General features: G+C 41.1%; 2 protein-coding genes and 1 pseudogene across 4 annotated transcripts; all 3 read right to left on the bottom strand.

The window, feature by feature from the left end:
- Positions 1-30,106: 30,106 nt before the first annotated feature.
- Positions 30,107-41,377, bottom strand: OSTC (oligosaccharyltransferase complex non-catalytic subunit). The gene is made up of 4 exons (XM_045880613.3): positions 41,170-41,377; positions 37,132-37,225; positions 34,839-35,036; positions 30,107-30,687 (listed from the first exon to the last, which is right to left on the bottom strand). Exons 1-4 carry the CDS (start codon positions 41,306-41,308, stop codon positions 30,669-30,671), a joined length of 450 nt encoding a protein of 149 aa, XP_045736569.1. The 5' UTR covers positions 41,309-41,377; the 3' UTR covers positions 30,107-30,668.
- A 1,952-nt stretch (positions 41,378-43,329) lies between these two features.
- On the bottom strand, positions 43,330-43,407 carry LOC123849013 (small nucleolar RNA U3; annotated as a pseudogene).
- Positions 43,408-64,930: 21,523 nt separating this feature from the next.
- RPL34 (ribosomal protein L34) lies at positions 64,931-69,272 on the bottom strand. 3 transcript variants are annotated; one of them, XM_045880614.3, is made up of 5 exons: positions 68,899-69,268; positions 68,060-68,133; positions 67,879-67,978; positions 67,476-67,579; positions 64,931-65,067 (listed from the first exon to the last, which is right to left on the bottom strand). In XM_045880614.3, the coding sequence occupies exons 1-5, from the start codon at positions 68,950-68,952 to the stop codon at positions 64,983-64,985; spliced, it is 417 nt and encodes a 138-aa protein (XP_045736570.2). In that variant the 5' UTR covers positions 68,953-69,268; the 3' UTR covers positions 64,931-64,982. The 3 variants fall into 3 exon arrangements, with proteins under 3 accessions (XP_045736570.2, XP_064441016.1, XP_064441017.1); XM_064584946.1 differs by lacking the exon at positions 64,931-65,067 and adding an exon at positions 65,105-66,690 and having other exon boundaries at positions 68,899-69,272; XM_064584947.1 differs by lacking the exon at positions 64,931-65,067 and adding an exon at positions 66,992-67,058.
- Between the last annotated feature and the right edge of the window lie 2,817 nt (positions 69,273-72,089).

The following is a 72,089-nucleotide window of genomic DNA, read 5'->3' as shown; positions in this document are numbered from 1 at the left end:
GTTTCTTAAGCATTGATTTTTTAAAATTCAAGGTTAATTATAATATAGTAAATATAATTTATACACAGTAAAATTGACCCATTTTATTTATATCGATTAACAGTACACTTCACATTTGACAAACATACATGAAGAGTATAGAAGTGGCCCAAACCCCTTCCTTCTGGTCTGTGGTCAATGTGTGTTTGATTCCAGGAGCCATGGTTGTCAGGATAACTATATGTTTTATAAAAAGTCTCAAAGAGAGAGGTAAGAATATTTGAGTTCTCTACATGTCTAAGTGGTACTTCTGGAGTTTATATTCACTATTATTCAGCTCAGGCTGCCCCACAACAAAATACCATAGACTAGATGGCTTAAACAACAAAAATTTATTTTCTCACAGTTTTGGAAGCTGGAATTCCAAGATCAGGGTAGAAGCATGATTGGTTTCTAGTGAGACCCTCTTCCTGTCTTACAGATAGCTGCTTTTTCACTGTGTCTTCACATGATAGGGAGAGAGAGACAGCAAGCTCTCTGGTATCACTTCTTACAAGGGCACTAATCCCATCAGGAAGGCCCCACTGTGATGACCTCCTCTAAACTTAATTCTCCCTAAGACCCCATCTCCAAATACCATTACGCTGGGGGTTAGGACTTTCACATAGGAATTTGTTGGGGGTGGGGAGAGTTCAGTTCGGTCTATGGCATACCCATGGAGTGTATTTCTGGCTCAAATCTTCAGACCTAGACTGGGTTTGGGAGAGGAAGGGTAAAGAACCTCCTACTTCTACAGAAGCGCTCAGAGACACTCTTTGCCCATGATCAAGTCTTAATGGGGAAATGTGAGGATCAACTCTCTCTGTGGGCAACACAAGAGCTGCGTGTTTTCTGACCCCTTTCCAGGTCAAAGCGTGTCAGGTTGAGACTTCACATAAGTCCTCAGTGTCATCACTTGAGTCAAGAGTCAAAGTTCTGTCCTTCAGAAAGTCAGGCTCTTCACTGCCCTTGGAGTCCACAGTCAGATGCACAACAACCTGAGGTTAATTTTAGCATCTTTATTATAACCACTGAGGTCTTGATGCATCTGCTTTAAAAGGAACAGTGTGATGAATTTTTTCTGATATCAAAAGTTATAAAAATAAATCTCAAGAAAGTCAAGATGCCTCTGATGTATTAGAATAAAGAATAAAGCCTCTATAGCTGGTACTTTACAGGTAGTTGGCCTTTCCATGAAAATGTGAAAAGTTGTCACTGTTACCAAGAACTGCTTTGGGTTCCTCAAACAAAATTATCAATTTACATATTCAATAGGAAACATCTCCAGTGAATCAGACAAAATTCCAACTGAACCGTTGAACTGAGTCACTTTATCTCTACCTAATAATAATAATAATAATAATAATAATAAATTATTGAGTAAGAAATCTGTAGCTCTGAAAAGAAAACCTACGAGTTTCTCTAAACGCTTCTAATGTGATGGGATCCAAATATAATGATAATTTGAATAAATAAGCTTTGCTCCAAAAATGCATGAAATCCTTTCATTGTGATTATTTCCATGTGTCTTTCTGAAAGCTTCACAGGTCAAGTCCAAGAATGATAGAAAACAGTCTTTTTTTTTTCTTTTAATGGCATGTTTGCATTAGATAGTCCTACATTAGTTTTATATCTGATCTGGCTTGATTCTGGGGATTATAACTTGGGAGTGCGGACTGACAGGGCCCCTAGAGGGGGAATTGCTGCCAGTCAGGGGGAAGAGAAGCAGAGCATTGTCTAACTTACCAGATGCTTAGGATAGGCAGTGAAACCTCAAAATGAAAGAGCAACATTTTCTTATCTCCATCCCGTAATTAAGTCATAAAAGTCTTGACTTTCCCTAATGGGTAGCCATGTGCTTTTAAACAGTGACTTAGTTTGCGTTTTCCTAAAAAGCGGACCCTGAGACAAGGACCTGGGGATGGAGAGTTTGCTTTGGAGATAATCCCAGGAAGCCGAAGTGGGGAAATGGGGAATATGAACCTGGGAAGTGAGAAAAAACAATAATGAAGGGATCACCACCCTCATGTGGGGTTTTGTTCTGTTTTTTTCAAAGTACTTTCAAATCATTAGCTAAAGGCCAAATATTAACTCTAACAAACGTCCCATGATTTGTAATTTTTGTCTATCTTTTCTTCTAAAAATAGTTCCATGCTGGGCCCGCTGTCCCTGTATTTGTGTCCACATGTATGATGGTTGCGTTCCAACTACGAGCATCCATGGGTCTGATCTCCCACCCCAGCCTCTCCTGGAGCATTTTCTCTGGCTTGAAAGCCTGTGACTGAGATGTAGGTCTGTTTGGTAAATGCCAGCCCCGAGGAACCATTTTAAAGTCCATCTGCAGTGTGCTAGAGGGGGAACGGAGAGGCGGCCTGGCTCCCCGGAGACCAGGCTGGGGTGATGCAGGCATGAGCACTGACATCTTTGGCAAATGTTTCTGGGATTCTTCCCGGGCTCCTGCTTGGGCTCAGTCCCTGCCAGGAGACGGAAACAGCACAGGGACAACACAAGCCACCGTGTGCTACGTACCAGCAAGATGCACAGAGAGTGTGCCCGGCTCCCTCAAAAGGGAGCAGTCGACTCTGTCCAGGGCAGTCCAGGAGTCTGCCTAGGCCAAGAGATGTGCAAAGGGCAGAGGAGGGTAGACATCCCCTTCCAGACGGCGAGACAGCACGTGCAAAAGCCCCGGGGTCTAGAGTGAGAACCAATGAAAGAGCAAGGGAAGAAGGAAGACCAGAGGACAAAGAGAAGGGTTGTTGTGGAAGGTGAGGAAGGAATTGTAAAGGAATTTGGACATTATCTCCTAAACCGTAAGGGGCCTTTGAAGAGCTGTAAGCAAACAGATGTGCATTCTACAAAGATCTCTGAGGCAGCCTCAGGGTAGAGAGCAAAGAGTTGAGTCTGGAAATAGGGAAGGGAGGCTGGATGGTTCATTTCCTTTGCTGCTATAACGAACTACCACAAACATAGTGGCTTAAAACACACTTAAAACCCTTAGGGTTCTGGAGGTCAGAAGCCCACAGTGAATCCTACGGGATTAAAAAGCGAGATATTGGCAGGAGTGGTTGCTTCCGCAGGCTCTGGGGAAGAAACTGTTTCCTTGCCTTTCCTTGTCTCCTCCGGCCCTTAGAGACCACCTGCATTGCCTGGCTCCTGGTCCACTTCCTCCACCTTCGAAGTGCATCACCCCAACTTCCAGATCTCCTCCTGTCTCCTCCTCCTCTGACCTGCCGGCTGTCGTCATCTGAGGACCTTGTGATTACATCAGATTCACTGGATAATCTAGGATAATTTCCCCCATCTCAAAATCCCTAACTTAGTCACATCTGCACAGTCCCTTTGGATCTAAGGTAATATTCACAGTTTCAGGCATTGGGACAGGACGTCCCTGGGGGACCATTACTCAGTCTGCCACCATGATAGTTTCCAAATGACAGACAAGTCCAATGAACCTGTAAGATACATGGGAATATCTTAAAGTAAGGCGACTCTAGGGAGGAAGAATATCATGTTTTATCTTCTTTTTACCGATGCAGAATGTGTGTGTGTGTGTGTGTGTTCATTATGTAAAGTGCTGTGATTCCGGGGTGGCAGTGCCTACGAATCATGCAAAATATAACAGTGCTCTCTCTCATGAGGCTTTGATAACAGCATTCAAGTTCGGTCACGTGAGGGAAGCACAGTGATGTGTCGGTACTCGGGGAACGTATCTTGTCTCCACTACTTCCCTTTGAGGTCCTTGAGAGCACTAGTCGCTCTGATACACATTTTTTATCTCCCACAGAGTGGAGCGCACATTCTACACTGGATATTTGTTGTCTGCTGACCCAGCGTGCCTTCCTCCTCCCTTCATTTTAACAACGCTTGATTTTCACGTGGATATCTAACACCCACGCACGCACGCACACACATACACGCATGCACACGCGTTGGTGTAGTCAATCAGTTTTCTGTTCCTTGGCCCACGGTCCGCAGACCATTGGCCTAAGCTGTTCCCAGTAGCGTGCGTGCTGGGACAGAAGAGCTCTCGTGGTATAAAGATATGAATCTGGAACTTCTGTAGACACTTAACCAGCAAGAGGATAAAAGTAATATCTCTATGGAGAGAAGCACATTGCCGAACTACTGAAAAAAAGCAACCCTAAAACCTGCTCTTCCTCTGGATATTCCAGTTAAATGAGCCAATAAATCCTTTTTGTCGTTCAGCTAGTTTGAATTGGGTTTTCTACTTTGCACGCTAACATTACTTAATAGGTACATATGTATTCCTTGCTGAATGAATGTGAATGTATAAATGAATAGCAAGAAAAACCACCTCATTACAACATTCTCTTTAATACTACTCAGAACATTTTTAGTGTTGATATCATAAAAATATCTGTTTTTTTTTCTGGGCTTGCACTAACTAGGAAAATATGGTTACATAATTTTAGAATCATATGTATCGAATAGAGATGTATAGGCATGGTTTTCTAGATGGGGGCTTTGAGGGGCAGCAATCCCAATTAGATTGCTGAGAATTCAGGTCCTGATCTTGGAGGGGCTTTTGCAAGGTAAGCACCTTGTTGTCCCTTAGCTTAACCGAGTTTAGAGCTTGGCTTTGGGGGGCTGGTGGAGATGATGAGGGTGTCAAGGCCACTCCTTGATGCCTTTACAGCTCAAGATTGCTCCTCACTCCTTTCCAAACATCATCTAGTGTAATGTACTATTAAATAAGGAAATAGTAAAATTAGTTGTGGAACTGAAAAGGAATCCCATCCCTTGGTTACTTATAATTATGTTGAAAAGGCAGCTAAGGGGAAATACCTGAATGAAGGGAGAATAAACAGGGTAGAGTTCCACCCTCTCACCCCAAGTCCTTCTCCCATCACCAAATCAACGTAATTCCCTCCATTTCTATGAACATCCCTATGGGGCAGAGAACTGAGCATTTTTGATTCCTCTAAAATAACAGAATTGGCCTAAGCCACCTACATGGTGACCTGAGAAAGCCCTCTAACATTTAAACTGTTTCTCTAAACTCTTATCTGTCCCTCTCTTCTGCCTGATTTGTCAGTTTGTCTCACTCTACTGACTCTCAGAAGAAAGTGCAAAACATAGCCCACCCCAGCCTGGGCTGATCTTTGGCTCTTTGTCTTTCTGTATACATTGTAAGATCAGCCCGTCCATGTAATTGCCAGAATTTTTATTGGGATTGCTGAATCTATACACCACTTCGGGGAGAATTGACATACATATAGTATGCTTCCATTTATACAAAGTTGAAAACTAAGAAAAACTAATCTGTAGTGTTTAGATACTGATAAATTTAAAATATAGCAAGGAATTGATTACCACAAAAGTCAGTGGAGTGGTTATCTCTAAGAGGGAAATAAGGAGGGATGATTTCAAAGGGATACATAAGGAGCCTTTGTTTTGTTTCTTGACCTGACTGTAGTTATGTGGGTCTCTGCCTAATTTTTGTATGTGGATTTCACAATAAAATATTTTAACAGTTCTAATTCTGCCTCTTGTTAGTTGTTGCATTAGTCTTGGTTACATTAGTCTCTTTCTCTCTCTCTCTCTCTCCCTCCCCACCCTGGCCCGTTTTTCCCATTTGTAAAATAGAGTTCATACCTGCATCACAGATTTGTCTCTTCTTACATCATAGCAAACAGTACACAGTACAGTGCTTACTTAGCACATGCTAGAGAATAAAAGATGCTGATTTCCTTCCCCCTCCGCAGCAAGCTCAAATAGAATCAGCCAGAGACGAGAGGACAACCTCTATGAGGGTTACGTACTCAGGAGTCCCCGGCAGGCAGCCTTGGACTTAGACGCTGTCCCGTACTGGACAGTGACGTTATCTCCTGCTCTTTCTGGAAATCATGACATCTGACAGTTTCATCACCCTAGGTGAAGGGCAAAGTGAAACTCGTTCAATAATGCTTATCTCTAAACTAGATCTCTGCCAGAGTCACGCACTGGCAATGCGCTTTCTCCCCACCCCTTTCACTCTGTTCTCTGTCACTCTGTCCTTGGCTCTAGAGAAAGTGGACCTGTAGCCTTTGACCACTCCCCCCCCCCGTAAGCATTGCCAAATTGTATCAAATCATTCTGAACTGATACCACTTTAAAATAATGCCATTGAGCACACTTCACAACTTCTAGGAATTAGGCACCAAAGTTAGTCCCTTAATAATAAAAATTAAAACAATAATATCTAAGATATTTGGAGTGATTGCTATATATGCCAAACCTTTTGCTCAGCACTTCAGGCGTATTATTTTATTTACCCCTCACAAGATAGTATTATCTTTATCCCCCATTTCATAGATCGGTAAACCAGATCTTAGAGAAGTGATGAATTACCCAATGTCTCATAACTAGTAAATTGTGGAGATCTTTACTGTATATCTAAATTTGTGTATGGACAAGTTTCGGACAGAAATAGTGGAGATACACACACGCTCATGCATACAAACTGGCTCATGTCGTATCTTCTATTTCCACAATGAATGACGGTCACAATAGTGGTATGTTCTCCAGCCTGTGTAATTTTTATGACTAATGACCACTAACCCTGCTCAGCCTGGCTCAATGACTATTAATTTCTCCTGGTAAAAATGGGATGAAAGAAGAAGAGCACACATCTTACAACCTTAGTTATCACAAGTGCATTTTATAACCAAATTGTTCCACAACTGAAGGAAATGAAATCACCAACGGCGCACAAAAGTAGTTGCTGGTTGAGAGTTAGAGAAAGTAATTGTCTGTGGTCACAATAAATACCTGCCCGGAAACCAGTCATCCTCTGCTGCAAAATTTGGAATTGGAACAGAGTTGAGCCTCCTGTTTAGCCACGAGTGTTTTTTAAAGATTTCATTTATTTATTTGAGAGAGAAAGAGAGAGCGCACGCGAGAGAGTGTGAGCATGAGTGGGGTAGGGCAGAGGGAGAGGGACAGAGAATCCCAAGCTGACTCTGCAGAGCCCCCTACTGGGGGCTTGATCTCCCGACCCTGAGATCCTAATCCGAGCCAAAATCAAGAGTTGGGTGCTTAACTGATTGAGCCACCCAGGTGGCTCCTGTTTGGCCAGAAATTTAACACATAAACTCAGGAGCTGTGAGGGAGCAATGTGCCCTGTGCCTAGTAGAGCACCTGCTCACCAAGGAAAGAGCAGTGAAACAGTGGTGCAAAGAGAAGTAGACAAACGAGGTTAAGGGGCGGTTGAGCGTCGGACTCCTGATTTCAGCTCAGGCCATGATCTTAGGGTCAGGAGATTGAGTTTCCTGTGGGGCTCCAACCTCAAGGTGGAGTCTGCTTGGGATTCTCTCTCCCTGTCCCTCTGCTCCTGTCTGCCCCCACCACCGCTGCACGCTCGCTAGAGCATGCTCTCTGTCTCAAAAAAACAAAAACAAAAACAGAAAAACGAGGTTAAGAGAAAGAGCTCTGAGGGCTTGGTAGCGCCTCATAGTTCCTGGAACTCGCCGCACACCTGTTCTGGGTTCCTCAAATATCCCATTATCCTTTTCATTCATATCCATAGTTGTTGGTTGGTTGGCTTTTGTCTCAAAGTAGTTTAAGTGCGGAAGAGGGGTTTAAGAGGAAAAGTCCCCCCTTTTCCTACAGTAAAGCTTAGAGAATTTTCATTTGTCAATCCTCTGTCAGCAGAGCTTCCCTCAGCGTCTGTCCCTGTTATGGGTCCTTGAGCTCTGCTCATAGCTTCCCTTTCTAGCTCCACCTGGGATCTTCAAAGGTTGCTCATAACATTTCTCACCAGCGCTGTCCTGTGACCCTAATCCCAGATTTACCATATGGTTCCCATTTTATCCCTCGCAATAACAGGATAGGCCCCAGAACCTGCCCCTTAAAAACAACCAAAAAGTGCATTCCTCTAGATCACTACAAGGGGCATGACAGAGCCATGGGCTGTTTTCTCAAAAAGAACTTGAGGGCTCGAGTGTATCATTAGACACGGACGAAGGGAACGGGACAGAATGAGGGAAATGTAGACCAGATGCACACTGGAATCACTTGGGGAATTTTCAAAGTCATGATGCGTGGTCCCACCCCCAGGGACTTGGATGGAATTGGTAGGGGGCCCTGACATCAGGATTTTAAAAATTGCCTGGCCTCCCACGTGATTCTAATGAGCAGCCCAGGCTGAGAACCACTGATGTACAGGAGAAGCATTGGTTTTAGGAAAGGTAAAGGTGATGAGAATCATGCTGACTAAATTTTTTTATCCTCCAGAGCAACAACTACTAAGCACCTGCTGTGGGCCAGAAACGGTGCTTTGCCTTTATTATCTCCCTCCCTCACAGTGACCCTGGAGTTTCTCTAACTGAGAAAGCTAAAATTCAGGAGCTGACATCATTCCACTAAGGACAGAGACTGCTGGGTCACAGAATTTCTCTTTTCCCTGATACACCATCGAAGTCACCAGGGGCATTCGCTAACAATGCATTCCTGGCCTTCTCCAACAGGGATTAAATTCAACAGGATTGGACTGGTTCAAGTCTTTCCCCAAAAGCACTCCAGCTTAGTCTGATGCACGCGGTTCACAGACAGCTTTTGAAAAGTTTCCCAACTATACTGTTTCCTCAAGCATGGGCCCTCACTACTGGGCTTCCCAATATAGTAGATGCTCAAGAAAAAATTATAAGATGGGGTGCCTGGGTGGCTCAGATGGTTAAGCATCTGCCTTCGGCTCAGGTCATGATCCCAGGGTCCTGGGATCGAGCCCCGCGTCGGGCTCCCTGCTCAGCGGGAAGCCTGCTTCTCCCTCTCCCACTCCCCCTGCTTGTGTTCCCTCTCTCGCTCTCTCTCTCTGTCAAATAAATAAATAAAATCTTAAAAAAAAAAAAAGAAAAGAAAAAAAAGAAAAAATTACCAGAGGGAGATGAGAGAGAAAGAGGAAGGAAGGATAAATTTGGGACTATAGTAATATAGTAGTATATAGTATAGGATATACTAATACAGTTAATATAGTTGAGTAATCATTATTGAGTGAGTACTAACTGAGGTGACTGTGACAAAATAGTTAAAAATGTTAAGGGAGGGACGCCTGGGTGGCTCAGTCGTTAAGCGTCTGCCTTCGGCTCAGGTCATAATCCCAGGGTCCTGGGATCGAACCCCGCATCGGGCTCCCTGCTCTGCGGGAAGCCTGCTTCTCCCTCTCCCACTCCCCCTGCTTGTGTTCCCTCTCTCGCTGTGTCTCTCCCTGTCAAATAAATAAATAAATAAATAAAATCTTAAAAAAAAATGTTAAGAGATACTTCATGTATCTGTGGGGCTTGTTTGTCAGCTTTCTTCCTTGTTGATGTCAAAGAGCTAAAATGAGAAACCCTGAAGGTTGGGGGGATAGCGGCAGAGAGGGGGCAGGGCCAGCGTGGGAAGCAGGCAGCGGGGGGGGGGGGGGAGGGGGGGAGATACGTTCTCCTGCAGAACCACCAGCGTGGCCCTGACAGCCACAGCAGAGGCACCCAGGCCCAGAGACAGTGCTCTTGAGCACAGAGGCACTTTCTTGTCCACACACCTACTCTATTGAACTTGAGTTTGACACCTGTGAGTAAAAACATCCATGAACACACACAAACTTGCAGAGGGTCAAGCCTACCATTTCAGCTGGAATTTCAGCTCTGCTTAATAAATAGTACCGTCCAACAAGAAGGATTCCATCCTTAAACCAAAGGTCGTAGGCAAAGTGCAAGAACAAATTAGATTGGGAGACTGCATGACCCTTCCTGCACAAGAATGACTGCGTTCCATACCACTGCCCCCAAAATCTCTGTAGTGAAAAAGCAATAATTACTGAGCCCTAGAAGCACATGATATTTTATGCAACCACATTTGTGGCCAGTAAAGGAATCTGTACAGCCCCTTGGAGTCTGTTCACCGCCAAGGGCAGGACTCTATTGTAATATTGACAAAGGGCCAAGCCCCATGCTTCCTGCTCCTCCCTTCTCTGCAGTCCTGCACCTCACCAGAAATTGCCTGTCAAACCCAATGACCACAGCCGAACAGGGACCCAGAGAAAAAACTTCAGTGAACATTTGCTCTTTCACCCGAATGTATCTGGACACCACTGGCCTTGGATGGACTTGCAACATGTGTTTGTTGAATCAATGAACAGGTGAAAGGATTCATTAACCTAAAGACAGCTTAGGAATCGATGTAAACAATGTGACATAATGGGAAAAAGACAAATGCTTGGTATTGACTCAGAAATTCTATAGTAGTTGCTCAATAAATGAGTGTGAAATCACCGTGGAAAAAAAGTACGCTTTGAGACACCGACCAGGTGAAGGGTATTTATTCAAAACCCCAGGGCCGTGTTTCAAAAATGTGCCTAACACTAAGAAACGTCTGGTGTTTTTATTAAAAATACAAATTCCCCAAGCTCCTGCCATGTAGGTTTTAGTTCTGCAGATCTACTGCAAGGTCTGGAAATCTCTATTTGTAAAATTCCTAAATACCCTAGGGCCACACTGTTAAGCTAGCTTGCTATTTCTCTTCCATTTAGTAGAGTTTGACTTTCTCATTCACTCAGCAAACATTTATTGAGTTTCTACTGTATACCAGGCAGAGAGTTAGGTGCTGGGCGTATGCAGCATGACCAACAAAGACAAGATGCCCATCCTCACGGGGCTTACCCTAAGTGGGATTTGAAACACTTTGGATGAAACAAGATAACAACTCAAGAACATCCGAGACCAGGGCGCCTGGGTGGCTCAGTTGGTTAAGCGACTGCCTTCGGCTCAGGTCATGATCCTGGAGTCCCTGGATTGAGTCCCGCATCGGGCTCCCTGCTCGGCAGGGAGTCTGCTTCTCCCTCTGACCCTCCTCCCTCTCATGCTCTCTCTCTCTCTCTCATCTCTCTCTCAAATAAATAAATAAATAAATCTTTAAAAAAAAAAAAAAAACCTCTCTAAAAAGGATTGAAATTCAAAGTTTAGGAAGATGCTGGGATTGGTGCCAATGCGCCGTCCCAGCACCCGGGGTGGTGAGGCTGAGAAGAGCAGCATTCCCGTGGTTTGCTCAGGGTCACTTCAGTGACGAGAAGTAACAATGTGGCCAGGGCTAACACTCTTGTCTGACATCCAGAACAGGAATGTGTCTTTCCCTGGGCCCTGTGGGATTTGACTTAGAAGAGCTTTCCGAAAATAAATGTTGTAATTACTGCACCAGATGAGTGAAGCTTTCGTTGCTTTCTGAAGAGCATTTGCTGCGAAGGTCTCCTCAGGGAGCCTGTGGAGAGCCTGGGGCCATGCGTGTCTCCATCTGCTCACCGGTAGAGAGTACATGGGTTACAGGGCTGAAGGACCAAGAAGCACCTGTTTTGGAGTTAGGGAGAATGAACTGGAACTCTGGCTTCTCCACATATTTATTGTGTTAGTCAAGGTCCCTACTAGCCTGTTGTCTTGTCCCTCAGGATCCTTGTGCACATTATATCACAAAATACATAAGAAATGATTAGCTGAATTACTGGGCCATTGCTCTTATTATTCTCATAGATGTGCAAAAAGGATAGCAAAGACCTACATCTTTATGGATATCAGTGTTTGTGGCTTTTATCTTGACAAGTTCTCTACCTATGGAAGCTGGGAGTTTCCACACTTGCCTTCCAGATTTTCTACATAGAAGAGACTTGTTAAAGCTGTCCTCATTCAGGGGTTCTGAGCATGACGACCTAGGGGCTTCCACACCATCAAAGGAGGATCCCCAGGAAAGACCTAGCTGAAGACATATTTCTAGGGACTCCACTTTTGCCTCTTATCCCTGCCAAGTGAGAATCGTTTCCAGTGGGCACATTTTGACTGCAGGTGTTAAGGATTCAAGTATTAACAGTATTGATTTTTAGCTAAGGTAAGAATAGAAAGAGGGTTGAGGGTATCGGTGGATCATTGAATTTAAACTTTGAGAAAAAGATGCTTTCAGTGGGTGAGGGAAACACATAAGGAGCTGGGGTCAGGATGAAAGCAATGGAAACTGGGGTGAGGAGAATCCCAAAGGAAGAAAAGGTGATTAAGAGGGGCCAGAATACCTCAGTTGGGACCTTGGGTATTTTGAGCATTAACTGGGTATTACTCTGGCATTGAACTCTGCCAGGTCATTGATTCACTGGTTCATTCATTCATTCATTCATTCATTCATTCATTCATTCATTCAAATGGTGTTTATTACGGATCTAATATGTAGCTGCTCATCATAGCAGGTACATAATAAATCCCTGAACAGGATTAACAGGATGGTCCATGCAATGTCTGACCTTGGGCCAGTTACTTTACCTCCATGCCTTAATTTGTTAATCGGAGAAGTGAGTATAATAGTAGTACTTACCTTGTAGATATGCGGGAAGGATTGAGTTAATACATGTAAAGTGCTAAGAAGAATACCTGGAAAATGGTAAATTCTCAATAAATATTAGCTGCTGCTTAGTATTAACAGGAGGCTATTTGGATGTCAAATTAGGAATTGTTATTTTTAGGAGATTATCAATGTTTTCCATCACCCCACTACGCCCCCCCACCCCTCCCCCAGCCGCCCACACACACACACATACACACACACACATCCGGTCAGTTCAAGATCGTAGGATTTATAGTACGCTCAGCTTTCCCAGACCTCAAAACTTCAGAGTCTTTTCCCTTTCCTTCCCTTATACATCTCACATAAGATTCTTCTGTTTCACCTCATTCACATTCCTTTCTCTAATTTAGCAACTTTAGAATTCCTGTTTTTGTTCAGTCTTCATTTTATTCTCATACTTGCTCTCTCTAATAAGCACTTGCTTCTCAAACACCTATAACTGGAGACAGTTTAAAAGATCCAAATAAAAAGTGCTGGATAAAATTCTCTTTCTTCTACCTTCACTCCCTCCATGTTTTCTAACAAGACTTTCTATTCTTGAGATCTATGGTATAAGTTAAAAATGACTGGTTCATCTTACTGTGATTAATAGACTTTAATTCATTCTCATGCCCCTAAACTGATGACTCTCACAGGACTCAACACAAGATTTACTTATATTTGAGCTATGTCTACAATTTTCTTCAAATCTCCCTGTCTCCATTTGCCCACTCTAGAGAATGGAAATCTCATCAAATTCCTGCCGACCCCACAAGGGTATTATAAAGGTTAATGAGGCAATTTCCCAGCAGTGCTTTGAGTGCTGAGAGTGTATGACCGCTATTATTGCAAGATTATTGAGAACTTCCAGTGCTTATAAAGAGCACACATTCACCTCAGGCTATTAGATAAGAATTCTTAATTTTAATTTTTCAGATTTTAATAAATTCAGGGTTTTTTCATCTTTAGAGTTTTGTTAGGCATTTTCCTGATATTTCGATGAGATGGATTTCTGGACGTCTTATGTAAATTAGAATGTGTATATAGACACAAATTCTTATATGTATTTATACATAAGCATAAATACTTATATTTCTATACCACACCAGTGATTTTATATGTAATACAAAAAAAAAAAAAATCCTTCCAGACGTAAGTTTCTGAAAGAAGTCCTTGCTATGTCCTACCAGGCCCAGCGTGATATGATCCTATGTTATTTTTCTGACCGCCCCTCTCCCACTGCTTTCCCCCTGAGTTCACTGAACTCCAGCTACAGGGGCTTCTTACTGATCCCCTGAACTCACAAGGCCCACAGTGACCGCAGAGCCCCCAAATTGCCTCATGGCTCCCTCACTTCCTTCATTTCCTCACCCAAGAGTGACCTTCTCAGGAAGGCCTTCCTTGGCCATCCTATCAAAAATTGCAAGGACCCTCCCCCCCCAATTCATATCCCCCTTCTCTGTTTTTCTTCTTCCTTCGCATTTCTCCTATCTACCCCTATTGTACGCATTTGTTTATCCTGTTTTCCACACTGGAATGTAAGGTCCACGAGGACAGGGAACTCCTTGTCTATTTTGTTTACTGTGTTATCCGGTGCCTAGAGCAATGTCTGGCAAATAATAAGTGTTCAATATAAATATTTGCTGAATAAGCTGTGCATGAAACAAACTGATAAATCCATTCATTATAATTGGTAAATTGCGAGGAAAATAAAAATCAAATATTGGCATCCGAACACCTCTTTGCTGTGAATTAAGCCATCTATGTGCCTGTGTGCTCCTGGTGTTGATGATGACCCTCACCTCAACCCCAGAGCAGCAGGGCTGATGACAGTCTTCCCTGGAAGCTTACTTTGGGCTCAGAGAGGACTGGCTCTTCGCCAGAAGAGGTTTGTCAAGCTCGCCATTGTTAATTTATCAACGGAGGCAAATAGGATTTTGTCCTTTTTCAATATGCTGTGAGGTTATCAGACCTCAATCTTCTTGGGTTTTGCCTCTTAGTTTTGTTCCCGAATGCAACTGGAGGAAGATTCTATTCCAACTTAATTAAACTCAGGGAACTGGCTGTATTATGATTGTCTGCTCCTATAGTCTGTCTCTCAGCGTCAGCCTGAGCGTAAACATTTAAGTAAGATATCATTCCTCGTTCAACAAACGTTCAGAGGCTTTCAAGGTTCCAAGTATAGTATAATGGATGCAAAAATAAATAAGGCCCAGTTCTTGCCTTTGAGGAGATCAAAGTCTAATGGGGGGAAGGAAACTTTTGACTAATTCAACACAATGTAGTAAGCTCAGTAATGGACAAAGGATAATGGGAAAAAGAGCAAGGAAGTCTGCCAGGACAACGGAACTTTGAAGGATGAGAAGGTGCTTGCTGAAAAGGGAAAGTGCATTATATCAGAATAACTACAGGAGATTTTCCCCACCCCCACAATGATCTCTGTTTCTCCCACTATGACACAAAACAAGTCACCTTCCTCTTGTCTTGAGGCTGAGCAATGCTCCAGTTAAAAATGACTTGATTTATTACAAAATTTCATATGTTTCAAATTCATGTCATTCGATCCATCTCTAGGAATCTGCTGTGGCGATCATTAGGCTGAATCAAGTGTCATAGGATAAAATAATCCCAGGTTCCTACTTGGTGGGGTTTCCACCTTGGGCTCACAGATTATTGGAGCTGTGACTTTAGAGACTAGCTCTGCCCCAGCTTGAGCCTCTCCACTGCTGAGGAAGCCAAGCCCTGAGGCGGTGCCTGCTCTCCCCAGGTGAGCACGTTGAGTTAGGTCACCCTTTCCCTCAACGGGACCTAATTTGAGCACATATCAGGTAAATGAATCAATTCTTGCAGATTACTTCCTGCATTTCCCAAGGCAGCCTTACGGCATCCCACACCTAAAATAGGCAAAAATCTCTCTGACCTATTCCCCTCCCCACTTGTCATGTTGGATGCAGGAGAAGCCAGGGCCAAGAGGTCCAACCTGACCACTCTCCCACATCTAAAAGCAGTCCTTGCATGGCGCCAAGCTTTGCCTTTAAAGAGGCTCAAGTGGCTTTCAAGGGCTGTGAATCAAGCTCTGAAACTAGGTCTTTGTTAGAGTGTTAAAACCTATCACATCTTGGCATTGAAGATTTTTTTCCGATTCCCCAGCAGATTCTCCAGAATTTGTCCTGATCTAGAACAACAAAGGAGATGGCAAGAATGATGTGTTCTCTGCTCAGTACTTTGTCTTCCCTACCTGGCCATAGCTCCGTTGAGCAAATATTCATAGCTGCGTGTAGATAAGCATCATCCAGTGGGTATTTGACTCTTTCAACTTCAGTTAAGAGGGAGTCATTTTAAAGTATCAGAGGAAAGTGAAAACCAGAAACCCTCCTGGCTGTAAAATAGTTGGCCTTGTGCAGCCACTCAGGATAGCACAGAGGATGGACAGTCCCCCAGGTTACTGTGGCATCTCTACTCTCTGCCCTCAACTACTCTCGTCCCCTCTGCCTGCTTCTGTAGCTTTTTATTAAGGCTCTAGCTACCTCTCCTGCTGCCACCAACCACCATTAAAAAATATTTGATTGCTGGGTGCCTGGGTGGCTTAGTCGGTTAAGTGTCTGCCTTCGGCTCAGGTCGTGATCCCAGGGCCCGGGGATTGAACCCCTTGTCGGGCTCTCTGCTCAGTGGGAGTCTGTTTCTCCCTCTCCCACTCCTACTCTCCCTGCTTGGGCTCTCTCTCTGTCAAATAAATTTTAAAAAATTTAAAAAAATTTGATCGCATTATTTTTCACAATCTAATTTCATCTCTGCTGGTCTCAATATAGGCCAATAGTAAGTCTCTCGATAGCTGCCTTGCGCGTGGGAAACATCGCAGATCAGTTGAGATCAGGGCAGCCAAACTATGGGATTCAGAACATGAAGGCCTGGGCATCAAGAACTACCTGTAATCAATTACCTCAGGCGAGGGGTGGTGTAAATGGCAGGCCAAATGGCCTGTCCCGTACACATAGTTTCAAACTCTTTGGCCTCTTTGGACCATTGCATGAAAAAGCATCCTCGATAAATATCATGTAGAAGAAACTACAAGAGCTCTGAACAGGCATGAAGTAGGCCAGGAACTTCCTCGTCTTTTTCAGTTTTGTCTTCTTAAAACCTGGCTTAAAATACCCAACTTACAGAACTGTTTGAAGGAGTTAAAAGTGCTGAACACAAGGCCAAGTCCATAATCACAATTTGTCATGAATTTGTCGTAAATTTTCCTTTTCCTCTAAAGCATACAAGCAAGCACGGAGAGTCTTTAAGGTTGGTTCCTCCTTAGCTAAGCCATGGCGCTGGCCACTCCTTTGAACCTAGATTAATAGAAGCAATAATAACACCTAGTGTTTGTTGAGAGCTTTCCCTGTATTACTCTTACTCTTACCCTTACTCTGATTCATTTTCCTTCCTAATACTTGTCTACCTGATACTATATATTTCTTTGTTTCAATATGTCTCCCCCTCTAGAATATAATCTCCACAAGGACAGGATATTTTGTTTACTGTTATATCACCAGCATCTGAAAGAATACTTGACAATTAGTAGCATTCTTTAAATACTTGTTGAATAAATCAATGTAATCTCCTCACATGCTATGATATAGGTAATATGATTAGCTCTTCTTTCAGGTAAGAAAACAGGCTCCGGGGGGGGGGAGTCAAGTAAATTGGCCAAGGTCACACAGTAGGTCGATGGTGGAGGCCAAATTAAAACCCGGACTGGCCCAGCCTCTCTAGGCTTTGCCCAGTGCTCTGCTGCCTCTCAGCTCCCGGCCTGTGCACTCTGGGACGAGAGCCTTCTTTTCAGCCCCTGCCTATAGGAAGCAGACCCAGACTGGGTTTAAATAAAAAAGAATAAAATGATAAGATAAAATAAAATAAAACAAAATAAGATAAAATAAAATAAGATAAAACAAAATAGGATAAAACAAAACAAGATAAAATAGAATAAGATAAAACAAAATAGGATAAAATAAAATAAGATAAAACAAAATAGGATAAAACAAAATAAGATAAAATAAAATAAGATAAAACAAAATAAGACAAAATAAAATAAGATAAAACAAAATAAGATAAATAAAATAAAATAAGATAAAACAAAATAGGATAAAACAAAACAAGATAAAATAGAGTAAGATAAAACAAAATAAGATAAAATAAAATAAGACAAAACAAAATAGGATAAAACAAAATAAGATAAAATAAAATAAGATAAAACAAAATAAGACAAAATAAAATAAGATAAAACAAAATAGGATAAAACAAAATAAGATAAAATAAAATAAGATAAAACAAAATAAGACAAAATAAAATAAGATAAAACAAAATAAGATAAATAAAATAAAATAAGATAAAACAAAATAGGATAAAACAAAACAAGATAAAATAGAATAAGATAAAACAAAATAAGATAAAATAAAATAAGACAAAACAAAATAGGATAAAACAAAATAAGATAAAATAAAATAAGATAAAACAAAATAAGACAAAATAAAATAAGATAAAACAAAATAGGATAAAACAAAATAAGATAAAATAAAATAAGATAAAACAAAATAAGACAAAATAAAATAAGATAAAACAAAATAAGATAAATAAAATAAAATAAGATAAAACAAAATAGGATAAAACAAAACAAGATAAAATAGAATAAGATAAAACAAAATAAGATAAAATAAAATAAGATAAAACAAAATAAGACAAAATAAAATAAGATAAAACAAAATAGGATAAAACAAAATAAGACAAAATAAAATAAGATAAAACAAAATAAGACAAATAAAACAAAATAAGATAAAATAATTGTTCCCTTTGGAACTGATGCCGTTTACGATGAGCAGCCCCACAACTTCGAGAAGGCGGAATAGCAGAAACGTATCTGCTCAGGGGCCACTGGCAGGTGCAGAGAACAAGCTACCAGGGCAGCCCTGGAAGGCTGGCGGCACTGATCCCAGACCAGCGTCTCCGAACGCGAAGGCGGATGATCCCACACAGTGGCTGCCCAGTGGGCTGTAATCCAAACTATGGTACAAAAAGGACCTTTTGACAGCTGATTCCTGTTTTGCCAAAAAATGAGCCATCAGCTCTTCAGAAACCGTGTGGATGCCAGAGTGAAGAGTGTCAGGCTGACTTCATTCGTAGCCGGTGGGAAGTGTCATGTGCCAAGACTCTCTCCCAGGACAAAAACCCCAGGTACGGCTCGGTCAACATGAAACCTGTAAGGACCAGAAGTGGCTGGAGGCGCAGGTATGATGGTTGGGCAAGAATGCTGGGGTCACAAGGGAACATGTCAAGAGAAGAGTGATAGAATTCAAATAGGATCCAAATTATAGTATTCGAACCAGACTTATATAATATAACACTTCTCTTTCATGGCAACTTGTGAAATGTGACTGATATTTACAGAATCGGAAGTGAATTCTGTGGTTCTGGTCTAACAACTAGTTGCTAATATATTTATATGTTTTTAAAGATTTCTTTAGAGATAAAAGTATATCTCATTCTCTGGAACTGACTGCAAATTAACCTGGGATGGAAGCTGGGGACTGGGGCTGGGCCCTGATGAACAAGACTTGCCATGAGTTCGTAATAGGTGAAGCTAAACAACGGCTGAGCGGAGGCTTCGGTTTACTATTCACTCTTCTTTTGCCTGCGTTTAAAGTTTCCATGATAAAAGTGAAAAGGTAAGCAAATAATGAAAATAAACTTTACGTAAGACACATTGACCCCTCCAATGTGCACAGAACTATGCGATGTGCAGTAGGCTGTGCAAGACCGGGCTCTCTCTCAAGTAGCTCAAAGTCCTAGCAAGGGAAAGAGAGCCTGCCCTCCATGAACCCAAATCCTGAGTGGGTGTTGGTACCTTGAGAGAAGGTAAGAGAAAATCCAAGAGGGTTCAAGTTCCAGTTGCCTGGCTAGTACTGTGCTAATTGAAACATTAAGATCTGAAATACCATTCCAACCTAACTAAAGAGCCCACAAGGCTGGTCACATAGAATCAACATCTGTCATCTTAAGCATCATGGGATATGGCGGAAAAGTAGAGAAACTATTTTCCTTCCTGGACGAGACATAGCTGTGCCCCAGCATACCATTTTAAATGAAATGCAAATATTTGGCTAGGAAAGAAGCTGGGGATTTTAAGGCTGGACATAATAGGTACAGTCACGGTGGTGTTGGATGGAGAAGGTTTTCCAGTGATTAGGTGATCCCAACAATGTCTCTCAAAGAAGAGTTTGAGGCACTTTTCTCCTTTATTGAAGTCATCTTGCCAAACAGGTAGATATTCAAGCCTATTGGGCAGAAGTTTCTTCTATCCTGGACAGTACAGGAGAAATCTTACCAACTGGTGTTAGAGGATTTTCTTTTTCATGGACCAGGATGATCCTCCCCTATTTTATCCCTTATCCACCTGCCGACCAATCACAGCACAAGTGGACAAGTCTCCAGGATTATACCTTGACCACTTTGATTGGAGTTGGTGTCTCCAGCCTTCAGTTCTACAGTTAGTTTCCTGCTTTATGATCTAAGATGACCGACTACCTCCATCCAGGGAATCTTCTTCCAGCTTACTTAAAGTGCTCTCATTTTCCATCTTCCTAAGGTCTTAATAGCTCACCTCATTGCTGAAGCCATGAACCACCTACATGAGCAAATTCCTTGATGTATTCTGTTCCCATGCCTGAACTTAGTAACATGAAATGCAGAAGCTACATTACGAAAAGGAAGTCAGGGACGTACAGATAATCTGGTACATAGAATTTGTGTAGGATTTAACTAACATGCTTTCAAAGGAAAACTGTATAAAAACTATACTTTTCCAAATTCCCAAGAAATGGAGGCTATGTTTAATATCTGTAAGTAGTAATGAGTGGAGCAATGTACATGTACTTTGTGAAATTTAGAGCATTCTCCAAAAGGTATTTCTACTTAAGTCCCCTAAAATAAATCAAGCTCCTGTTATAAGTTCTGTGCGCATTTCTCAGATGCAAATGAGTGAGACTAAACTGACAAAATGTAGTGAGTGCTGCGGCAGGTGAATATGAACATAGCTGTGGTGCAGAAATTTGTGTAAAGGAGTAAACAAGAAACAGAATCAGATCCTGAACTCAAGCAATTTCTAAACTAGTTGACTCAATCACATTAAAAGTTTCCTAATCCTTTGAGGTCAAATAAGGACACATTCCTGGGGAACATTCCCTCTTGGTTCAGAGCAGAGGCTCGGGAGCCAGGTGTCCCATTGAGTATCTGTGCAAACTATGGCAAGTGACTTGACCTGTTTGACCCTCAGTTTCCTCATCTACAAAATGGGCGTAATCAGTTTACCTCATCCACTGTGCTGATGCAGAGTTCATACACTGAGGGTTCTTGGAACGACGCCTGGAGCACAGCATGCTCTCCATAAATACTCGCTATTTTTCATACCTATCCTTCCTTGAACAACAAAGCTTTCGACAGTAAAAGAAAATCCCCTCAAGGACAAGATTTAGATATTTAAAGAGTTAACAGTCCTAGAAAATCTAGTGCTGAGACTCTAGGACTAGTGAATCAGCACTTTCCTCTCCCTTGTTTAGGCCCTGTTTGTTCAGAAACACTGATTAACTTGCTCAGGGGAAGAGATCCAAAATGATTTTGAATGACAAGGAAAACAACAAACCTTGAAATAGGTAATTTCCTTGTTAAGACTTTACTTCAGTAATAACCAGGCTCTGTGACATTTGGGGAGTTGGAGGGGGAAGGGGAGAGAGAGAAAAAGCAGATCTGCCTGTACTAGACCCAGAAGACCCAGAGACACAGGTTAGTATCCCACCTTTTCTGGCACTCTGTCTGCTCTTCTCAAAATGCTGACCAGGCGTGGCCTGGGCCAGAGGACACCCAGCCACGGGGTCAAGACGGATGACCAGTTTGTTGTGAAGACCTGCCCAGATTACTCAACCTCTGGGTCCCTCAAGGAAGACACCCTCACAGGAAGGGGGAACATGACCTTTCATGAGGGGACACATGTCCAAGCTTAAGTGGAAGAACTAGTAGTAACCTTGTCCTGGCCTACCTTTGAGAGTTTATTTAAATATTTGGCAAATCTTTTATTTGATGGTTGACACAGTTTTAAGTGATGTTACCAGCTTCAGTGCAGCTCCTGTCTTGAGAAATGTCTTACTTAGAAATGTTGAAGTACAGTACGGTATAACCACCCCACCCTAAGTGAATGTGGCTGTTTATAAAATAGTAATCACTGATATCGGAAAATTGTAAGAGAGCTTTGAGAGAAACAAAGTTTCAGAAACGTTTGGATTTTTTTTAAAGATTTTATTTATTCATTTGAGAGAGAGAGAGTGATCCAGAGAGAGCACAAGCCGGGGGAGGGGCAAAGGGAGAAGGAGGAGTAGACTCCCCTCTGAGCAGGGAGCCTGAGGGGCCCCTCCGGACAGGACCCTGGGATCATGACCTGAGCTGAGGGGAGACGCTTAACCGACTGAGCCACCCAGGCGTCCAACATTTGGATTTTTATACTTCCTGTTTTGAAACATCGTTTAGTTGATACTTTAAAAAAAAAAAGATATTAGTATTAGTTTCAATATATAGATAAAATCTATTAAGTGTTGAAAATGTATGTATAAATTGAAAATATTCTTGAACACTCTTTGGCTTCTCTATATACCACTTATGATCACAACAGCCTTAAGAAGATGCAGTTTCCGGCGCCTGGGCGGCTCAGTTGGTTAAGCGACTGCCTTCGGCTCAGGTCATGATCCTGGAGTCCCGGGATCGAGTCCCGCATCGGGCTCCCTGCTCGGCAGGGAGTCTGCTTCTCCCTCTGACCCTCCCCCCTCTCATGTGCTCTTTCTCTCCTCTCATCCTCTCTCTCAAATAAATAAATAAAATCTTTAAAAAAAAAAAAAAAAAAGAAGATGCAGTTTCCAGCTCCTGAGTTCCTAGGAGGCATTTGACATATCAGATCCGTCACAAAGGAGTCATGAACTCCCAGGGTCACTTAACTCTGGGCTTCATAACATAAAACAACAACAACAACAACAACAAAACCTCTGGGCTTCAAATCAGGCGCTGAAACACTGGGAGAGATCTCCATCCAGTATTCCACAGGGAGTTTTGTTCTTGGTAAAATAGTATGTGTGGTTTTTTTTAAACCTTTCCCCCATGTAAAAACAATACTTTGTGATAGGCCTGCTAGAGATAGAACATGATTATATGAATCTGAAGCAGCCGCAGGCTTGTGCTTGGGCGGAGACCTGGCCACATGCGGCAGACACACAAGAAATGCATCTTCTATTCAATTATCAAGCGCTCCCTCTGCTGGTCAAGTGGAATTCCTTTGTAGCCCCGCAGACACTGATGAGAAAACCCATGTGTCGGAAAATTAGAAAAGACAAAAGACCAAGAGTATCCATGGTGAAAGAGGCTTTACAGGTCATCTGATCCAAACCCTTTACACACGAAGACGCTTATTATACTACTGGTATATTCCTAACTAGACGAAATGGAGAAAGTCAAATAATTCGTTGAAATTAGGGTTGACATATAGGTAGTCTAAAAAATATTGACCGTGAGAGATAGCAAGCATGAAATTTGATAAGGTGAAAGTAATGCACATTGCAGATGCTTTTTGGTTTTAAGCTGCTCCCTGCTCTTTTCAGAGAAAAAGGTAAAAGACGACTTTGGACTTGGAGTCAAACTAATGTCCGAATAGAGGTTCCACCTCTACTAGCTGTTTCTTGGTAGAGATATTTAGCTCTCTGGCTTCATATCCCTCTTCCTTAAATCGTAAGTCGTAATACTCCACTAGGTGGAGGAGAGATCACCTGTCTAAAGCATATCAGTGGGCACACAGCAGGAGCCCCAAAATTGAAGGAGAAGGAAGGATTGGCTGTGGTTGTTGCTCTGATCAACATTGTAGGGTAAGGGTAGTTTCCTATATGCCCAACTGCTTTGTACCTTGAAAACATGCAGTACAACTAAGAGTTCTGAATAAGAGACATGGCATACTAGGAACTACACTTTAACCATCAATTTAACACAAAATCTTTTCAAGAGGATAAATGAGGAACATTTCTTGGATAAACTGTGTTTTAAAAACACAAGCTTTTGGAGGGCCTGGGTGGCTCAGTTGGTTAAGCATCCGACTCTTGATTTCAGCTCAGGTACTGATTTCAGGGTTGTGGGATGGAGCCTCATGTGTGGGGCTCTGAGCTGAGCATGGAGCTTCCTTGGGATTCTCTCTCTCCCTCTCCCTCTGTCCCTCCCTCCCTCTCTCTCTTTCCCTCTCTAAAAAATAAATAAATAAAAACACAAGTTTTTATTTGCTACCTGGAAAGACACTTCTGGCCTGTTGCTCTAAACTGAGCTCAAAAAGAGAACAACTCCTTCTCTGGTTTCTCTCTTCTCACGTGTCATTATGTGCAGCTAGAAGAAGCCAGTTGACACTTGGTGCTTTGCCTGGAAATCTCCCCATGGGATTCATGAGTGCATTAGGTGCCTTTTCTATTTTCCACATTAGTAAACTTATTTATTTGTTTATTTATTTATTTCCGGTGGTCTTGGTAATATTTTAATGCTTGTGTTGGGTTATGGGTTCTCGGGACTTTGTTCATTTTATTATGCTTCTCAATTTACATGTCTGCTTCATATATTCCTTTGAATATATTACATATTATATATTAAAATGCTAACATGAAAAATGACAGGAATCAGTGTAAGATATCAAAACCACAACCTCATCAAATAATGATCTGAGTGTTTTCCCATGGTCTAGTCCTCTTTGAAAAAGTTTCTTCTGTCCTATTTTTCAACCTGAAAGCTTTCTTAAATTGGTTCTTACTCTGTCTATGGATGATGTACTTCAGGTTTTCGAGCTTCCTGAAATAACAGGCAACAGTGTGCATATGTGTGTGCGTGTGTGTATTGGAGGGGGTGAGAGAGAGGGAAGAGTCCATTCTTTTGGCAAGAGTATCTAGAGATAAGCAGTGTACAGTAGATAAGGGGATGGATTGGGGAGGCAGGAAAACGTGGGTTTGACTCTTGGATTAAATATTCCTAGATCACTAGTGTGTGATCTTGGTCAAGTTGTTTTTGTCTCTGAGATTTGATTCCCATATCTATAAAATGAGAATAATAATGCCCACCTCACAGTGTGTGGTGCAGGTAAAATAAAACCATATAAAGAGTTTGGCACAGTGCCTGATATAGAATTATATGCTTTGATTATTACTTTTTATTATAATTTTAATCCGATCCTCAACTGGTCTATGACCCAAAAGATTGAGCAGCACTCTTAGAAGCAATAATTTCTCTTGAGTCTATGTATTTAGCACTCACTTATCCACAATAAATGAGCAAAATGCACATGAGCTAAATTTGTTCACTGCAACAAACAAGCACAGTGTTAGATTCTGGGGATAAGTAAAGAGCTCGCTTTCAAAAGAAAAGCTGGATTCAAAAAACCTTTTTATTGAGGGGCTCCTGGGTGGCTCAGTTGTTAAGCATCTGCCTTTGGCTCAGGTCATGATCCCGGGGTCCTGGGATCAAGCCCCACATCGGGCTCCCTGCTCCACGGAAAGCCTGCTTCTCCCTCTCCCACTCCCCCTGCTTGTGTTCCCCCTCTTGCTGTGTCTCTCTCTGTCAAATAAATAAATAAAATCTTTAAAAAAAACTTTACTGAAATGTAATATTCATAAAGGACACAGATCCTAGGCGTACAGCTCAATTCATTTTCCCAAAGTGTATACTCCCTACGACATGGGGCCCAGATCGAGAAATAACATTAGCAACCCAGGCAGTGCCCCCCATCTCCCCTCTGGTCACTATCCCACTTCTCAAGGCAACCACCACCCTGACCTCCACCATTAGGGGAGACACTGACTTTTAAAATGCTTGTGTTCCCTCTCTCACTGTCTCTCTCTCTCTGTCAAATAAATAAAGTCTTTAAAAAAAATAAAATAAAAAGATGAATTAAAATATAGGATGATGTCCTAATAGAAAGTACATGAAATTTAGAGGTAGGCACACTTTAGGTCCATCCCAGCTGATCCCTGTGAAATGGAGACGCACTATTTACTAGACTGAACTGTTGTACGGATTGGAAATACTATGGATCGAATGCCCAGCACAGTACCTCCCCTTGCTGACTCAGCCTATTTCTTCTTATGAACTAAGAGACCCAAAAGATAACTAGGGGACCTCGTCACTACTTACATGAGATAGCAGATGTGAGGGCACTGCGAAAAGATGAAATATGTTCTACAAATATAAAAAGTGTTATGTGAAAAGATACAGTACAGCGTGTGCTCTCTGGGCTTAAAATTGTTAGATAATTTCCTGTCATCTCAGTTAAAATAGTACCACAGTCCAGGGGACTCCGAATTATAGCTGTTCCAACCTATGAACCAGGTCAGACCTTGAGTGCTCAGTGTTTAGACTGGCGCCCACACTCTGCTGTCAAGAGAAAACCCGTTTTCTGAGGTGGGACGGTGGCCAACATAAGCACTTAATGGCACGTGTGAAGGTTCATCCTCATCAGGACTCATCTGAAGAAATGGACTTTCTGAAGAGGCAACACACCATCTATTAACCAAAGGCAGCTCCTTGGCCTTCAGTAGATGGTGGCGTCATGCTGTCTGCCGCGTGGAACTGTTTCCACCCTGCCATGGATACAACGCAAGTCGTAAAAACACTTTTTTAAATGGACATAAAAAGCAGACATTCCGTGCTTCAATTATAGTGCTCACACATGCCTATGTGTGCACATATCCACCACTCCTATCCCCGGGGAGGAGAATGCATAATCATGCATTAAATAAAACTACAGGGGGTGAAGGGAAAATAACTAAAGATAAGTACAGACCTAACATTGCTAGAGCATCTAGAGCACCTGACAGGTTCCAGAGGCTGTGCGTTATCTCATTTAATTCTCAGAACATTCCTATAAGATGGGTATTGCTATCTTTATTTTACTAAGAAGAAGATGAGGCTCAGAGAATCTGGGTAACTTGGCCATGGTGACACAGCTGGTGATTGGCAGAGCTGAAATAGGAATCCAAATCTGACTTGACCCCCCTTCTGAGCTCCTGGTAACTCGTGGTATCGTCCGTTGAGATCCACAGTAACTATTGTAGAAATCCTGATAATTAATAAAGCTTATGAGAAGTATGTAGCCACCAAAATGGCTATGTCAATCTAAGAACCCACAGTCTTTCAGGGAACTTATTTTAAAGGAATATAAACAACCAGAGTGCAGTGAGAGAAGAGTGATCCTAAAGGAACCAGACCCCACGTTTCTGAGCCTGAAAAGCTAGTAACAGTAGGCCTGAAAGCATGGAGGCTCGTAAGAGTTTCAATATTGGAACTGTTGGCTGTCATTACAGTACAGTTAGATATGCCTAGATACAGACACAAGCAGTGGACCTGAAGCCAACGAACTAAAGCAAACCAGAAGATAGCTTTTTAAAAGACAAAGAGATCTGAGGGTGGCTCAGTCAGTTAGGCATTCAACTCTTGATTCAGCTCAGGTCATGATCTCAGGATTGTGGATTGAGTCCCACCCCGGGCTCATGCGCTAGGCATGGAACCTGCTTAAGATTCTCTCTCCCTCTCCCTCTGCCCCTCCTCACCCCCCCTTCTCGCTCTCTCTCCCCCTCACTAAAAAAAAAAAAGAGAGAGAGATCTGAAAATGGAATGGGCTGCCTTGAGAGGTAAAAAGATTTCTATCACTGGCAGGTTCAACAGAAGCTAGAGGACATCTCATCATGAACAATGAAATTAGGACTTGAATTGTCTCACATAATTTATGGCAAATTATATGAACTAAACTCCATTAATTTAATAACAACTGGACTTTGGATAACCTTGCAAAGAGGCAGCTTGTCAACTGGGTGCAGCTGGGGCAGGAAGGCCAAAGATGAGGGAAAAGGTAGGGTTTCCTTTGAAAGAGGCGCCTTTAAAAAGATCACTGTAAATGTCGTCTAAAGTGGCTGAAGCTGTCAAGTGTAAGGATCAAGCTAGGTTGACAGGAATGATTCCCACCACTCTCAACTAGAGGAATAGAAGTGACCAGTTGTATATAGAGAAAAGCATAGAGCAGATAGATCATAGAGTATGTCAGAAATAAACATGAGTCCTTATAGTAGTATCTCCTCAATTCTGGCACTCCTAATGCCCAGCAGCATCCTTACCTTGAGTGTCATGACACTCTAGTGTCCTGATAAATGACCCTTTGCTTCAGATAGCCTCGCTTTCTCTCATTGCAATTAAGAGTCTTAGTACATGTTGTATATTGTACATTAAGCAAAACAAGGAAAACAAAGCAGCTTTGGGAAAAGTGTAGTTGTATTTCAAACTTTTAGGCCCACTGTTCCAACAAATTAAGCCTTTCCTCCTCCCAAATCTGGGTTTAGGTGCTCCTCCCATGTGCTCCTATAAGCAGAGAGGATTGGCCAATTTGTATATACTCACTAGATTATAAATTCCACATTAACAAGCTTTTGTATTTTTTATATAACCCCTCATTTTCGATATAACCTCTCATTGATCTAACCCAGCATCTGGCATTATGTCTTTCATCAACAAATGTAGACTTATTACTATGTTCAAGGACTGACCTTCTGTACCAGAAGATAGCAGCACATAATGGAAACAAGTGGTCTGCTATGTGGAGGCAAGCACTGCAGCAAATGAATCTCAATTTACTTACTAGTGAAACGGGACAACAATCTTTATTCCAGCTCTACACTTCAGGTATGCACCATTTACTAAGAACCTAAGTCACCTCACACTTCCCAATTCAAGTACCGGCAATCAGAGCACAATTTCTTTTACTATCTAGATACACAGGATTTCTGCTCGCCTTTTAATCGTGTGATGTTTTCTTCATGAATCTGTGGCAGAGGCGTGCCACTCAGATCCCTTTGACCGACTCACTGCTAACTGCAAGGCATGGGGCTAGGTGGCAGCCTCCAGTTGTTGGCTTTGTCAGGGTTCACATCTCAGCTTTCTGGCCACGATCCTGCTCATCTCGAGGTGGCCTCAGGCCGAAGACCCGGCAGTGATAAGCAGGGACTGGCCATTTCCACCCAACTGCTCCAACAGGCAGGCTCTTCTCCGGAGTTTCCCATGGGCCTGACGGCTACTCTGTCAGCTCCGCATCACCAAATGGCAGCATCCCCTGGTTAGCCTTCCATGTCTGCTTTACCCTTCACGGGACCATTCTGCACTCCTCACTCCATGTTAGCATCAACTCCTGGAGAATTCTGGAGTAAAATCAGACTAGTTTGTTTCCAATCTAGCCTATCAGTATAGTCTCTTTCTCATTCACTTAACTTCTGCTGATGTTAATAATGATAATACTTGAAAGGCTTCCCTTCAGCCTGTGCCATTTTAATTTGTATCCTAAAAGCATTTTAAGTCCAGTACAAGACACAATGATTTTTTTCTTCACATAAAACCCTGCAATTTTATCAGCAGTTATTTAAATATATTTCATTGTATTCAGCAAAGATACATTTATGATAAAAACAAAAACAAAACCTTAAAAGAGCAGACAAAAACACACCAAACTTCAATAGCGCCATCTTGTGGTGTTTAACAGGAACTGTTCACTACTCCGTTTAGGAAAAGGCCTTTTGGAAGTCCTAAGTTATCTTCTGTCCATCTGGTTTAACCAAGGTTTTAAAATACAGCCAAATAACAGAAAATACAATTAAAGTTAAATCAAGCCTTTAAAGTTGGTGAGTAAATGCAGGTCTTGTTTTCCTTTTTCTGAGCCTTGAGGTAGAACAACCTCCTCTCCCGTCTCTCATCACTACAGTACAGACGAGTAACTTCATTTATTTTTGGTTTTGGCATTTATCAGTATCTGACATTTCACAACCATTTTCTATCTTTTGTTTATCTGGTTTCCCTACAAGAATATAAGCTCTATGAATACAGTCTTTATCTGTCTTATTCACCCCTGTAGTCCTCAAGGCCACTTGGCATATAGTAAGTACTTAAAACTTTTTGAATAAATGAATCTTTTAACTTAATGAATGGCTACATATAAATCATCCTTGGAATTAGAAAAAAAATCGCCTGAGAGAATCTTCCTTAAAGATCTTGGGATAAGAAGTAATGGAGCCACTAGAGAAGTGACGTTCACGGCTAGTCAGGGAGAACCAAAAGGCCTGCAGAGAAGAAGGGCAAGACCCGACTGGTGTAGAGATGTTTTTAGATGTGCTCAAAATTGTGTTAATTACTGAAAATGAATGCCTGAAGGGAGTTTTCATCTCATACAACCACATTTACAACATATATATGCAGCCCGTGCTTGAATATTTATAGGAATACAGAATTGCAACCTCACAAGACAACCTGTCAACTACATTTTGAGACCTTAGACCTACTAAGAGTAGCTTGAGAGTCACAAGAATGAGTAATTATGGACCAAAAAGTTCATACCATCAGTTAATTAAATCACATACATAGGGGCGTCTGGGTGGCTCAGTCAGTTAAGTATCTGCCTTCCACTAAGGTCATGATCCCAGGGTCCTGGGATCGAGCCCCGCATCGGGCTCCCTGCTCGGCGGGAAGCCTGCTTCTCCCTCTCCCACTCCCCCTGCTTGTGTTCCTGCTCTCGCTATCTCTCTGTCAAATGAATAAATAAAATCGTTAAAAAAATAAATCACACACATAAGCGGCCTTCTTGGCGCTGTGGGCAGCACATCAGTCTCATAAAACACAAATATAAAAGTTATTAATTAGAAAAATTATTTATTTCTGCTCCTTTCATACATCTTACTGTGCACGAAAACAGTCTTGCACACATATCTGAATAATGTACTCTCACACACTCTGTTTAAAGGCAAAGCACCATAGGTAAAGCTGATCATCTGCCCAGAGTTCTCAGCTTTTGGGATCTTGCTACCTGATTTTACACTAATTTTTGAAAGCTGGAAATGTCATCTCCAAAAAATGTTAAGGGGGCTGTAAAAAATAATCACTTTATTCAACATTATAGCTGTAGAAATGGAGTATATTTTAAGAAATGAAAAACTAAGAAGAAAATGTCACTTAACATTGTTGGGACATCAGCACAGGCCAGCAGGAAAAAATACTGTGATCAGCTTGTCTCTTTGATACCAAGCAGACATTCTAGTTCAAGCAGTAATATGCTTCCGATTTTTCACTAGATGCTTCTTTTCTGCTGTTTCACTCTTTTTCCATATTTTACATCAGAGGATTGGTACAGCCTTTAAAAGTTCATTAACAGGAGCAAATCCAATATCCACTGATTTCTTCTCAAAAGGCATTTTTTAACCCATCAGATAGCCCCTGTAGGAATAAAATTTATAAACACAAAAAGTGAATACAAAGCAACATTTCGAAGCGCCCGAATTTTATGATGAATCAAATGACAATCTGAAAATGTAACTGTGTGATTCCTCCTTATGGTTTTTATTTCGCATCTTGCCTCACTACATTACTGGGCTTCATTTCCATTATCCTTTCCCCTCAAAGGATAAAGTTACAAACCAATATGCTCCAAACCTGCAAGCAAATGAAAAGACACTCACACACCTGCAGGGCATGAAGCTCTCCTTCAACCAGGACTGATTTAAAATGCAAACACACAGCTAGGTTACCTATTTCCTCAAATCACAGAATTAACAACAAAATGAAGAGGAAGGAAAGGAAAATGCCAATAGGTATACAATAATAATATGGAGAAATGGCAGGTTACACTAAGGAAATCAACTAAAAAACTGAAAAGTGCTGTTGTGTCTACTTAAGTCTAAATGTGAAAGGACCCTGAGTCAAGAAGGCAAAATTATGCTTCATGTTCAGTGTCCAGCAAGTAACGTTATCAAATAATAAATATCTGCTAAATGCAAATGTGAATGTTACAGAGGCAATAAAACAAACACTTCATAAAGTGGCCTGTCAAAAAGGAGTAAAATAACGTTTTTTAGCACATGTAGAATTAAATTTCAATTACACAGAAAAATCATGTATATGCATTCTCCTAGTCCCTAAATGACATTAATTGAGTAAAGTACTATTATTTTCTTACTTTTATTTTTCATTCCCCCTTCCTTTAGAATTTTTTCTCCGAACTGATCCTATGATCTTAGGACTTAGGCAGGAGCTCCGTAGCTTTTCTCATCAGGTTTAATAAACACCAGCTCAAACTGCTAAAAAGGCAATTTTTGTCACTCTGACTAAAACAGGCCTTTTGGGGGCGGCTGGGTGGTTCAGTCGGTTAAGCATCTGGCTATTGGTTTCAGCTCGGGTCATGATCTCACGGTCTTGGAATTGTCAGCGCCGGGAGTAGGGCTCACGTTCAGCATGGAGTCCACTTGAGAATCTCTTTCCCTCTCCCTCTGTCCCTCCCCCCACTCTCTCTCAAACGAATAACTAAATCTTTAAAAATAAACAAACAAAATAAAACAAGCCTTTTGTCCTGAGTTGCATAATATCTATTCAATAGACTATTTTATACAGCTTCATAACAGACTCGCCTAAGAGTGGAAACCCATCTCTCCACTCCCACCAAACACTTTGCCTAATTTTAGGACATCAACACATGACACAGCACGCCATCTCTTATTTTTTTCACTTTTATGATTCTTTTAGGTCAAAACTACCCTAATAGTGAAGACTCTAGAGAATCTAATGACCATTATTTTTCAGAAGAACCAAGCACAAATTTATACCAAAGTTTCCCACCCAGTACCCAAACATCATTTCTTTAAACCTGTGCACATTTAAAAGGTACCCAAGGCACAGACACAATCCCACATACAGTATCTTATGAATTATATGAGAAGTATTTTATTTTCAAAATGAAAACTGGTTTTCTGTAACTTTGTACTAGTACTATAAAAATATTAGGCACTACAATTTGATTTTTCACTTTAAATGTACTGTCATATATGTAAATAGTCAAGAAATACTCATTTTTTTAGTGCCCCTGTTTCTACAAAAGATATGGCATCAAATAAAGCCATGTTTTGATTTGTAAAATTTTACCTGTAGGGGAGACATCAGGTCTCTAAAAGAGCATAAAAGAAAATATAAAACTAAAAGTACCAATTCATTGCTATTGTTTTTTCCTTTTTAAAGGTTCCTCTTACTAAAGATATCAAACTCTTTGTGAAAGACTTCAACCCTGGAGGTTATCATGATGAATCTTACACAGCATAGCCATCCTTTATCTCAGATGCTAGCAACTTATTTTATCTGAAAACACCCTTGGTTACCGGTGTTTTTTAATGTCCTTTTGTTGTTGCTGTTCCACTTACTATGCATCAAACTGTTTATATATGTTAGAACATCAAAGATCATTTGTGTGCAAAAATACAGACATATCCCCTCCTTGCTGGTGATACTAACCATGGCCCTATTGTGTGCAACATGTAGGCCCACAGACATGGCTCATCATCTTGTCTGGGGCCTACAAACATTCCAGAAAATGCAATACTGTTGCTTCCCTTTCTTTTCTAAAATGGTCCGTTTCTTCCCACTCTGCACCCAGGAACCAGGCTTTAGGAGGTGCAGATGAGGAATCATATCAAAAAAGGAATCATAAATTACTTCCTCTTAAAAATTTAAATCCTAGATTAGGCTGCATGACAATTTACAGGAAGAAGCAATTATCTGTTTAGACCATTGTTCTGCTTGGATTAAATCTAAATATAATTTACACCTGGGAGAGTATATATAAAGGGAGTATACCCTATTTCCTATTGTTCACTTAGTCAGCAATTTTGGATGCTGGCCTACAAATGGGGACAAGAAGACAAATATTTACATAAATAATTGAAACCGTAAGATGGAGGCAGTCCAGAGAATTAATTAAGCACTTTCTAAAGCTTTTTTTTAAAGCAGTAAATAGCTCTATTATCCTACATGTCAAATGCCCAAGCTAAAAAGAAAAGCACTCACATCCTAAGGAGAGGACCTAAAACCATAAGGAAGAATGAGCAGCTTAGGTAGAATAAAAATAAATCTCGTTCTATGGGCAAAACCAGCCCACTTCTGTTCTGCTATATGCCTACAAAAGTTCCATCTCTTTTGCTTAATTTGTAGTAGCCTCTTGATCTCTCTGGGAGCCTCCTCTTTTCTTGTTTGGCTATGGAAAAGTTCAGCCTCTTCCATACCAATATACCTTTACCAACAGGGCAGAAAAAAAAAAGAGGAACAAAAAGAGGATGCTGAAGTACGTAATTCTTCATACAATTTAGCCAATGGCCAAAACTATTTTTTTAAAGATTCTATTTATTAGAGAGAGAGAGAGAGAGAGCACAAGCAAGGGGGAGAGACAGAGGGAAAGGAAGAAGCAGAGCCTGATGCAGGGCTCAATCCCAGGACTCTGGGATCATGACCTGAGCCAAAGGCAGACACTTAAACAACTGAGCCACCCAGGTGCCCCAAAACTATTTTCCCCAAACAAAAATAAGAGCCACTGGCAGAGGAGTCTGAGGGAACTATATGGCTACACAGATATTCAGCTGACAAAGAACACTGCTCTCTTTTCCCACCCTGCTAAGATGTGAACATGACTGCAGGATTAAGTACTTCTGACTTCCCAGGGGAAGTCTGCCCATTCTACTTCAGATGTGTTAGAGACAATGGGCAGGTGAAGCCACAGAACAAGTGAACTTGTGAAGCTCACACACATTACTGTATTCCCTTTTAATGTCTCTTATAATAAAATAAGGGAGTATCAGTTCTAAGAAATCAGTATCATTGACACTTGATGTTTAACATATTCCCTAAAAAATGAATTTACTAAGAGCTAATCTTTGTATGGTATGTTTGCAGTTCCTAATACATCCATAGGTGCAATCAGAATATAGGGAAATGTGATCAGACTTGTCCACATTTCAAATAACGATCTCAAATGGAATTATAAAAGTTGCCACAAAACCAGTTTGTTTTTGTTTTAAAGATATTGTATGTTTTCTGCAACAAAATTTTCTTATCAGGCCTGCAAACATAAATTCCTTCCTCGTAAGAATTTAAATCCTAGATTTAGCTGCATCACACACACACACACACGAAATCCTTTTCCCAACTTTTTGGAGAGGCAATAATTTCCTGTCCAAGGCTTAATGGGTTTTCCTCATATCAGTACTCAAAGAGCAGCAATAATATTCCCTACTATCACTATTACTACTGGAATCCCATATTTTATAGATTAACCAAAAAGCAATTTAAAGAAACAGTATCACCAGTCAGTGACGTTACAGTAAAATAACAGTACGGAGATAACACTCAGAAAGACCTACGAATCTCAATTTGGCTACTAACCACAGCTATAACCTCCAGCAAGTCACAAATTTCTTTAGTTCTCAAAACTGTTATCTGTTTAAATGAAGGTTAAATTAAATCTCCCATGATTTTATGTGATCCAAGTAATTATTTTACCACCTTGCAACAGAAGTTAAATTGCTGATTATACAAAGTACTTAATAACTTACGGCAGTTTCATTCTCATGAATACTCTAGCCATGAAAAAACTCAATAGGACACAGACGAATCCAATGAATAGAAGAAGAAATCTATTGAGTTTTGGAATGTTTGGTGCATTCGATCGGTCCAGGATTATGAAACCTAAACCTCCCATTGTAAACAGAAAGCTGGATGCGAGTCCTTCCATAATATATTGTCCATTTACTCTGAAAAAGACCACAGCGAAACAGTAAGTGAAAATTCCCAGAAAAATAAAATACTTGTCTTTAGATTGAAATTCCTATTTCTGCTAAAATATTTTTGTGCTAATTTTTTATTCTTACCAGTAAAACTATTTTACCACATTTCTGTGTATTCTTGTCAACAAAATTTATTGAGAGCCTATTATGTATCAAGCACTATTCTAGGGTCTGGAGATACAACAACGAAAATCTGTGTCTTCATGGAGCTTTTATTCATAAAGTTTTAAAACCTCAACTAACACAACTGTCTATGTAAAATCAGTGCTGAGATTTTATTAGCTTAAAAAGCCAATTAGTGTATATATATGAACTCTTTACCCGTAACTTTTGTTTAGCTTTTAAAAATTATGGCATTTAAATTTCTATTATCAATTTCAAATTCTGACTTGGTTAGAAATGTTTCTACAAGTTTTATGAGAATTAATAAACCTCTTGGGGCACCTAGCTGGCTCAGATGGCTAAGCATCTGTTTGGTTAAGCATCTTGGTTTTGGCTCAGTGGGTCATGGACTCAAGCCCCGCATGGGGCTCCACACTCAGTGGGGCATCTACTTGAAGATTCTCTCCCCCTGCCCCTCCCCCCACTCACGTGTGTGTACGCTCTCCCTCTCTAATAAACAAATAAATCTTTTTTAATAATCAATCAATAAAAATAATGTTGTTTCAAAGGGAAAATTTTAAAAGTGTTTTTACCCAGGGCTCCATGAACCCCACAAGGATTTCCAGCAATCTATAAACCCTTAGAATTATATGCAAATTTTTATATATATGTATATCTGATTTTTCTGGGAATACAGAGCTTTCAAAACTCTGAGTTCATGGATCCCCAAAAAGCAAATTCCTCTGTTAAAGGGATAATTTATACATAGGTATATGTGACGGGAGGTATTTTTTGTTAGCTAACTGCTTTAACTGAAAACACAATACATGCACTAGGGTCAAAATTCAAACAGTGCCAATGACAACACTATGAAGGGTTCCCCTACCATCAAGATCGCCTTCCCTCACTCCCGAAGAATCACAATAATCTTTTCGGGAATATTCTATGCAGGAATACCATTAAAATAAGTGTAAATGCAAATATATAGCTATATTTGGTAGACAGTTATCAAGTGGAGGTTATTTTATTTTTTAAAGATTTTATTTATTTATTTGACAGAGAGAGAGGGGGAGAGAGCAAGCACAAGCAGGGGGAGCGGCAGGGAGAGGGAGAAGCAGGCTCCCCGCTGAGCAGAGAGCCCGATGCAGGGCTCGATCCCAGAATCCTGGGATCATGACCTAAGCCGAAGGCAGATGCTTAACCGACTGAGCCACCCAGGCGCCCCTCAAGTGGATTTTAGAAAGCAGTACTATAAGCACTGCTCAGATGAACCAAACCACACTGGAATGGTGTTTCATTACTGAAATGGAATGCCCAAATCTCCAAAATTATTTTTTTTTATTTGATAGTATAATCCAGGGGTCCACAGACTTTTTTCTTAAATGGTCAGACAGTACATGTCTTAGGCTTGCAGGCCACATGGTTTATGTCACACATACCACTGTAGCTTGAAAGCAGCCACAGATAGTATATAAACAAATGGGCATGCCTAGTTCCAATAAAACATGACGTACAAATAAATAGGTACCCGCAGTTTGCTGATCCCCAGAATAGCCAAAATGTATTTTAAATCAATACCTTCCTTTAAATAAGCAATCACGTCAATCACTGTGAAATATTTTATTACCTATAAATAAGTAACATACTTCTATTCTTGCCCACTTCCTGCCATCTCTGAAGTTAGCATTTTAGGTATTACCTAAATGCAGATGGACCCACAGGTTTCACTACATTTTTAGAAAACATCCATACCCAAGCAACCTTCCTTCCCACCAAACCATTCAAAAAGGTAAGTGTTGGGGCGCCTGGAGTCCCGGGATCGAGTCCCGCATCAGGCTCCCTGCTCAGTGGGGAGTCTGCTTCTCCCTCTGACCCTCCTCCCTCTCGTGCTGTCTCTCATTCTCTCTCGCAAATAAATAAATAAAATCTTAAAAAAAAAAAAAAAAAAAGTAAGTGTTACCTGTAGGCCAAGAAAGCTACTGGTCTCTGATGTCCATGTTCATCGGTCATAGAACCAACACTTGGAGGCTCAACAATAACATCATAAATTATTCCTATATGAAAGACAATAGTATAGATTAGAATGGATTCCTAATTTTTATTTTTTTTAATTTTTAATTTTTTAAGATTTTATTTATTCATTTGAGACACAGAGATACAGAAAGAGAGAGAGAGAAAGCATGAGCAGGGAGAGAGGCAGAGGGAGAGGGAGAAGCAGGCTCCTCGCTGAGCCAGGAGCCCGATGTGGGGCCCGATCCCAGGACCCTGGGACCATGACCTGAGCCGAAGGCAGACGCTTAACCATCTGAGCCACCCAGGAGCCCCTGGATTCCTAATTTTTAAAAAGGGTTAGAGTTTTCATGTCTCTAAAGGTTCATTTATATTTCAATAGGACTGCTGTGATATATTATGATAATCAAGTGAAACCCAGCTAATCTCCTAAACTTTAGATAAACCATTCAAAACTTCAACTCAATATTTTTGAATATTATCTCTAAAACAGGTATTTGATAAAAGAAATTCATTCAGTAACTGTTTCTAATACTCAAGATACTCCAATTCTCCACAATAAAGGAGATTTAATATTAAGGCTATATTTTAGTTCAAGAAAATGTTCCACGTATGCTTGGATATGTTTGTATCAATTGAGAGGTAATTAGATAAATTTTCTTGCTTAAATATAAAATAAGGAGACATTTTTAAATCATACCAACAAGCAGACAAGCAATACTAGAGATTCGTGATCATTAATGTTAATGTCCATCACTTAGGTCACAATGTCACTGTGATCATTAATACTAATGTCCATCAACATTAATAGTTTCCCCAATCTCCCATTGCCAACATCTACTCTTTACCTTTTCTACTATTCTCCAACATCCTCACTTCCAGCTTTTCTTAAGCATAATAAGACTGTGTCTCCCTCACCCTTGACTAACAAAGCAATCACACAGGAATTCCCTAAACTCTCCACCACCACCGAATCTATAAAGTAGCATCTGCATCCATCCTTACCTCCTTCCTCCCGGCTACAAGAGAAAGAGTCCCTCCTCTTATCAATGTGGGATTCCTTCTGCAATGATCAGGACTCCATCCCCTTCCACCTTCTCACAGATTTGGATCCTTTGGCTAGCTCTCCTCCTGTCTATATTTTCAACCTCTCCTTCCCTACATCAACTCTCCCTTGACTCCAAACCCTCCTAGTTAACATCCTATTTCTATACTTCCTTTTTGAAACAAAGTCAGACTTCCTACTGGAAAGAAAAAAAAAAAAAAAGGTAAACTTTTTTCCCCTTCCTCATTTACCCTTCATTCTTCAACTCACTCCAACCTGGCATCTGCCTCCACTGATCTTACTCTTGCTAAAGTTGCCAGTAATCTCCATGTTGCCAAATTCAAAGGACATTTTTCAGTTATCTTAGGAGGCTTCCCAGTGGCACTCAATCCAGTTTACTAAATCCATTTTATTTGGAGGAAAATTGGCTTTTGTGACACTCCTGTCCACGTTTTCTTGTTACACCTTTAGCAGGGCCTCCTCTTCTATAAAACCACTAAATGTTGGGAGTTCCTTAGGGCTTGATCCACTGTCCTCTTTTTCTACATTCTCTCCTGAACTGATCTCATCCCTTCCCAGGGTTTTAATTCCATGTGCTGATGATTAATGATGGTCAGTGTGCCAATACCTATCAAATGTTAGCATCAGTAGAATTAGATGTAAGCTCCCTAAGAACAGGGACTTTCTCTATGTTCTTCAATATCTGGCTTACGAGAGGATTTCAAAAAAAATCTGTTATTAACCAATTTCAATGGAGACCTCTTTTCTCAATTCTAGACTCACAGCAGCAAACTTGACATAGCCAGCTAATTGTACTTGGCTATGTCCAACTATTACATATCCTGAAGTGACCTCTGGTTCACCGTTCCCCACCAAAAAACCTTCATCTCTTCAATCTCAGAAAATGACCCTTCCATCTACTCAGATGCTCAAAGTTAAGATTCCTTCATACTTCATTCTCTCCAATCAATCCGTACATCCAATCAATCCATCAAGACCTACTGAATGTACTTCCAAACTATCTTTCATTATACTTTCCTCCATCTCTGCTGCCACCAACATAGTTAGTCTCAATCAACTACAAAACCCACCTAATTGGTCTCTTGATTCCATATTTATCCATTCTTTTCCTTCTGCCTAGTATTACCTTTCCCCCAATTCTTCAGATTTTTGGCTAACATGTCATTTCCCTAAGAACCACACTCCAATATAAATGATGTTCCCAACTCCCATTATTTTCTCGTAACTTCTTGTTCTTTCCCTTCAATGAATCTCTGGTAATTTGTAATGAAAAAAATAATTCTGTGGAAAAAGATTTGTGATATTTAACCTGTCTCAACCATGACATTACAAGCTTCAGGAGGACAGCATCCTTATGTTTCACTGACTATTATTCCCAGTACCAAGTGCCTGGAATTTAATAGGGGCTCAATGCATTATTTGCTGAATAATTCTCAGCAATAAATATTATTTATTTATACAAGTACACTCACAGTTTTTAGAAGAGACTCCTTTCCAGTGGCAAAACCGATTCCTTGTATGAGATACCTCATGGCCTTGGCCACTAAAAGGTATCCTTTGCAATCTGCCCCTGGGGTTGGAGCGGAGAATCTCCCCATTACAACAATCAACAGGGAATCAGTGGACAGAAGGAAAACTGTGAGGCTTCTAACAAAGCCTTGGGCTCCAAGGGAGTAAGGGTTAGGAGAAAGAGGCTAGCAGATAAAAGCAGATGAAGACTCTATTTTTTTTTTTTAATCACATGCATTTTAAATTTCATTTATTCAGTACAGTACCTATTAATGTGCTGAGTAAATGTTAATGCTAATGCAATGCTAGGACAGTATCTTACCAATATCTAAAATATTCAAAATGTGTTTTACTTAAATGAGTACAAGTTAACGATCATGATTCTGAATTGAGAGTGGGGAATAGATTCAAAATCACATTCTAGTACCAAGCCCTCATAGTTTCAGATTCTTCCCTCTTCAGTACCAATTCTTTTCACATCTATGAAAATAAGTATGTCTATGGCTAGTCCCTTAAAAACGGAGCCACTTTTGCTGTCCCTAATCTTTACACTTCGATTTTATAACTTCCAAATTAAGTGCTCCACATCCCCAAATCTGAAGTACAGAAGAACAGTCTTGAGCAAATCCTGAATCTGTGGCTTCAAAGGGTGGTGGCTGTCAGACTAGCTGGATCGCCAACTCATCACTATACAAAACAACGCCCCTTTTGCAACTTTGTATTTGAAAAAACAAAACAACAGCAACAACCAAAAAACAGGATATGACATTCCGCAGAGAAGTGCTGCTATTTTCCTAATTCTTTAAATTCTCAACTTTTGCTCACCTTCTGAGAATCTAACTCCAACCTCAAATATTTATCAAAACCGTGAATTCGGAAAATTCCATTGACATTTATTGTTGATCGGGGCAAAAAAGCAACACCAGACCCTTAGGTGTGAGCTAACAAACCTAAGGGCTGTCAAGTCTTTTCCAAGGTTCCAGGGACTATAGACAAAGGAAGTAAAAGTCCCAAACGCTCTTGACCAACCATGGAAGTACAATGGACAAGACTAGACTCCTCCAGGATCTCTGTCAAAAAACTTAACGGCAGGCAATAAAGAGAGCAACAATACGGGCTTGAAAGGTATATTGGATTCGGATCCCTAGGCTAAGATGCTAGAGGTGCGGAAAGGCAATGGGCGTGAGAACGGTGAGAACAATGAGTAGCCTCTCAGAGGCCAGAACAGGGCGTGAGGGCAAGTAAACCTTTGGGCCGTTAATACTTGAGACCCCAGAAATTCCCTCCACCCTCCGAAAAGATCGAGAGTACAGAGGCGCTTCCCCCGGGGGGCTGAGAGCGGACAGACGCGCCTCGGCGGCGGGCCGGCTCTCCGCGTCTCAGGGCCTCTCGGCCCCAGCCAGCCCGAGTTACCTCCGGTGATGAGGAAGTAAGACACCACCACCAGAGCGTACACCGTCATGGCCGACGGCATGTGCACCCAGGGCGGCTTCTTCAGCTTCAGATTGGGGCATTCGAGCACTAAGAACGGAACGCGGTACAAAGTCTCCATGCTGGTGGCGGCAGGGGCTTCTCTCGAGCGCAAGCCCCACGCGCCACCCGGAAACAGCCCCGCCCCTCCCGTTCGCCGGCGCGTGCGCCGGGAAGAGGATTACAGGTCCGCAACTCTAGAAGGCAGTTTGTCTACCTAGCGGCAAAAGAAAAAACTATGAAGAACGGATAAACAATATGATTTTAAGCTATGTGTGTTCAAGCTTTTTTAATCATAAATTTGAATGAGAAGCTCGATTATTGCCAACGAATAGGCAGGTGATTTATGTACCTTCAAGGACCTGCAGGGCGTCAGACGTGGCCAAGCCGGAGAAGCAGGGGCACCTAATCCATCGGAGCCCCTCCCACTCGCCGGCGCTGGGGATATGGAAGCTGATTGGATGCGGGCGCTCTGGGTTCCCAGAGCTGCGGGATGAATGGGAACGTTTGGAAAATTCTACCTTTTATATTAGCGGATTTTTCAAGAGACTCGGAAAGCCCCAGTTGCTGAACATTTACTTCCCGATATAGTTGCGGGGACAGTAATAACAATTGTTACTAATAATTGCTAAACTAATATATTACGAAAATTTTTAAAATACCCAGTCCAGATGTATCAAAAGTATCAAGAGGACATCTCCACAGGATGCCTAAAGCTGATACTTTGACGTGACCAAAATACTATTTTAAATAACGCGTGTCCTCTACTCCACTTTGCTTCTCCCACAGCCATCCCTATCTTCATAAATGCTAAAATCTTTCTGGCCGAAAATCTTGAAATCATCCTGGTTTCTCTCTTTATTAAAACTCCATCTCCAAAATATCAGCAATAATGAAGTGGGTTTACAGCAGAACCAGTATTTATACATAGGAAGTTTTTTTGGGTATTATAAAGCAGAATGTTTCTGAAGTTCCCATAGTTTTATAAATAAGCAAAACTTTGGAACAATTAAAATTATGTTGCCTTAAAAAAATAAGGAAAAACATAGAAATTGAAAGTTTTTTTTAATTTGAGAGGCACTTTTTTATTAAATTCAATTAATTAACATATGATGTATTATTAGTTTCAGAGGTAGAGGTCAATGATTCATCAGTCCTATATAATACCCAGTGCCCAGTTATCCCATTCTCTCACCCCCCTCCCCTCCAGCAACCCTCAGTTTGTTTCCTATGATTAAGAGTCTCTTATGTTTGTCTCCCTCTCTGATTCGTCTTGTTTTATTTTTTTCCTCTCTTCCCCTATGATCCTCTGTTTTGTTTCTTAATTTCCATATATGAATGAGATCATATGATAATTGTCTTTCTCTGATTGACTTATTTTGCTTAGCATAATACCCTCTAGTTCCATCCATGTCGTTGCAAATGGCAAGATTTCATCTTTTTAATGGCTGAGTAGTATCCCATTGTATATATACATACCACATCTTTATCCATTCATCTGTCGATGGACACCTGGGCTCTTTCCATAGTTTGGCTATTGTGGATTTTGCTGTTATAAAGATTGGGATGCAGGTGCCCCTTCGGATCACTACATTTGTATCTTTGGGGTAAACACCCAGTAGTGCAATTGCTGAGTCGTAGGGTTGCTCTAATTTCAACTTTTTGAGGAAGCTCCATACTGTTTTCCAGAGTGGCTGCACCAGTTTGCATTCCCACCAACAGTGTAAGAAGGGTCCCCTTTCTCCACATCCTCACCAACATCTGTTGTTTCCTGTGTGGTTACTTTTAGCCATTCTGACAGGTCTGAGGTGGTATCTCATTGTGGTTTTGATTTGTAAGAAATTAAAAGTTTTTAAGCTCCCCTTAGAGCTTCAGGAGGACAACTAATATTAATTAACCACTGCTTGACAGCTACTATATTAAATGATTTACACTGGTTCTTATTTAATCTTCATGACGCCTCGATTAGGGAAATACTACTATCAGCACTTTACATATGACAAAACTGAAGCTTGAGAAGTGAAACTTAAGAAGTATAGTATAGTCTGTGATTGGATGAGACCTGAAGGCAATTGCTCTAAATGGAAATAAGATTTGAGATGTTTAATGTGGGTACTCTACACGTTCAGAGAAACTTCTCTAGTAACGAACTGTAGAAATGATCCCTGAAAGTATAATCTTGAGATGTTTAAGATGGGACAAGTTTATCCTTCTTCCTTTATATTTTAGGACCAAATAATTCTATATGCATTGTGGAAAAAACCTAGACTCTTTAAATTAAAAATATACATTTTTTAGTAAAAAATAAAACCACCTAGTCAAAACTTCACATTCATCTATTTATTGACTTATTACTGTCACTTTTTTACTCTGTTCCAAAATGTAAGTTTGTTCCAGAAACCAATTCTTCATTATTTTTAACATCTTAAAATTTGAAATATTTTCCAATTTGACTTTGTAATATTCTATAAACCAAGTATTTAAAAAAAACCTTTTATGAATAAAAACGTACATCTGTTACCATCTGTGTCTTAACCAAAAATATTTCTGCAGAAAGTGTTTTGGTTAAACACAACATAAACTCTGTAACCAAAAACCAAGGAAATAATGAATATAACCATGGACATTAGAGCATACCCTTAAGTAAACATACCATTGAATCATTCAGTGGGTAGATATTTTATATAGATGAAGAAGGGCAAATGTTGGAAGAAACACAGATTTAAAGCACTGTATACAGTAGAGCCTATCATTTTAAGTTACTTATACATAAAAGCAAAAATGATTAATTCTTACTATGCACAAGCAAATATACACTCAAGGAAGAAACGAGCATAAAACTGAAGTCTGCAAAGATTTTCATGTTTAATGTAGGAAATATTAATTAAAAGCCTAGAAGTCAGGAACGGCCCTGCCAGTCAAAAGAAGGACAATCCCACAAATAAGTTTTTAAGTAAATTTTAAACAAACTAGAGCTATCAAGACTATGGATACTATTGACTTTAGTTCTTTTGCATATGTATTAGGGAGGAAATTAATAGCTTTGTTTTTTGGTTTTTTGTCAGATAATAATACACAATTTTAGCCCAGATTAATTTACAAAGACGTTTAGCAGCTGTGTTGACGGTCTCACGAACCTCTGGGTTCTGTCTAAGCATGAGTGTGTTTGTTTCCCCAGCTTAACTGGGCACTGGGTGAGGCACTATCATGTCTCACGTGTATCAAATTCTTCCTAATACAATATTAGATTGTGAATTTTGTTGTTATCATTGTTATTATTTAAAATTTTGAAAATGAAAATTCACAAGTAAAACATAGGTACATGCCCATTGTAACAACAGGGACACATGGAACGAGTTTCCTTCCATCACTGCTTTCATTTTACTTCTCCTTCTAGAGATGGTGAGAATGTGGGGATTAATTCTAAGATGTACAGTTGGCATAAACATATTCAGATATGGAAGAATCCCCACATTGGTGTCCTGACCCATAGAGTGAGGGCTCTTATGGCAGGAAAGACTAAGTGGAACCAATAGAAAGGCCTTTATCTACCAAAGCCCAAAACCAGATGACTGCAGAGACTGACGCCACCGTCAGACATCTGAAAGCTGCAGAGTGGCAATTCCTACCACATCCCATTGAGTTAGCCAATTCAACCCTTCTACAAAAAAAAAAAAAAAAAAAAAAAAAAAAAGGATCTTGGAGAACAACAGCGGATTAAAGTATATTTAATCATGTAGTGACTTCATCTGGTCATGCTATTCCATCTGTTTAATGAGTAATTCAATAAACTGCTAGTTTTGAGTGGGACCCAGAATAAGCAAAGCCTCTGCAATAGGTCCAGTGTGCTGAGCAAACTGCTCTGTCACTCAGGCCATATAACTCAGCAGATCCATTATCACTTGTAATGTCTGTGGCAGCCAGGGAGCCTCTATAGAGCTTTTGACAAGCCCCTTTAGGTGAATCATAGCACGAAGCCCTGGAGTTTTGCAGCAAACCTATGCCATCCCTCTGCAGATAAATATCTCTGCTGAGAAGTAGCTTCTGACCTGCCATTGGACCTTAGCAGAGTCTATGCCACTGACCATGAGCAACAAGTTACCATGAGACCTGAACACTCCATCACCAATTTGGCTTTGTCGAACCTATCAACCCATAAACATGGGTGTCCACAGCAGCATTGCATCATCAAATGAAAGAGTTATATGGGCGAGCAGGCTCATTGTAGATCTTAAAAATATATTTAAATTGCATGAGAAATAATCCAGATGCACATGACCCACATCCCTGCTATAGTGACTCTTCTCTCCCAACCTACACCTGTGGCATTATGGAAAATGCCTATGACCAGTTAACTGAAGGAGAGAAGGGGCGGCTGTTTTACAGGTAGTTCTGCACAATGTGCTTGCAGTACATGAAAGTAAATGACTTTGCACAACAGCCTCACTTAGAGGGAGCCTCCCTTGAAGGACATGATGAGGGAAAATCTTTCCAATGGGCAGAATGTCAGAGTCTACTGGTTGTTCATTTTGCCTGGAAGGAGCGATGGCCAGAGTTGCAGGTCTATAGTGATTCATGGGCAGTTACTAATTATTTGGCTGGCTGGATGGCCAGGGAATTAGAAGGAACACAATTGGAAATTTGTTGAGGAGGTCTGGAGATAGACCTATCTTTAAATTTCAAAGTATCAAGATATTTGTGCACCATGTGCATACTCACCAAAGAACAACATATGTAGAGAAGGATATTCATAATCAGGTGGATAAGATGATCCATCCTGTGGACATCAGTCATCCTCTTTCCCCAATCACTCCTGTCTTTGCTCAGTGAGCCCACAAACAAAGTGGCCATGACAGCAGGGATGGAGGTCATACGTGGACTTTCACTCACCAAGGCTGATCTGGCTAGATCTACTGTTGAGTACCCAAACTGCCAATAGTAGATATCAACAATGAGCCCACAAAATAGCACCATTGTCCAGGAAGATGAGCCGCCCACGTGGTGTAGGTTAATTACATAGGACCACTTCCAGTAGGCACTTGGTTCTTACTAAAATAGACACTACATGGATACGAATTTTTCTTCCTTGCCCACAATGCTGCTACAAAAATCACCATTGTGTGGACTTAAAGAATGCCTTACACATTATCACAGTATACCACATAGCATTGCTTTGGCCAAGAAACTTGTTTGACAACAAATGAATTGTGGCTCATGTTCATGGAATTCACTGGTTTTCACATGTGCCCCATCACCTTGAAGCAGCTGTGTGGAATGGTGGAATGGCCTTTTGAAAACTCAGTTATGATGCCAGCTGAATGTCAACACCTCTTGGAGCTCAAACAATGGTTGTCAAGATGCAGCATGTGCTGTAAATCAGTGATCAATATATGCGCCCGTTTCCTTAGAACCGGGATTCGCAAGTCCAGGAATCAAGTATAGAAAATGGGAGCAGCTCCTCTCATTGTTACTTCTAGTGATGCCCTAATGAGATTTTTGTTTCCCATTCCCTACAACTTTGGGTTCTGCTGGTCTAGAAGTTTTAGTTCCAGGAAATGAATCCTTCCACCAAGGGACACATCAATGGTTCCACTAAACAGAGATGAAACCATCACCTTACCACTTCTGTGCACTCATGCCAGTGAATCAAAAAGCAAGTAAGGGGTGCTATATTGACTAGGGGGTTTGAGCCTGACATTCACGGGAAAATTTGATTGCCACTACAAAATGTCAGTAAAGAGGAGTGTGTTTAGGATGCAGGAGATTCCCAGAGGTGCCTCTTAGTCCCCCCATATTCTATGATTAAAATCCATGGAAAATAACAACTAGGGCAGGACCAGTAATGGCCCAGACCTCTTAGGAATTAAGTTGTAGGTCACTCTGGCAGACAAAGAACTACAACCAGCTGTAAGTTTCTGCTGAGGGCAAAAGGACTATGGAATAGGTAGTGGAAAACTGTAAGTATAAATACCAGCTACAACCATGTGAGCGGCTGTAGAAATAAGCACTGTGATAGTTATGAGTATTTCTTCCTTGTTTCAATGTGAATATATTTGTATGTATGTTAATGAATATTTTTTCTTTCTGTTTCCTATTCTCCCACCACATATAGTATAATATTTGTTGATAATATTTGACCTCTCAGTATTTAAGTTACTGGATATCAAAAAAGGAATATGACTTATCTAGAAGAGGGATGATTCTCACCCAAAAATAAACAAAAGGACTTTGTTTTCTCTTGGGAGAGAGCAGGTTACAGTTGTATGAGGGATAGTTGTGTTACGTTAGGAGAAAGCATATTGTTGCTACTGCCCTTATTTGAAAATTAAGTTAAACACAGTTCAAAAAGGTATATGTGGACACCATACTGATAAGAGATGGACTGTGGTGGATTCCTATTGTGTCTATGTGGATTTCTAAGCTACAACTATATTACCCAGGATCCCTCATTGTGAAGTTCTGAATTAGTATGGGTCTCAAGAGATATTATTATTTTTAAGAGACATTATTTTTTAAGCTACTGAAATAAATTTCCACCTGATCATCAGTTACTTCTGAAGCATTGAAATTAGCAGATTAAGTGAACTATGAATAAGTGAATAGAATACTTATGCAACCATGAAAAATGATACTGTAGTCGTTTGTTTTCTGAAATGGAAGATGTTCACAATAGGTTTAAAGTAATGAAAATCAGTCCACAAAATTGTACATAGAAATTGGCCCATTTGTTATTGTATGCATTTTCTGGGCACTGTACATTGAAAAAGTCTGAGGGACATAAAGGTGATTAATATCCATGTGATGACATTATAGATTGTTTTCCTTCTTTGAAATGGCATGTGTTTCCTAATTTTTCTACAATAAACATATATTACTTTTGTAATTAAAATAAAGTTTTAAAAATAATATTATGGGAGGGGCCTGGGTGGCTCAGTCGGTTGAGCATCAGACTCTTGATTTTGGCTCAGGTCATGATCTCAGGGTCATGAGATCCAGTTCCCTAGACTCTACTCAGCGGGGAGTCTGCTTCTCTCCTTCTCCTTCTCCCGCTACCCCTCCTCCCGTGCTCGCTCTCTCTCTTTCTAAAATGAATAAATCTTTTTTAAAAAAGGCTTTAAAATAAATAAATAAAAATAGTATTATGTTGGAACATCGCAGACATCTTCTTTCTGATCTTTCATGAGCATGTCGGTCTCTCTACCCAAGTATTGTTCACTGCTCTATTCTGTAAGGGATGAATAATAATGGTTCCCAAATTTGTTTCCATTCTAAGTAAGAGTAGTTGGATGTTCATTACCATGCGCCAGCAGACAGCCATCTACAGTATCAGAAACTCAATGTCTTGAAGTCAGGGACAGTATTTTCACCACAGAATTCCCTGCATCTCTACATTGCTGGCACATGGTAGGACTCCTTGAATATTAGTTGAATGAATCAATGAATGAACCCCTGGCTCTTCCATCTCTTTTCATGCTTCAGTGCATCACCTTAACAATTGTACTTCCTTCACGTTTCTTTAGTCTGTTCCCTCTTTTCCATCTCCACCACCACTTGTTAGTCCAGACCCAACCATATCCTGCCCCAGTTCCCTCCACATTGCAGCCCCTGTCCTTTTTTTAAGATTTATTTATTTTAGAGAGAGAGAGTGCACAAGCATGAGGGGCAGAGGGAGAAGGAGAGAGAACCTCAGACTCTGCGCTCAGTGTGGAGCCTGACATGGGGCTCGATGTCATGACCCTGAGATCATGACCTGAGCTGAAACCAAGACTTGGATACTTAACCGACTGAGCCATCCAGGCGCCCCACCAAGGTGCTCTTTCTAAGAGACTGAACAAATCTCAGTATGCCAATCAAGATGCTATCCTTACTGCTAACTAGGTAGTAGTAAGTAGCTGGGTGAAAAGTAAAATTTGGCTTGGGTTTTTGTTCATTGCTATCTTCTTTTTTTTCTATCTCAAAGCTCCTTTCCATATTTGAATACCTGTCTTGTGGAAATTATGGGTACACTCTGAAAGCATCTGCCTAATCTCATATACTTCTTCCCTTTTCTCAGAAGAGATGGGGACCTTTGAGGGCAGGCATTAGTGCTGGTGATGATAGTGTTCACCATTCATTTCTTCCTTCATTCACCAGGCATTTATAGAGAATGTAGCAGAGAACAAGCTCTGCTCTAAGCGCTGGGGTGGGGGTGGACGAGGGACAAGGTAACCAATGCCAGATTCCTGCCTCAAGAAACTGTCATTCTGATCAGGGGAGAAACACACACAAACACACAGTCAGTGGCAGGGCTGTCTGAGAAGGGCGTGCTTATTGGAGTTGGGGACCAATTGCTTAGTGAGTCCTGAAGCAGGAGTTACTTATTCTTGCAGGTAGGAAACTTCAGGCTCACAGAAGAGCTCACATTTGAGCTGAGCATTGAAAGAGAAGCTATATTCCTTAAGGGTCAGGCTTTTCAGGTGTGAGGACCAGTCTGAACAAAGGCAGGGAGGTGGAAAAGTCCAAGGGGAGACAAATGGAAGAATGGCTGGAGATATGACTCTAAAAGGAAGGATGAAGCCTGAGAGTGGAGGGTCTTTCAATGCCACAATGCACTTAGATTTTATCTAAATTGATAGATTGATAACACTGAAGGATTTTTAAAATTGAGATAACTGGTTGTGTGTTTGGAAGATGGGGGGGACAGCAGAAAGGCACAAGCTGGAGAGACCTTCCAGGACCTCATTGTAAAAGACTAGATGAGAGATGATGAGGGCATGGGATAGACTGTGGGAATACACAGAGCAGGGAGGTTGGTGGTGATGGAAAGACTATATGAAATCTTTTACAGGTAGAGTCAGGTGAATTTGATCAACAAATGGATATGAGACTTGGGCACTTTGGAAAGAAAGGGCTCTGATAAAAGTGAGCTGTGTAGTAATGATCCTGGGCAACTCTGCAGCTGAGTCCAAGAGCTGGACCGAAGAAGAAGACTTCTCCTGGAGCTGGAGGAGGAGATAGGGGAAATGGCCAAGGTCAAGCAGAGCTTCCATGGATAGCGAAGAGCCAGGGTGGAGCTTCCTGCTCCCAGGGATTCTGATTATATGTGCATGACCCCATCACCCCTAACCCACTCAATACCTCTCATGGAGCTGGAGGCTGAGGTCCTGCCATCTGCCTGATAACTATTGTTCTAGAAGGACTCTCCAGGAGGGGACCTTAGTGGGTGAAGAAAGAGGCCAAAGTTAGAGATCCAGGAGTCCGCAGCATCTGGGTGATAGTGGGGGTCTTATCAGTGGATGAACATGCCTAAACATGAGATAGAGTAGGCAGGGGTTTTGTTTAGAGGGATCATCCTCCAAAAGATCTCCTTGCAGAACTGATAAAAGCTATGAGCTTTCTTCCCAGAAAAATGCCCACACATACCCACCAAATGTAGCTAAATTATAGGAGGTTCAGAGACTGAAGTTGAAAGAGAGAGGGAAGAGAGCTGAGGATGATGCTTATGGAATCACCCCCATGATTAAGAGGATATCTCACAGTAGATACAGCTAGATCAAAGGAACAGAGAGTCGTGGGAGAGCAGTAGCAGAGAAGGTTCGGAAGGGGGAGTTTCCAGCAAGTCAGATGGAGTGAAACTAAACAGAAGCCACGGACATTGTCAATTGGTCATTGGTGATCATTGGCCAAGGGAGTATATTGTTAAGCACATGATACTAGAATGACTTGAGAGTGGATCTGACTCCATTACAAGGCATAGTCCTAAGGCATGGTATCATGATCAATGCTCATGTGAATTAATTCATTAATTTCAGTAATATGGTGGCAGGAGAAGCCAGATTACAGAGGGGAAAAGTGACTGGGAATTTAAAAAATAAGAGTAGTGAAGGAATATAGGATTTATCCCTCCAAACACAGCTGGGTATGAAAGGGACAGGAGAGCTGAGGTGGTAGCAGAGAAGGATTTTTAAGGATGGTGGGACTTGGGCACATTTGCATAAGGTAAGGGGAGAAAACTGTGAAGAGAGCGGGACAGAAGGTGGCAGAAGGAGGGGAGGGTGTTAGGAGCAGAGCAAAGTTAGGGCCATGGTGCAAAAGTGTGTGGATGGAGCCCACCAGAGGTAAAGTTTACCTTGGAAAAGATTTGAGCCATCTTCTAAAGAAAAAGAGCAGATTAGAAGCATAAAGCAGCCAACACTTAGTGTGTACTATACACAGGAGTTGTATTAGGTTATCTTATTTAATCCATCCAATAGGTGTTGTTGATTCTATTTTTCAGATGAGGAAACTGACGTTTACAGAGATTGGGCAAAATGCTCAAGTTAACACAGAAAGTGGCAGATCCCTGGCCTCTTGATTGCAAAGCCCACACCTTTAAATCCATTAAAGCTTTGTGCCAACAAATGGTTTCTCTATGTTCAGATATTATTATGAGTGAAAGTTGTGAAGGTTGGATTGCAGATAGAAGTAGATACTTTCAGGGGCACCTGAGGGGCTCAGTTGGTTGAGCCTCAGACTCTTGGTTTCGGCTCAGGTTGTGACCTCAGGTCCTGGGTTGGAGCCCCGTGCTGAGCATGGAGTCTTCTTGTCCCTCTCCCTCTGCTCCTCCCCGCCCCCGCCCTCCCAAAATAAAGAAATAAAATATTTTTTTTAAAAAAAGAAGCAGCAAATACTTTCAGCCACTTTGAAGAATGCATTAGTATGCAGCATTAGGGGTCCAGATTTTTAAAAAATTATTTACATATATATTTTAAATTAGACACATATATTTTAAATTATATCTTTCCATGTAATATACATGTAATCTTCTGTAACATATGTAATATATATTTTTTACATTAAAATTTTTAAAGAAGAATAACTATAAATCTGGACATTTTTTACCTTTCCTGCAACGCTGTTGCAATTCAACAAAATAATAGTATGATTTCCTGACAGCCACACCACATGTAATTTCTTTCTGTGGCCACAGCAGGGCAGGAGTTCTCTTTTACAGGAATCACAGTATTTTGCCAAAATGTATTTTCAATACCTTGAGATTTACAAACAATATTTGCAAGCATAATAAAAAGGCAAACTTATTAAAAATAAACTTGCCTCAATGCTGTGATCAAATAAACTCAAGGAAACATTACACAAAATGGAAAAGGCTGCTTCCCACAGCAGTCAAAGCATATCTTTAAAATGCAAATGGTTTACTCTTCTAATGATGAAAGAAAAATCTTGTGAAAGCAACATTTTCAGATGAATAAAATATCAAACCCAGGATATTTTCTTTTACATCTAGTTGCCTTGCAAATCATATAGACTTATAAAAGCAAAAAGAAATGTGTATTTGTCTGGCAAGTTTGAGTTATTAAATCTTAAGAAAAAAAAGAAAGAATAATTTCCAGTTAAGCTTTTTAAAGTAAACCTAGTAGATTTCATTTTTCAATGCAGAAATTTATAAAAAATAAATAGCAAAAGTGGACTGAAACACCATCAGACAGTCTCTGCTTTTTAAAAAATAAGATTACATTGTTCAGAGTTATAAAATTCAGAAGGCACAAAGGATAAAAATATGAAAATTGAATGCCATCTTCTCCTTTTCAGGTTCCCCCTTCCCTATTTCTTCTTCCTGAAAGTAACCACTATTAATAGATTCTTATGATGAAGAATACTTTGCAAGGAATGTTTCACCCCAAGATTAGGACAGCATTTAAAACAACAGACTGCCTGGATGGCTCAGTCGGTTAAGCATCCGACTCTGGTTTTGGCTCAGGTCATGATCTTGCGGTGGTGGAATTGAGCCCCGAGTTGGGCTTTGTGCTTAGGGCAGAGTCTGCTTCAGATTCTCTCTCCCTCTCCCTCCTGCTGTTTCTCTCTCTCTTTCTCTCTCAAATAAATAAATAAATAAATAAACAAATAGAATCTTAAAAAAAAAAAAAGGCTTCACTCTTTTCTTGAACCAAAACTCAGATTGCAATTTTGTTGCACTTGGGAAATGCAGCAGTGCCCTCCTCAGCAAAGGTCTGTGTAAATGGCCAACGATACCATCGTCATCCCCCAACCATCTTTCAGAGTAAACGAGAAATCAAAGTGTCTTCTCACCTCCAGAAATGATCTTCCCAGAGGAAAGGCATTTGGGTTACGTTTGAACAGCAGCTGCCCCTGCTGTCTGCCAGGAGCCCAGAGAAAAGACCTCGGTCTCCAGGGCTGTCAGTCTGGCCCTTTCATACTCACTGAAGTCGACTGAACAAAACAAAACAAAACAAAACAATTCTATCTTAGAAATGACAAGGGACTCTTTAAGACATTGATTTATCCATATTTGCACACACTGAAAAGTATGTTTTATATATATACTGAATAAAATATCTAACTTTTTAAGAATGTTGTAAAATATTTCCATATGTACATTATATCAAAGTACTTTTCCCCCAAGTTCAGTTGAAAGGAAATACCCAGAGCATTAGGCCCATCAGAATAGATGTCTCCAGTTGTGGTTTTCAGATGCCCTAACGTGCTTCTGCCCAGAACTAATCAAATACAGCTTGGGATTTTCAGGCTGTGTGTGTGTTTGTGTGTGTCTGTAATTCCTTACAAAGAGAAAAAAATCATTTGGGGTAAAATATGATAGAGGAGGATAAGGTATCAGTGGACTTTTTGGTTTATATCCAACATTATCACTTGTTTTTAATCATTCAAATGAGAAGACTCCATCCTGACCATCCTGATGCACTTCGTTGGTTTCTCCATAAATACACAAGAAGGCAGTTCCTTACTAGAAGCAGGAGGGCGCCTGGGTGGCTCAGATGGTTAAGCGTCTGCTTTTGGCTCAGGTCGTGATCCCAGTGTCCTGGGATCGAGTCCCGCATCGGGCTCCCTGCTCAGCAGGGAGCCTGCTTCTCCCTCTCCCTCTGCCTCTGCCTCTGCCTCTCCCCCCTCCCCCGTCTCTCATGAATAAATAAATAAAATCTAAAAAAAAAAAAAAAAAGCAGGAAAGGATCATGTATTCTGTGGCGTGGATAACACAGGATATTTAATTGAACACTCAAAACAGCTCCAGATATATTATTTTCATTTTATAGGTACGGTGACTAAGATTTAGAGAGGGCAAGGCACTTGCTCAAAATCACCTAATTGGTGACTAATAGGGGAACTTATGATTTAAACCCATATTTGTCTAACACCAAACCGTATATACTTTCTGCCCTATCTTGTGAAAAGGCAGTTCAAGATCCATCTCTGTGAGAATCAGCGAGGAGATCTTGTTAAAATGCAGGTTCTTGGCTGAATGTTCAGAGATTCTGACTGAGAAAGTCTTAGATGGGGCTCAGGAATCTGACCATCAGAGATTCTTCAGTGAATCTAAAGTGTGAGAACCTTTGTCCATATCGTAATGCTCAGTTTTTTAAAACAGAAAGGGACATTTCATACGACAAGCCTCATTTGAGTCCTTGACATGTGGTTGTAAAGGGGTGGCAATCCCAGTGTACTCTTCACCGTTGACCATGTCCTTGGCATCAGCTGTAGGCTTTGTATTTATATTTAATAGAATGATCCTTGACTCCCAGCAGATTGAATCACCAGCTTCACCTGCTCGAAATTCCTTTGACAGAAGTTAGTCTTTCAGCCCACCATCAGGAATTCTAAAGCTAAAATATAAATAGACCTAAAGGGAACACACTGACTCATGTTCACGCTGTGGCTGATGGCAGATGTGTTCTGAGATTGGGTTTTGAGGAGAGATGGAAAGGGACCCAGAACTAATATTAATTAAGTACCTACTAGGGTCCAGGCACACTTAATCTTTTGAACAATCTTGGAAGATAGGCATTTTTACACCCATGTTTGAGGTTCATAAAACAGAGACTCGGAGAATTTAAGTAATTTCTCAGAGTAACATAACTAAGTAGTGGAGACCATGCTTTGTCCACTACACCAAGCCACATGCCTGTGTGTATGGAAAGAGGGAGCTAAGAAGAGATAGGAGACTTTGTGTAGTCCAGAAATTCTCCCCAGGGGCAGTACCAGTGTAGTGCAAGTTAATGTCTGTTGAATGAACTGATGTGAATTCCATCAAAATGTTCAAAACATTAATGTACTTAAAACCCTATGGTAACTCCCAGTTGCCCATAGTTAGTAATTCTCTAACTTGTTCGGAAAGCAAAACACTTAGAAATCATGGGGCTCTTTTCAGAGCATGATAGATTTATATATTATGCCACGAATTAACTTACTGCTAATCAGATTTTGCAGACAATATCCAGCCCCAACAATTTAAGAAAAAATGTAAAATCAACACATTCATCACATACATTTATAGCTTTTTTCCCCTAAAAACTGGGAATCTTGGATTACCTTGCAGAAGACCCAAATTTTATGGTTTGCTATTTCTTTTTTCCAAAGTGTTGAATTTCTCCTGTAATGTTCAGAAGAAAAATATAATCTCCCTTGGTTTTATATAGCATACTCCTGGAAAATTCAGTATTTTTTAAAACCATGCAAAAATACTTTTTTGTTTATACTTAAATGGAGTTTACCAATGCTTAGATAATAGTAAATAGGTTTCCCACCTACATAAAAATCTGACTGGATATTGGACGGTCTTGTAGGACTCAGGACAATTTGTTGAGCAGGATGTCCCATACATTACAGAATGCGTAGCATCAGTGCCCCCGTAGGTTTCCAACATGTCTCATAGCTGCTGTCTGAGCTTGAACCATTGATTCAAACAAATCTACCAAGAGCCATGAGCACCTGAACTAAACTAGACTGTGAGGTCTTGGAGGGCACTGGTGATATCATGTTCACCCTCAAAGCCCCACCCAGTGCCTGAAGCACAGATGTCCAACTCATTACCAAGGCGATGAAATGAATTCATGCATCCATGATGGGAGATTCTGGAGATTCCGAATCCAGTCTTCCGGAGCAGGGAAGTGACTTGCCACCATAACAGAAGTCACTAGTGGCAGAACCAGTGCCACGGTCCAGGTCTCTTGGCTTCTAGTATAATACTCTTTCTACTATATCAGGGATCTTCAAATTGTGGTCCTTCACACCTTTAATCTCCAGAGTTACCTGAAGACATCCCAAGGGGAACTGGGGCTTCACCAGTTTTAAGGAAAACAGTTTCTGGATTATCGATTATCCCTATGTCCTCTTTCCTAAAACTGATCTCCCCAGGAAGGAAGGCATCACAGCTATTCTCCCTCTCATCCCCTCTTGTACAGTCATCTGTCTCCCATTTTACAAAAGAAAGGGTGGTGTTCCACGGTGCACTGACTGGAGGCCAATAAAATTTGGGGGCAATAAATGGACACTTTTAAATACTGAGATCAGCACAGTCTTCAAACAAAGAGCCTCCAATGGCTTCCCATCCACTCGAGAGCAGACCACACGTTTTGCAGGACTCGGCACAGGAGTACAAATAAATGTGTACTATCACATCAAATATCATGTCTAAACACTGGGAAAAGGGCACCTGGGTGGCTCAGTCGGTTAAGCGTCTGCCTTCGGCTCAGGTCATGGTCCCAGGGTTCTGGGATCGAGTCCCGCATCGGGCTCCCTGCTCGGTGGGGAGCCTGCCTCTCCCTCTCCCTCTGCTGCTCCCCCTGCTTGTGCTCTCTCGCTTTGTCAAATAAATAAATAAAAATAAATAAACAAACACTGGCCAAGTATAAATTGAGCCAACCAGTGATTTAACAAGATAAGTTCTAGCCTCTCTTTTGACAAACATACCTTCCAAAGGTCTTAAAGGCCAAGCCCAACATTATGATTCTAGGACTTGTCAGGGCTCTCTGCCTAAGCGTGGGGGCATAGGAGTAGCCTGTGCCCTGCCCAGCCCCCTTTTTTCCAGACCTCTGGCCCTACCTACCTCAATGGGCTTCATGTGCCGCTGTGTGACAGTTCAGGTCACACACATCCAAGCTCCTGGCACAGCCCCTGCAAATGCCCTCGGGCTTCCGGGGAGCACCTCAGGGGCACAGTTCTCCCTGAGAGATGGGCCAGAGAGGAGAACTCAGGCCAGGCAAGGGGGATTGGGATGCCTTGGGCGCGGGTATCTGAGGCCGTATGTACCCTCGGAGGGGGGGAACATATGCTCAGGGGTAGCATACCCTTCTAGTCCCCTGGACTCTTTGCTTATGGGGTGGGGTACTGGCAGGGAGAAGCCAGAGCAGAGGCCCCTCTTGCCCAGCTCTGAGGGCTGTAGCAGTCGGAACAGTGAGCTACAAGAACAGATACAATCTGGCACCCTGTGAACTTCCTAACCTCATCTCTCCTGCTTTCTCCCTCCACTCCAGCCACATGGCACCCTCTGGCCTCCAGACTGTCCTCTACGTGGAATGCTCTTTCCCAGATAAGCTGTTTTCAGCCTTCTCAGAGTAACCGTCCCTCACACCACTGTTTCCCCCTGCATTCTGTCCTTTTTCCCTGCTTTACTTCTCTCTATAGATCAGTCATACTGTATATTCCATGTATTCACTTATTCATTCATTCATTTATTCATTGTCTGTCTCCCCTCATTAGAATGTAATTTCCATTAAGGCATGGATTTTTGTCTATTTTTTTTTTATCCTCTTGCCCAGAACACTGCCTTATAAATAGTAAACGAATTATAAATAATGTTTGCTTAATTGATGTTCAAGAAATAAAAAAACAGTGGCAGGACTTTGTGTCTTCCCCTATCTCACACGTAAGGGAAATGCTAGACATTGGAGCAGGATATCCTGGCCTGCACTGGGATGACCTGACCTCAGATGAAATGCAGAATGATGGGGAATGACAATTTTCACTTATCATCCTCCCCTCATTCATCTCCCTTAAATTATCAAAGAATAGATAATTCCTGAGAGAGAATCCCATGAAAGTGAAGCAAAAACAACACAGATGAAAGGGCGGTGCTGCTTTATTTTACCCAGAGGGCAAATGGGCGGCAGGACTCCATGCCTCTCTCTATTGCTTTTCTTTCTTAGAATAGAATTGGGGAAATCACCAATCAGGAACAGACTTTCAACATAAAAAGTTTAAAATCCCATGGAAGAAATGGAATGATATGAGTCAAGAAGAAAAAAAGAATATAAATCATCCAACTGTTAAAAGAATCTATTCCTGTCTTTTTTTTTTTTTTAAGGTTGCTATGTAGCTTCAATTTGATATATTTAAAAGGGGATTTTTTTTCCCCCAAATTATTCACATCTTTACTGTGCTGGAAATCATATTCTTTGCAATGATTTAAGTTTATAATGAAAATTTTAGACGATGATCTAAAAATGGGAAAAGGTCTACAACGTTTTTCAAAAATTTTTAAGGGATATGCAAACAAAATCTTATTTATTTTTTTTTAAAGTTTATTTATTTTAGAGAAAGAGAGAGAGAGAGAGCATACAATCTGGAGGGACAGAGGGAGAGGGAAAGAGTCACAAGTAGACTCCATGCAGGGCGCAGAGCCTGGCTAGGTTTGATCTCAGGACTCCGAGATCACAACCTGAGCTGAAACCAGGAATCCAACACTCAACCAGCTATGCCACCCGGGTGCCCCAAGCAAAAATCATATTTAAAGACCATTGCACTGTACCACTGTTTTAGTGGTATATTGCTATGTAACAGACTACCTCAAAATTTAATGGGGTAAAACAACCACTTTATTTTTTCTCATCATCCTTTGGGTTAATTAGACTCAACAAGGTAGTTTTCTGCTGGTCTTGAGGTTTCTCATGCAGTTGCAATTAGATGTCAGCTGTAGCTGGAAGCAGGGGCCATCTAGGGCGGGGAGGGTCCACAAACTACAACCTGTGGGCCCAATCTGTCCCAACACCAGTTTTTGTAAATAAAGCTCTACTGGAACACAGCCATGAGCATTCACTCAGGTACTGTCTAGGGCTGCTTCTGCCCTATCAGTAGTTGAATAGTTTTATCAAAGACCATATAGCTTACAAAGTCTTTGTACGACTTATATTAAGATGCAGTAAACATCTGAATTTTCTTTAAGGCCATTTGTTCTTTAGGAATGTCAAGCTGTAAGCCTACTCCCAACCAGAGAGAGAGAAAAAAGAGAGCAAGCACACAACGTGAACAAGTGAAGCCCTCAGGCTATTTGCACAGGCCAAGGAATACAGAAGCTGAATGAATATTAGGGGAATTCAGTCAATAATTCTGATCCCTTTCTTCCTTAATGGTAGGTTGATGCCTAAATTATCTAGGGGATTGCATAATTTAAATATCCTCTAATGCAGAGGAGAGTGTCTTTGCTCCTAACTAAACAGTTTAGAAACGCTTTTTCCTAAAAGGGAAGCTTTTCCTAAGAAAGCTAAAAACAGTTTAGGAAAGCTTTTTCCATTGGTCTCCCTTAGGAAGGAAAGGAGGCACACATCTTTTGGCTCTGGGGCCACGTAGGTGGACTAAAAGCTATAGAGTAGCAGGGATGTTCCCTCTTAGTGATTAACAATTTGTTCTCACAAATCAGATTCATTCAGCTGCAAATACTGAGTGAATTGGGTTGCATGAATTGCTTTTATTTTTTATACAATCTCTTTCTTAAGGCATCTGCACATGTTGGTTCTTATGTGTGGAATGTTCTCTTTACTTGTCAGCCAGCTAAAATCTACTTATCCTTGCCACAATATTAAATGTCACTTCCTCAGAAAAGCCTACTTTACCATCCTGTGAGGGTTCTTTCTTGCCCTGTTTCACAACGTAGTTTCTTTTTATGATTCTTATCCCAAAGTGTGCAATTAAAAATGTATTTGTTTCCTTATCTAACATGGTATCCCCTATGTGCCACGAGAGCAGGGAAGAGTGTTTTGTTGACTACTGTATTATTATTTACCCAACAACACAATTTCTGTAACACAGTCGTTTCTAATATTTGCTGAGTGAACGAATGAAAGCTAAAGCAAATTTTAAGACTATAAATGTAGTGGCAAAAATATTTATATAATCCTTCAAATTAACCAGGAACATTTAAGATTTACTCAAAATTACTGAACAGCTAATATTTTGGAAACCAGAAAGCATCTTTTGATCCAGAATTATTGTGGGTCTTATCCTTTAGAAAGGAAATTCATGAAGACTGTCTTAACTTTTCTACTCCTGGTTTGGAATACAGTGTTTATCACATCTAGTTCTCATTGTTTAAAGAGATGAAACTTGCACCTTTGCAAGGTTTTTGTTTTCCTCTACATTCACACAACTAGATTCAATAAACACTTTTTGTATTTTTTAAAATCAGATTCCAGAATATTCAGAATCAAAGCATTAATAAGCACAATTTTAAAGTGTAAATCATTATCAAATATGTACCAGATATATGTAGAGCTCCTGAAACTAACAGCATCATATTTAAGTTGGGATGATAGGCTATAACTTAAGTAATAGCCAGTTGCTTGCTGGTAATTTTTTTTTTTTTTTTTAAGATTTTATTTATTTATTTGACAGAGAGAGACACAGCGAGAGAGGGAACACAAGCAGGGGGAGTGGGAGAGGGAGAAGCAGGCTCTCCTCTGAGCAGGGAGCCCGATGCGGGGCTCGATCCCAGGACCCTGGGATCATGACCTGAGCCGAAGGCAGACGCTTAACGACTGAGCCACCCAGGCGCCCCTTGCTGGTTATATTTTTTTTAAGATTTTCTTTCTTTATTTGACAGAGAGCGCGCACAAGCAGGCAGAATGGCAGTCAGAGGGAGAGGGAGAAGCAGGCTCCCCGTTGAGCAGAGAGCCGGACATGGGGCTCGATCCCAGGACCCCGGGGATCATGACCTGAGCTGAAGGCAGACGCTTAGCGAACTGAGCCACCCAGGTGCCCCAGGTGTAAATGCTGGTAATATTTAACATCCAACTCCCAAGGAGGGCAAAGAATTTTTGTAGCATTTGCTGATTTCCCAGGTGTAAAATACTCCCACCATGCCAATTTCAAGGTACCAACCTGACATCAGTGAACACAGAGCTGGGAAGAGATGCACACAACTGGCTCTCACAGCCTGAGTGAGCTCACTCCACAACCACTGGTTCTATTGGTTAATACCTAATAATTATAAACTCTTACGCCTATAAACTCTTACTAAGTAATCCACCTCAGAGAAAAACCTTAATATTCAGCCCTGCTTCACAATCTTACTCCACAAGAATTGTATATGATTTTAATTGGTGTGATAAGAAATAGTTTATAGTTGAAGCTGGACATAGTCCTGACTATCAGAATTCTGGGAACCCAAGCTCCCAATCATTAAGGTAAAAATTTTAAGTATGTTATGACACTGCTGAAAATAAACTTAATTTACTTATTTAAACATATGGAGATTTCCTGCTTTTAAGGGTGGAAGACCCCCTCCCCCATCCTTCTAATAGAATTTAAAAGCAATTCAATGGAAGGAGAAATACTAGACTTTAAAAAAAAAACACTGACTACATTCGCATGTCTTTTTAGGAAACTGTCGAGAATACTTAAGTCACAGACACAGAACTGGATTCAATAAAAGCTTCATTTTGCTTTCACAAAATCAAAACGCAGAACAGGGCAGAATTCATTTTGGTCACTTGGGCAGAGTTGGCACTATATTCATTACCCATCTATGTTCTTCTCGATCTACACACTACAGTACGAATTCTGCACTGCTGAGTGCTGGGGTGGGTGAAGGAAGCTGGACTGCACAGTGCGAGGGGGAGAGGTTCAGAGGAGAGGCGTAAGTAAAGGGCAGCTGAAGAAGTGTGCCCTGTGGGGGGTGCCTGGGTGGCTCAGTCGTTAGGCGTCTGCCTTCGGCTCAGGTCATGATCCCAGGGTCCTGGGATCAAGCCCCGCATCGGGCTCCCTGCTCAGCGGGAAGCCTGCTTCTCCCTCTCCCACTCCCCCTGCTTGCGTTCCCTCTCTCACTGTCAAAAACAAACAAAGTGTGGCCTGTGGTTAAGAACTTCAGTGGCTAAACTAACACAGGTGAAGAAATGGGTCACCAATTAGGCACATCTCACACCATTAATGTTATGGACATTAGCAGGTCTGTGTTCCCCTCAAAATTCCTACCCTAATCCCCAATGTGATGGTGTAAGTAGTGGGGGGCCTTTGGGAGATAATTGAATCTTGAGGGTGAAGTCCTCATAATGGCATCAGCACCCTTGTAAGAGACACATGAGAGCTTGCTTCTCTCTCCATCATGTGAGGACACAAGGAGCCAGCCCTCTGCTAACCAGTAAGAGGGCCCTCACTAAGAACTGAATCTGAATCTGCCAGCACCGTGATCTTAGCCCTATCAGTCTCTATAACTGAGATATGTTTGTAGTTTAAGTCCCTCAGTCTGGTAATTAGTTACAGCAGCCTGAGCAGACTAAGACGCTTAGGAAGCAATACTACAACCCCAGGAACTAAACTTTATTTACGTACCATACTTCAGTGCCAGCTTATGAATTTAAAAACAATCAACATAAATGAAATGATCAAATATATAAGAATGCTCACAAGTATTGAAAAAAGAGAAAAACTGGGAATAACCTAAATGTTCAAGAGTCAATTATGGCGCATAGATTTGATGGCAGATGCAGCCACTAAAATATTTCTCCATTAAGTGGGTTGAAAATTTATATAGTATGCCTCCAACTTTGATTTAAAAATCTCTCCTGTGCCTAGAAAACAAAATGGGAAAACATCAAACTGTTAAATGATAACCTGTATACTGAAATGAAGGGATTTTTTTCATTCTATTTTTCCATACTTTTCAAATTGTTTGCAGGCGTTTTATAAAAGTGAGAATGTTCCAAATTTTAAAAAGGCTAAACCATTTAACAAATTCTTTGAAATGTAACTTTAATGCTTTAGCTTTCTCAAATTTCTCAGTCCACTCATTTTGCTGCAGCTTAATAGTACTCACCAGGTAGTCCATGTTCAGGAAAGCTGTCCTACGGCACCCTGTGTGGTAGACGGAAGCACCTGGATGCTGGGCTGGCAAATGGGAGGCTATCCCCTCCACAGCCAATATTAAACAATTACATCTCAAGCCTTTCAAAAACTAGTCTACAAAGCAAATAACTGAATTAAATGTTAAGGCATTGTTTTTCAACGTTATTTTTAAAAGTACTCATTTTCACATTCTTAGACCGAACACACCACAGGATCACCAAACTTGTCCCTGCAGTGTTGGTCAACCTAAGTCATGGTGACATGAGAGGTTAATCTACCTCAGAATTCCATTTTCGTTATGTCCCCATTAGAAATCTTATATTGTGTTTAAACAATTAGGGTACAACAGCATTACAGAAGGTAACTCTTACCTGGTTACTTAACAAGCCTTAGGATTGTCAGGTGTTTAGGGACGCCTGAAGGATCTCAACTGTCTGAGGCCATGCTGACAAAAGGAGCCTCAGCTATCATCTCGTGTTTATGGGGAGTGACAGTCGATTTCAACCACTAAGTATGTCATTTGCAAAAATCCTAAAAACAGATGGCTCTGGGTACTATTATACAACCTGTGTGCCTCAGTTTCCTTATTTGTAACCTGGGGATAACATAGGCATCACAGGGTTGTTAAAGGGACTCAGATGTGAAGTACTTTTAAGTGTCAAGGACGTGGCAAACCCAGTGTTAGAAATTCTTTACTGCCGGAGTTCCTCTGCCAGCTTAGCCACTTACTAGTTCCAGGACACCTTTCCTCTTCTGCAAAAATGTTTAAAAATTGTGTCTATCAGGAAGTTAGCTTTTTCCTTCCTAAAAGGGCAGTCATTTATAAGAGGAAAACACTCCCCTGCCCGAGACATCTAAGTTACATCACACCAGTAACAGGAACATCTATATTGAGGAAAAGGGTCAAAATATACAGAATTCTCTTCTGACGCCTAGATTTCTTGGCTTGTGCAAACAGCCTGGGGGCTCTGCTCTCCATCCTCCCTTGAAATTAAAAATAAGCTTGACATGATCTGAAAAAATGGTCTTGGAAGGCAATTCAAATGAACTTATGTATGCAGAATACTAGAAAATGCTTGGTACAGTCTAAGCACTCTTAAGAATGAGCTATCCTTACTATCTTTACATACTTTTGTATTATTAAGAGTTGTTAGAAACAATATTACATAGCTTTCAAGAATGTAACTAAGGTCTGCTATTTTAATTTTCTGAACTGATTATAAATTCAACAATCAACCAGAATTTGAATTTCATTAGACCCATGACATGAAGTTTTGTATACAAGAGCTCATTATTTGCTGAATATGAAGTTCTGAGCTCTCCAAAATAGACCATTTTGAACTGAAGTGAACCAAGGAAATGGAAAGTTTAAGTAAGATGGTGTAAAAAAGATTCCATTTCAAGTAACTTATTGAACACCGTCATTTCTGTCCTATCAACGTTGGTGAAGGAGATTCTATGGAAATGATTCAGTGGAATTAAAAGAAACTTCCAGGGGCGCCTGGGTGGCTCAGTAGGTTAAGCGTCTGCCTTCGGCTCAGGTCATGATCCCAGGGTCCTGGGATCGAGTCCCCAATCAGACTCTCTGCTCAGTGGGGAGCCTGCTTCTCCCTCTCCCCGTCTGCCACTCTGCCTACTTGTGATCTGTCAAATAAACAAAATCTTAAAAAAAAAAAAAAAAAAGAGTCCAGGTATTTTAAGGGCCACTCTTCTCAAACCATCCCAAGTCTTCCAGAGCTGCCATCAAAAAATTCTATCATTGACCTCCAATTCCTGTCTTTCAGAAAAAGTAATCACCTAAAAATCATGGAATCCCCAAACACCACATAGAAACAGGTATACTAACAAATTACAACAGCAATAACAGATCAAGCCTTCTGATTTTTTTTATTACTCAAAAAAGCTTCATTTTTTTATTTAGCTTTCTGACTCTGTGCTTGGGCCTTCAACACTTTCACAACGATTTTCTGCTCCTCGATAAGGAAAGCACGCTTGATCCTAGAAAGAAAAATATTAAATGAATACTTAAAAGTAAATGAAAACTGCAAGTACAGACAAAACACTTAGGAGCTGAAATTAGATGGCTAGACTCGTTTAGCTGAAGGTCTCCTTCCTACGCTGGCATTTAAAGGAGGATAATCCCTCAATTCTATGTAATTGCACCTGCCCTCTTCTGAGTCATGAAGGAATTAATGTGTGCGGAACCAAAATGGTGGGTTAAAAGCTATTAGCAAGAGGCACGTTCTCAAGTGTAACGATTCTGCAGTCTGATTGTCTGGAGCCAACTCTGCTACTTACTAGCTAGGTAACCAGCAAGTTACCTTCTCTGCTGTAAGGTACAGCAGTAAGTTCACACCCATTTCACAAGGCTTTATGAAGATTAAACTTGGAAGGAGTTGCAATTTCTGTACTTTGAACCTCCATTTAGAGAGGAAGTACATTTTATTAATCACTATTATTACAGTGCCTAGGACCTGACAAAGAGCAGGTAGTCACTACCACTTGTTAAAAGCAAAGTTACCTCCACAGAGAAAGCAAATTCCCACAAAAACCTGTCCCACTTATACTCCTATTGGTCCCCTGGTTATCTAATTATATTAAACGCAGCCTAAAATCCCTGGGATTTTGGGACTCCTTCAAATCTCCCCAATGTTAATTACACTATAGAAACACAACTGATGCCACTCTCACTCAGGACCCTTAAAAATCCCCTAAACTTACTCAGAGACCAGACTCCTCTCAGAGTCACAGCTAATACTAACCTATAGCCTACCAGCAGATCTACACCCAAATCTCTAAGAGCTAGGGCCTGTAAATCGTACTTTTAATAAACGTGCCCATGATTATGTTTAGCAAAGTCTGGGAACAAGGAGTAAAAACCCAAACCCCTTTCGCTTAAAACCAATTCATGACCCTCTCATCTCTAATGTACCTTTTCAATCTCATTTCTCAGTCCTCTACATTCCTTGCCTACAATGCCCTTTCAACCTCTTGGCCAACATTTACCTATCATTCAGGTACCACCTCAAATACCATTCCCAGAGTTCCAGCTACCTGGAAGTAATTTCTCCTCTAAACTTCAAACATAGTTCAGTTTTTTTGTATTTCATGGAAGTTCCATTTACCTTGTATTTGAATTACTGTAACATGCCTTACCATCCCCTTACAAATTAACTCCTGAAAGGCAGAGTGATCTTGCAAGTTTGGTGCCAGATTTGGGTAAGAAACTGAGCTCAACCACTTTATAGAACTAGCTGAATAAACTGGAGGCAACCCACTTTCTGAAGCAGTTCCTTAACTTGTGAAGACCAACCACCTCACAAATCCTTCCACTTAAGTCTTTAGAGGCAATTCATGTTTATAAAATCAATGAGGTTAAAAGCTAGGGTCTCAATAAAACCTAGAATGAATCCCAGTGCTGCCCCTTACTGGCTATGAGAATTTAAACAAGCCTTGGTTTCGGGGCGCCTGGGTGGCTCAGTCGTTAAGCGTCTGCTCTCTGCTCAGGTCATGATCCCAGGGTCCTGGGATCGAGCCCCGCATCGGGCTCCCTGCTCGGCGGGAAGCCTGCTTCTCCCTCTCCCACTCCCCCGTGCTTGTGTTCCCTCTCTCGCTGTGTCTCTGTGAAATAAATAAATAAAATCTTAAAAAAAAAAACAAGCCTTGGTTTCTTCACAAAAAATAGAATAGAAACCCCTCCCTGATGGACCTGTGACAATGTTCATCATTAAAATGCCCAGTAAACGTTACCATCATAAACGCCACTGTTTCCACTCCTACCTAGGCCACTACCAATTCTTTCACATACCCAAGTCACATCCTCTACCTGGAACATGCTCATCTCCTATGACCCTCCCCACCAAGCCTTTAGGTCTTAATGCAGGTGGCATTGCCTCGCCTTCCCAAGCACTCACCTTTTGTTGAACGAATGTGGTTACTATCCATCCTGCTGCAGTTTTAGTTTCCAGCCCACCAAAGGTCTCCCGGCCCTGCTCGAAACCCATCAATCCCTCCGTATTTAAGGATCAAGCTAAAAATCTGTCTTGTAAGGGCCTTCATGATCTGTGACTTCCACCTCTTGTCTATCACCTCCTACAACACTCTGCTCCAGCCACACTAGAACTACATGTAGTTGTTTTGTTCCCACTTTTAAGACCTTCTGCTCTCCATCTACCCATCTGACAACTTAATAGTTTACCTGCCTCCCCTATTTCTACATCTAACATAAGGATGCCCCCAAATCGCAAGTGAATTAATTTGAACCAGCATCATTTATTCGTTTTACAGCACCAATTATCCCTAGTCTAGAGGATTCTAAAATATGCAACTTTAATTTAAATTTCACCGGTCTTCTATGATTAGCATGCAATGGAACAGACACATGCATTTAAGAACGTTATATTTACCTGTCACGAACACACTTAGCACACATGGAACCACCATAGGCCCTGCTGACGTGTTTTTTCGTTTTGGACAACCTCATAAGGACTTTAGGTCTCACAGCACGAACCTGCAAAGTCAACATTGAGATTATTTTGTGATGCTTTAACAGAAACTGTCCTGGATTCAACATGTGACAAGTATAAACACTAAACCAGGTCAGAACAGGAAACGATATACTGATTTATCTGAAAGGCATTTCACTGTATCTGTCACACAGGCTTTAAAAGTCTATGTTCTTGACAGACTTGGATCATGGATGCTTAAGTACTTCTCAACCTTCCTAGCGGTGACCTCTCCTTCGCTCATTCCCTTACCAAAATATTATGCTCACTAGTTCTGGTTATTCAGAGCAGAAGGATCACTTACTCCTCGAAGTCGGCCTGGGCACACGCCACATGCAGATTTTGGTGCTTTCCCAACCTTCTTGGTATAAAGGTAAACGATTCTATTACCAGGGGTTCGGGACCTAGGAAGTGAGATAATAGGGAAAAGCTCAGCATTCTGCAGAGTGAACAACAATATGAATTTAAATTTTAGAAATACTTACAGCCTAGTTTTGTTAGAGGCTGTATTATAGGACAGCCTACGACGGTAGGTCAAACGCTGGACCATTCTGAATGCCTAAATTAAGAATGGAATAAAACTGCATTGTAGAAATAATTCAAACCTCACAACAAAACAGCATCACGTAATATATACATTCCATATACATATTCTTATATACAATAGTCCTTAAAGTATCTTATGAAAAGAATTCCATACTTTAAAACTACTTATATTTAAAGTGATTGGTAAGAATGCTAGGAGGCCCATGTTTGTTTTCCTGATAGTAATCAATGATGGTACTTCGTTAAAATTTGCCAGACTTATTCCTCAGTAAGTCTGATTCTGTTTGGTGGTGTCCAGAAAAATGCTAGTAACAGGTAAATTTAGAAGTTTTTAAAGGAAAACCACGCCCGAACACACAAGTTGAATCCTCACTTATGCCATCTGCTGGAATATACTGCACAAGGGGCTAGCTAGCCTCCTTGTCTCTAAAATAGATTTTTACTGAGTTCCCACGGCTGTCATCAAGATTAAATGACATAAGCTAACCTGCTCAACCTACTGCAGTGCCTGTCACATAAAAGATGCTAAAGAATCAGTGTCTTGCCCCAAAGTAGCATGTGGGACAAGTCAAGCGCCAAGTAATATTTTGGCATCAAAGTGTCTTTGAATTATGGCATCTGGGGTTTTTTCCTCATTTATCAACTGGAAATAATACTGCTGAATGAGGTCACTTAGCAAATCGGTTATGCAAGTACGCACAGGAGCCGTTTTTCAGTTAACCACTCAAAGTAACATGAAAACGTAAACAAGACTTGAATCCTCATTTTATTTTTTTACCTCAAACTCCGTAATCACTTCATCACACGACATGTAAAAGAAAGTAGCCTGCATTTGTTGTTATAAGCTCCTTACTCACATTACACTAAAACATAATTGTCAGACACCAAAAGGGACGCCGAAGGCCAATGCGAGAGATCCAAACAGCCACCATTCCGTTAACAGCCCCCAAACCAAGACAGAATACTCCCTATTAACATTTTATCTTGCTTGGTGTTGGCCTTGGAAATGAAAACATTTTGAAATAACGACCCGAACATGCGGGTCGTCCGCCCTCCCAAGGCCTGAACACACCTACAGGTCCAACGATAAAACGTGGGCCTAAGATATGAAAATGTTCTGCGACTTCGCAGTCCCAACCAGCCGGACCACAACTCGTGGGTCCCCAAACGCAACTTAGAAGGCGGCAAAGCCCCGAGCGGTAAGCTCCGGCTACTCCCGGCTCCGGAGGGGAGATCCGGTTTGACGGCTGTCCGAAGCTAAAAATCCGACGACCCGCTCACCACCAGCTCTCCTCCTGAACCTTTATCCCCACGCCAGTTCAAGAGGCTGAGGCTGAGGGATCCTGGCCCCCCCAACTCCCCGGATGGCAGCCGATTGTAGAGGGAGTAGCAATAGGGAAGGGGAAAAAGCAACCATACCTACGGACACCGTCCCCGGAAGAGGAAAAGGGAAGTGCTTGCAAGTTTAAAGGTTAACTATGATTGCGTCGGACGGGAAATTACGTCAGAACCAGCGCCGCCTTGTAGTACGGATGCCACTCAGCTCCCCTCCATGGGCGGGAGATGCATAGCGCCGCCATGTTGTACGGCAACTGGCGTGCCGTCCCTGCCTGGGGGCTTGGGTGCCCGGCCGCAGTGCACAACAGCGCCGCATAAAGCTCTTTTGGGAATCGCTGTAGAAACAAATGCAAATGACAAAGGGAGCTGCAAAGGGCCGAGGTGGGACAAAATCAACTTTTTTCGTTCTGAGGGGCGCTAGGACACATTTAGCCTAAAGAGCACCAGCTTTTTTGTTAGTCGTGGGTTTAGATCCCAATTCAGACACTTGTTAATTAGGTGACCTTTGAGGAGTTACTCTCTTCAATTTTCCCTTCTTTTTTCTTGTCATTCATTCAAAGCACAAGGTTAACAAATTGGATTAAAATCCAGTATCTGCTAATTATTAGCTGTGTTACTTTGAGCAAGTCTTTAAATGAGTTATGCCATGATCAAAGGCACAATAAAATTAAAGCACTTAGCACAGGTCTTGTCCAAAGCAAGTGCTCAATAAATGGTGGCTAATCTTATGATTATGTACAGAGCTTCACATAGGTAATAAAGTTTGCGCTGCGCCTTAAAAATGAGGAGGCAGGGGCGCCTGGGTGGCTCAGTTGGTTAAGCGACTGCCTTCGGCTCAGGTCATGATCCTGGAGTCCCGGGATCGAGTCCCACATCGGGCTCCCTGCTCAGCGTGGGGGTCTGCTTCTCCCTCTGACCCTCTTCCCTCTCTTGCTATCTGTCTCTCATTCTCTCTCTCTCAAATAAATAAAATCTTAAAAAAAAAAAATGAGGAGGAAGGGGGAAAAAAACCCCTCTAAAATAGCATCTAAAAGTTTACATTAAGTGCCTATGTATATATATATATTTTTTGAGACAAGAGTCCTTAGCTTTCATTATATTGTCTAAGAGGTTCATGACCTCCAAAAAATAAAGAGCACTTTGTCTGGGCCCTAAGGAAAAATGCTAGAAAGGGCCTTTAAATTTTTATCTTAGGCTCCCTGCAAACATACTGAGAGAGAGTTGCATGCTGGTGTATTGGGGGATGCCCTTAAAAAACACACCCACTCCTAAGGAACTGAGGAAGGTAGGAGCACGGGATCTACAATGAGGCCTCAGCTGTTCCAGTAAAGAGCTCTTCACAGTTGTCCCAAACGGGTGAGGGAGCCAGGCCTTTGCGCTCCCACGTCAGTCAGTCCTGAGCCTGCATGCCCTCTGACCAGGGGTGAGGCGTTTTTTTGAAGCTGAGAGCAATGTCTAGTCAGGGAAGCAGCCGCGAACCTGCTGCATTGGTCCAGAAGTGGGAATTTGAGTAGAGCATCCTAGTATCCATTCAAGTTCCCTTCCAGGTTTCCCAGCCTGACTGTTGAGGTGAGAAAGCAGGCAAGTGACTGAGGGCAGATGCCCTGTTCGTATTAGAGATCTGTCCTGGATGGTGAGTCTTGTTAATTACGTCATTCCTCACATCTTTGTCACCACACCAGATGGCAGGCTCTAGTTATATCCTTCCCTTTGCTGACTCTCAAATAGCTGCTTCTCCCCTGACCTAGTCGTGAGTTACTTCCTCCCTTCCAGTCCTTCACTTGTTGTCCTTCTGGAATCCCTTTTGTCTCTGCCAGGCATTGGACAGAGAGTCACATGTGGTTTTTGAATGAGTGAACAAATGAGTGCATTTACTTGGAATATATATTCTCTCTCTAGAGAGACTGGGCTGGACAGATGAGTACGGCAACAGGAGATGGGAAATCTGACCCCACTGTAGTACTTTCACTTATCTTTCCACGCCCCCCTGTACCCCAAGAGAAAAAAGAACAGTGGTCTCACTGCCATAGTTTTCCCTCATCACACTTAACCCAGTTCTGTAATGTGACTTTTCTTCTCTTTCAATCTGTATTTGCGTTTTTCTCGATCTTGTCAGAGATGTGGACATCTTATCAAATGTTTCCAAGAACCTCATTTGTTTTTGTTAATCTTTCTCTCAGTTCCCCATTCATTGACTTCTGTGTACTCGAACTAAATATTCCATAAACTTTTGTGAGATTGAAGTAAGATGAACTTACCTCACACTTTTTTTCTGGCTCCGACTAGGAAACTTTGAGGTTTAAAATTCATTTATTTGAGAGATTTTTCGTAAAAGTTATTAATCTCAGTGTGGTCAAATGTATCTTTTCTGAGTGTGTGCTTTTTGTGTCTTGTTTCAAAAATGCTTTTCTAGGGCGCCTGGGTGGCTTAGTCGTTAAGCGTCTGCCTTTGGCTCAGGTCATGATCCCAGGGTCCTGGGATCGAGCCCCACATCAGGCTCTGTGCTCAGCAGGGAGTCTGCTTCTCCCTCTCCCACTCCCCCTGCTTCTGTTCCCTCTCTCACTGTGTTTCTCTCTGTCAAATAAATAAATGAAATCTTTAAAAAAAAAATGCTTTTCTACTCAAAGGTCT

This window comes from Mirounga angustirostris, unplaced genomic scaffold (assembly GCF_029215605.1).
Source record: "Mirounga angustirostris isolate CCGP_5_RB_7025 unplaced genomic scaffold, mMirAng1.0.hap1 SCAF_2, whole genome shotgun sequence".
Classification (NCBI taxonomy): Eukaryota; Metazoa; Chordata; class Mammalia; order Carnivora; family Phocidae; genus Mirounga; species Mirounga angustirostris.
This window is presented reverse-complemented; position numbering and strand designations above follow the sequence as displayed.

Excerpts from the sequence above, each read along its gene's own strand:
- OSTC (XM_045880613.3), bottom strand. The coding sequence starts at position 41,308 with ATGGAGACTTTGTACCGCGTTCCGTTCTTAGTGCTCGAATGCCCCAAT. Across the intron at positions 37,226-41,169 it reads TTACTTCCTCATCACCGGAG|GAATAATTTATGATGTTATT; the intron begins GTAACTCGGGCT and ends TCTTTCATATAG. Across the intron at positions 35,037-37,131 it reads GTAGCTTTCTTGGCCTACAG|AGTAAATGGACAATATATTA; the intron begins GTAACACTTACT and ends GGTCTTTTTCAG.
- RPL34 (XM_064584946.1), bottom strand. The coding sequence starts at position 68,952 with ATGCAGGCTACTTTCTTTTACATGTCGTGTGATGAAGTGATTACGGAG. Across the intron at positions 68,134-68,898 it reads AAGTGATTACGGAGTTTGAG|GCATTCAGAATGGTCCAGCG; the intron begins GTAAAAAAATAA and ends TTCTTAATTTAG. Across the intron at positions 66,691-67,475 it reads GCTAAGTGTGTTCGTGACAG|AGACACAGCGAGAGAGGGAA; the intron begins GTAAATATAACG and ends TTTATTTCACAG.